The sequence below is a fragment of the Beta vulgaris genome, chromosome 2 (assembly GCF_026745355.1).
Source record: "Beta vulgaris subsp. vulgaris cultivar EL10 chromosome 2, EL10.2, whole genome shotgun sequence".
NCBI classification, from domain to species: Eukaryota; Viridiplantae; Streptophyta; class Magnoliopsida; order Caryophyllales; family Amaranthaceae; genus Beta; species Beta vulgaris.
This window is the reverse complement of record NC_079203.1, coordinates 16,052,950-16,125,038: the sequence shown is the minus strand read 5'-3', so window position 1 is coordinate 16,125,038 and position 72,089 is coordinate 16,052,950. Positions and strand designations below refer to the sequence as shown.

At 36.0% G+C, this 72,089-nt stretch overlaps 3 protein-coding genes across 4 annotated transcripts; 1 reads left to right on the top strand and 2 right to left on the bottom strand.

Annotated features, from left to right (window-relative positions):
- Nucleotides 1–22,936: 22,936 nt before the first annotated feature.
- Nucleotides 22,937–31,417, bottom strand: LOC104887256 (hypothetical protein). Of its 2 annotated transcripts, none has more exons than XM_010671861.3 (2): nucleotides 30,943–31,416; nucleotides 22,937–23,163 (listed from the first exon to the last, which is right to left on the bottom strand). In XM_010671861.3, the coding sequence occupies exon 1, from the start codon at nucleotides 31,333–31,335 to the stop codon at nucleotides 30,943–30,945; it is 393 nt and encodes a 130-aa protein (XP_010670163.1). In that variant the 5' UTR covers nucleotides 31,336–31,416; the 3' UTR covers nucleotides 22,937–23,163. The 2 variants fall into 2 exon arrangements, with proteins under 2 accessions (XP_010670163.1, XP_048494499.1); XM_048638542.1 differs by lacking the exon at nucleotides 22,937–23,163 and adding an exon at nucleotides 29,191–29,610 and having other exon boundaries at nucleotides 30,943–31,417.
- A 17,320-nt stretch (nucleotides 31,418–48,737) lies between these two features.
- Nucleotides 48,738–62,407, bottom strand: LOC104887257 (hypothetical protein). Its single transcript, XM_010671863.4, has 4 exons — nucleotides 62,054–62,407; nucleotides 60,030–60,132; nucleotides 59,769–59,834; nucleotides 48,738–49,576 (listed from the first exon to the last, which is right to left on the bottom strand). The coding sequence occupies exons 1-3, from the start codon at nucleotides 62,263–62,265 to the stop codon at nucleotides 59,778–59,780; spliced, it is 372 nt and encodes a 123-aa protein (XP_010670165.1). The 5' UTR covers nucleotides 62,266–62,407; the 3' UTR covers nucleotides 48,738–49,576; nucleotides 59,769–59,777.
- LOC104887258 (hypothetical protein) lies at nucleotides 58,499–59,769 on the top strand. Its single transcript, XM_010671864.4, has 3 exons — nucleotides 58,499–58,659; nucleotides 58,761–58,873; nucleotides 59,260–59,769. The coding sequence occupies exons 1-3, from the start codon at nucleotides 58,587–58,589 to the stop codon at nucleotides 59,533–59,535; spliced, it is 462 nt and encodes a 153-aa protein (XP_010670166.1). The 5' UTR covers nucleotides 58,499–58,586; the 3' UTR covers nucleotides 59,536–59,769.
- Nucleotides 62,408–72,089: the final 9,682 nt, after the last annotated feature.

The window sequence follows — 72,089 nt, the reverse complement described above, 5'->3', positions numbered from 1 at the left end:
TTCTTTGTCATCATCAAAACTAGGGTTCAACAATTTCCCCCTTTTTGATGATGACAACAAAGGTACAAACTAAGGAAATAACAAATAATATAAGTGAATGAAAAAGATAAAACAATAAAGCAGAAAATGAAAAATACAACAAAATTAAGTAACCCAGTTAATGTTTGATTTTGATTTTTCATTTACCTTAACCTATTTTTGATTTTTCATTTACCTTAACCTATTTTTGATTTTCCATTTACCTCTTCAATTTATTCATTATGTACAGTTTGTTCCTTAAATATTTTCCCCCTTTGTCATCTTCAAAAAGCAAACTCTGCGTGATTTCATGAATTTGTTTCAAGACCTTAGACCATAAGCAAGCACCAATCATGGTTAAGTTAGAATACAAAGGTAAACTGCTCAAACATCAATCACAGAATACTAGCCATTCCAAGGAAGAAATTATGCACAAAATCACAAACAAGACAAAGTAACAAAGTCATAATTATATAGCACTTGTTCCTTGAACTACAAAAAAAAAAGAGACAAAGAAAGAAAAAAAAAAATAAAGCTAACAGTCTTGTTCCTCGAAAGACAAACAGGAACAAAGAACTAGGAAAGGGAAGGGGAATGGTGTTCCTCAACAACTTCTTCTTCTACCACATCCTCCAGTTTCTTCATCACTTCACCATGATTTTCACCAACCTTCTGCTTCAAACTCTCAAGGGCTGGGCCATTGTCTCATCTTCTTCTGTTGCTCAATCACCGTATCACTTGAACTTTCATAGACCCAGCATTTTGTCAGTTTTATCATCTAAGGTCCAGTGAAGATGATTATAAATTTTATCATATGTTGTGCAGGAAGACAAACTTCATTTCCCAGCCACAATCATCCGAAGGAACTTGTTCCTCACCCTTAGAACCAGAGGCAGTAGGAGGTTTTGGTGGAGGAACTGGGTAGGTTGTTTGAAGGACCATCAGTTCCTGGAGAGAAACAGATGGGAGGTGGTGTTATATGTGAGGAAGAAAAGGTGGTGGTGTGGAAGATATGTTGTAGAGGTGGTGGAGAAGGGATTAGGACAGTCAACTCATCCTTTATCTGTTCAAAGCTGGAAGGAACAAAAAAGATGAGGGAGAGATGGAAAGCAGGTTATGAGGGAATAGAGAGTTTTAGGTGATGATGGAGGAGTGGTTCCTTGTAGAGTTTTTGTTCCTATTCTCCACATCAGAAAGAACAATGGAGAGTCCTTGTTGGAAGGAACAGGGGCAGAAGAGCAATTTTCAGTCTAGAGCTCTGCTAACTCTTGTAGGCTTCTAACTCTTAGGTTTAGGTCCTTGGTTCATGGGTGCAGGAACTGTTCCTCCAAAATACATCTGCAGTTCCTCTTCAACTGCCTAGCAGTTTCCTCTTGTTAGAGGAACTGGGAGTGTTCTCCCTTGAGTTAGTACTCCCTCTTGCACAGAGAGATCCAAACCATTAGAGTTTTCTCATTTAAAATATTTCCCTGCTTAATTCCTAAAGTGGGCCAACCAGTTATCTTGACCTTAAAGTGATGAAGGAGAGATGTAATCAAAGCGTCATAACCAAAGACACAATTATTTTCTATACAATGGGTAAGATGTTGGATGAAAAGAGAAGGAAAGTTGATTTGTATGTGGTGATCTAGGCAGAACATATAGCACATGTCCAAGAGACCCACTTCATTCCTCTTTTTAGTTCGAGGAATGAGTGCTCTCCAAACTAAATTAAACAAGACTTTGTGGACAGGAGAGAGTAGGTTGTGGTTTATCTTGTTCTGACCAGCAATTCCCCCAAATGATTCAACAATTTTGTCTTGGGGAAAATTAGGAAAGGAAACAGTTCCTTTCCTTTTAAAATACAAATTTGTTCCTTTGCAAGGAACTTCCCAAATCTTGGCCAAAGTTTCTTTAGTAAATTTTATTTTCTTCCCCTTACTTCAGTTGTGCAAATACCATCAGTGTTAGTAAAATTTGCACAAAATTCATCCATGACTAAAGGAACTAGAGCATTGTTAAATGCATATTCAAAAGGTATTCCATACCCTGTTCCTTTAGATATCGTCAATTCATTAAATTGCACTTCTTTTGCCCATTCTAAATCACAAAAAACCTAACACATACCTTGACTCACTTCGTTCAACTCGTTTCTTGGATGAAGAAGAGCAGTTCCTTTGGAAGGAACATGAGTTACTTCTTCTTCCCCCCGAGTTTGTTCCGGGGATTCTTCCTCATTATCCTCCCCTATTTCCTTCTTCTCACACTCCTTCTTGGAGATTCTAATTTTTGTTATTCTATGGGTGTTTCTTGAATTTGTTCGGTTTCTAGGGTTTTGGTAGGAGAAGAGTTTTCCTTTTAAGGTTTTGGGAGATTTTGTGTTTGGAAAAGGTGAATTGCATGATGTTTTTGCCATTTTGTGAAGTTAGGTTGGGTTTTTATGGTTTGTGAATAGGTGTGTGGAGGATTTAATGGCGAAGTTGAAGAGTCTAAGGAACACGGTTTATGAGATGAAATAAAGAGGAAGATGAAATGCATGTAACAGTAGGTGAAGTGTTACACGCGTAAAAAAAAAAAAATAAAAAAAAGAAAAAACAGATAAATGAGAATCAAGATTTAATTAAATCTGATTCCTATATTTTTTTGATTTTTGGATATTTTTGGATTTTTATGGAATTTTAAATTTTGAAAGAAAATAAAAGCTAAGGAACTTGTGCTATAGGAACAACTTATGCTACACATCAACGTTCTTCATATTTCGCATGTTTCTTTACCTTAGGAACAGTAAGGGGAGTATTATGTGACATTTGTGAGTTGTTTTATTCCTTTGAATTCATGTTTATGTTTTCAACATTTATTTTGCAATGGTCTTAGGCAATCAAACACAATCACTTCATATCACATAGAGTAAGTCAAATTAATTCAAACAGGGGGATTGGAATAGGAACAATTACTTAAGTTTTATTAAACCTAACTCAAGCCTTAACTTTTCATATCTATCTCTTTGTAGAGGCTTAGTTAGTATATCAGCAATCTGATTTTCAGTTTGACAAAACTCAAGTTTAATCAAACCTTTTTCCACATTTTCTTTTAGAAAGTGATGTCTGATGTGTATATGCTTAACTCTTGAATGATGCACTGGATCCTTTGAAATACTAATGGCACTAGTATTATCACAATAAATAGGAACACAATTAAAGTTTATTCCATAGTCACAAAGCTGTTGCTTTATCCAAAGCATTTGAGAGCAACATGCAGCAGCTGCTACATATTCTCTTCAGCAGTGGATAAAGCGACTGTGTTTTGTTTCTTGGTACTCCAAGAAACTAAACTATGACTAAGAAATTGAACCATACCTGAGGTGCTTTTCCTATTTACAAGATCTCCTGCATAATCTGCATCTGCATATCCTTTAGCTCAAATGTATCACTTCTTGGATAGTAGAGTCCAAGATCATCTGTTCCTTTAAGATATCTAAGAATTCTCTTCACGCAGTTAGATGAGACTCTTTGGATTTGCTTGAAATCTAGCACACAAACCAACACTGAAAGCTATGTCTGGACGACTAGCAGTTAGATACAAAAGTGAACCAATCATTCCTCTATATTTTGTTTGATCAACACTTGTTCCTATGGAGTCTTCATCTAATCTAGTTGAAGTTCCCATAGGAGTGTGATTTATCTTTGATTTTCGAGGCCATATTTCTTAATAGTTCCTTTATGTATTTTTGTTGGTGAACAATTATTCCTTTTCAGTTTGTTTGATTTGTAACCAAGAAAGAAATTTAACTCACCCATCATACTCATTTCAAATTCATTACTCATGAGATTGAGAATTCTTTGCAAATGTTTCATTGTGCTCCGAATATGATGTCATCAACATATATTTGAACAAGTAAAATGTCAGTTCCTTTAGATATTAGGAACAAGGTTTTGTCAACCTTTCCTCTTTTAAAATTATTTTCTAAAAGGAACTTAGATAATCTCTCATACCATGATCTAGGTGCTTATTTTAACCCATAAAGAGCTTTATCAAGCTTGTAGACATGTTTGGGAGATTATTTTTCAAAGCCTAGGGGTTGTTCAACATATACATCTTCATTTAATAGCCATTTAGAAAATGCACACTTAACATCCATTTGATATAATTTGAATCCCATGTAAGCAGCAAATGCAATTAGAATTCTAATGGCTTCTTCATAGTCTATTCCTTCTTGTTGATTGTAACCTTTTACTACAAGTCTAGCTTTGTTCCTGACAATGGTTCCATATTCATCTAGTTTTTTCTAAACACCCATTTTAAGCCAATTACTTTTTGTTGTTTAGATGAGGGAACTAGATCCATACCTTGTTTCTTTAAACTCATTTAATTCAGCTTGCATGCAGATATCCAATCAGAGTCAGTTAGGCTTCTTCATGATTTCTTGGTTCCATCATTGATAGGAACGCATGAAATGCACAAAATTCCTTAACTGAGATCTAGTTTGCGTACCTTTGGATATGTCCTGATTATGAGTTCCATTGGATGTGACTTTGTTGTCTCCAAGGTTTTGGTTGAAACTCTCTTATAGGAACATGTTGTTCCTCTGAGTTCCTTGAGTAGATGAGGAACTTGATCAGTTGTTCCTCTGTTAGCCTGTGACTCTGTTCCTTCATTTGAGGAACAGGAACACTTCCTCCCTTGAGGAACAGGAACATCATTGTTGTGATTTTCATTTCTCGTTCCTTTCCTCTTTTACTTCTTCTTCTTCTTTGAATCTGCATTTTTCTCATTGGTTGTACCAACCCAATTCATAGTCATCAACCTGTATGCTTGGATTGTATTTGTCAGATTCATCAAAGATTACATGAATACTTTCTTCAACACACATAGTTCTTTTTATATACTCTATAAGCTTTACTATGTGTGAGTATCCTAAAAATATTGCTTCATCACTCCTTGCATCAAATTTCCAAGATTATCTTTTCCATTATTATACATTTGCAACCAAATGTTCTAAAATAAGTGATATTGGTTTCTTTCCAAATAAAGTTCATAAGGAGTTTTTTAATGATAGGTCTCATCATGACACAGTTAATTATGTGACAAGCAGTATTAACAGCTTCAGCCCAAAAGTTCCTTGGAAGCTCACTAGCAATTAACATGGTTCTAGACATTTCCTCCAAAGTTCTATTTTTCCTTTCTACAACACCATTTGTTGTGGTTCTAGGGGCAAAAAATTATGATCTAGGCCATTATCTCTGCTTAAGTCATCAAATTTATAATTTTCAATTCTTTGCCATGATGATCTAATATGCATTATTTTATGACCACTCAATGTTGAACTCTTTTAGCAAAGACAAGGAACTCATCATAAGTCTCATCTTTACTAGAGAGAAAAATAACCCAAGTATACCTAGAGTAGTCATCACAATAACTAATACATACCTCTTTCCACTTCTACTTTGAATTCTCAAGGTCCACATAAGTCCATATGAATTAATTCTAATGGTTTAGTGGTACTTACATCGTTTTAGATTTGAAAGAGGATCTTACTTGCTTACCTCGTGCACATGCATCACAAACTTGATCAATATGAAATTTTATGGATGGTAATCCAAAACAAGATCTTTTGATCTAAGTTTCTCAAGTAATGAAAAGCTAGCATGTCCTAGACGCTTGTGCCAAAGAAGTGAATCATCTTCAATAACACTAAGACAAGTTAAATTGATTTAGGAACAAGGTCAAGATCCACAATATATGTGTTCCCTTTCCTTGTTCCTTCCAAGATAACCTTCTTAGTTTTAATGTTATGATCAAGCATTTTTCTTATAAATTTTACAGTATTTCCTTGTCACAGAATTGGAAATACTAAAGATTATGTTTTAGACCTTCAACTAAAAATACATTTTCAATGGAGTGTAATGGTGACTTACCAACCTTACTCATGGCAACTATGTTACCTTTCTTATTGTCACCAAATGTTACACTTCCACCTTCATAGGTTGTGAGTGAGAGAAACTTAGTTTTGTCTCCTGTCATGTGCTTGGAACAACCACTATCAGATACCATGTGTTGTTCCCCCTCACTCCAACCTGCAAAAATCAACTAGTTGTTAGTTGTAGGAACCCCTTCTTTCGTGGGTTCCTGTTCTTGACTAGGATTGATTTGACAACCCATTTTTTTTACTTTTTCACATTTTGCCAATCATCTCAGTTTTAGTTGACATTGATTTATGTAATGACCTACCTTTCCACAATACATACAAAATTATGCACTAGGTAGATCAACATATTTCTTGTCTTGTTCCTTTTCTTGTAGTTTTCAAAACCAAGACCTTCTTTCTTTTGGTCTGTGGTTTCTCAATCCACTTAGGAACTTTCATGTTTTGCCTCTGTTCCTTGCGACAACCAGTTCCTTTTTAAGATTACAGATCTGTTCCTTTAAAATAATTTTTTCTTTATTCAAATTTTCAATCTCAGATCTGTATCCTTTCAACGGAGTTGATCTTATGTCAAAGGAACTCAGAACAGGGACAAACTCCTTCAAGTGTGAAATCTCTAAATTAATTAGATAATTTTCATTTTTCAAACTTTCATAATATTCTTTGATTTTTAAGTTTTTATCAAAAATCAAAGAATCTTGTTTCAACATCTGTTCTCATTTTCTTAAGCCATTCTATGTGTTCTTTGCAACCTTTAAGGCTTTAGTTTGTTCACGTTTTTCACGTTCATCTCTACATTCAAGAATTGCATCACAAAGAAGATCATATATTTTAGGCCTAGTTTTACAATCTAAGTCTGACTCAAGACCATGTTGACTTACCTCAACTTTTCTTCATCTTCTTTTTATCGTATTGCCATGAGGCAAAGGTTTGCTGTTTCTTCAGTTTGTTGTTCCTCTTCTTCTTCCGTCTCTGAATCTCCCCAAGCAGCTATCATTGCTTTGCACACATTTGCCTTAGAGAAAGGTGCCTTGATTCTTTGTTCCTTTCAGCAAAGCGTTCCTTGTTCCTTTCTTTGGTTTTGTCATTTTCCCAAAGGGGACATTCCTTGATGAAGTGATCTGTACTACCACATTTATGACAAGCAGCTTTGTTAGAAAATTTCTTAGTTTTACCTTTGAAGTTCCATTCTTCATGTTCCTATACATCTTTCGAAATTTTCGAACCATGAGGCTGTCTTCTTCTTCTTCTCGCGAATCATCTTCATCATCTGCTTTGAGAGCAATTGATTTTGATTTGGAGCTTTCACCTATTCAGTATCAAGGTGAAGCTCATGAGTCATAAGTGACCCTGCCAGCTGTTCTAAGTTGAACTTAGTGAAGTCTTTTGTTTCTTGAAGAGCAGTGACTTTAGCCATCCATCTGTCCTTAGGAAGACTCCTAAGAACCTTTCGAACCTGTTCCTCAGATGAAATAAACTTTCCAAGAGAAGCTAACTCATTAATAATGTTAGTAAAACGAGTAAACATATCTCGATGCTTTCCTTAGTTTTCATGGAGGACAGTTCATACTGATTCATAAGTAAATCAATTTTTGATCTTTTGACTTCATTAGTTCCTTCATGGGTTACTTCTAGTAAATCCCATATTTGCTTTGCGGATTTGCATCCCATGATCCTATTATGTTCATGGGGTCCAAGTCCACAATGCAACATTTTAATAGCCATGGCATTTACTTCCATTTTTCAAAATCAGCTTTGTCATATCAGAGGGTTTTAGAGTTACCTCATTTTTGTCATTTGTAGTTGTGACCTCGAAATCACCAACTTCAATGACTCTCCATACCTGGTAGTTTTCAGCTTTGATAAATATCTCCACGCGGTTCTTCCAGTAGTTGTAGAACTTCCCATTGAACATGGGAGGCCTTTGCATAGAGTAATTGTGATAGCCTGCTCTTCCGAGCTGCTAGCGAAACACACTTAACAACCATAAACTAGAATCCAAATCTTAATTAATAAAATCGCAGCGGAAAAATATCCTTAATTACACCCATATCTCGACTAATATTCCCAAATATTATATACAACGAAGTATAAACAACTCTCTAGAATACAAACTTAATCCTTAAGCCACGACGACATCTTAATCTTGCTTCACTTCCATTCTCGAGCTCTTGATACCAAACCTGCGAATTCAGAGAAGAAATACAAAACAAACAAATTCCAAAATGAGTGGAAAAACTCGTAACCTTTACTTCAGCCCGTTATAAACATTTTATTTCTCAAATCATTTCCTTTTCATTACAACGCTGGCATAGCTATTCTCTTAAACAATCAGTGGCAAGTACGGGAATTGGACAAAGGACATCCGCTGCCTCCAAGGTTCGTTATGGAGCCCAGCAATACTACCCCAAGGTTCGTTATGGAGCGTAGCCGACCATATCAGGTGAAAAGAGTAACCATCCTCCACGCATACCTTGCCCATTTTCTATTTTCAGTTCATAAACTAAGCCAGCAAAACAGTTGCATATTCATAATCAATCAATAACATTTCATCATCACATTCATATCTATGGCCATAGTACGAACTTATTTATCAAAAACAGAACAGAAAGATCCACACACACAAGGGCATGAGTAAATTATTTTACTGAACATAAAAGTTACCTCATACGCAGAACCATTCCCTAGCTCCGACATAATAGAACTTTGAGAGCTTCATAACTCCATCAATTCTCTTGAAATTCATAACAATCCTCCAACATTAACCTCAAAATAATAACAAGACTAATTACTAATCATTCTCACAATTTCTCAATATAGAAATTATCTACACTAACCATCTCAATTCCATAATCTTCAAATCATAATTCTAAATTGTAAAACTGAACTAACTAAACATAACTCTTGCCAAATTAACTCAACAACATCTCTTCTTTTATAAACCAACACAACTACAACACCAACACCAACAATCCCAACAACAACTAAACAACGGCAACCCAACAGCAACAATACTACAGCAACATAACAACAAAATAATAGCAGCAACAACAAACATCAACAAACAACAGCAACAGCAACAACACAGCCACAACAAGAACAACAACAATAACAACATCAACTTGGGCTTCAATTTACAAATAGAAAACCAGAAACAAGAGGAAGAGGTAATATTATACCTCTGCTCAACAGAGCAGGGACAAACAAGGGAGCAGAGAGCTCCGGCGATTCACGGTGGTTCGTAGTGCGACGCAAAGCAGCACCGAACACGATCAACAACAACACAACGACGACAGAGAGAGGAACAGGGCTACAAAACGGCAGATGAAACTCCGGTGAAGGGAAGACGCGACAACAGGCGAACACCGACGAGCAGCAGCAGCGCGTCAACAGCAGCGTAAGCTCGGCGGTCGTTCGTCGGTGGAGCTCGAGCAGGACGAGAGAGATAGAGAGAAAAATATTGGGGTTGGGGTTTTGGGTGAAATTGGTTTTACGGGGAAGGAGAAATGAAATGAGATGGGTTTTGTGTTTTGTTTAAACCGACAAAAAGAAAATATTTGGGCTAGCATATCTAACCGACAACAAAAAGAAAAAGAAATGACTTTGGTTTTCTAATTTGTGAAACACCGCTCAACTAATTGCACAAACCCAAAATATAAATTAATAATAATAACTTCATAAAATTAAACAAATAAATATATTACAAACACGATAATATAATTCACATTCCATATCTCAAATAAAATAAGATTTTCGAAACATATTTAACTTAATGAATATAATTATCATTAAATAAACGTTCTTAAAAACAGGGCTATTATTGTAACCTTCCTCAAGTTTCTCGGCGGTATTCATTATTCCTTGGATCTTTTTCTCAATAGGGTTTCCTATCTCTCGTGAGTTCTGGCTCTGATACCAATTGTTGTTTCCCTAGAAACACTACAAGAGGGGGGTGAATTATATGTGTAGAAATAAACGTAACTTTTTGCGAAAATTTAAACTTAAACAAATAAACAATCTAGAGGAACACAAGGGATTTTTACGTGGAAAAACTTCTTGGGCCCAACAAGAAGAAACAACCTCGACCACTAGGGATTTTAAACTCAACTCTTTCACTAATTAGGTCATACACCTTTGTTACAACCTAATTCTCTTCTCGAGCCACATCTTGAGTTCCTAAACTCAAGTTCCTGAGCCACTGTTCCCTTAACGACATTTCCTCTCAACTTCACTCGAAGCTTTCTCACTCTTACTAGCTTTACTCAAAGCTTCCCTCTTACAGAACTTCACTCAAAGTCCCCTTACCCCAAAACCCAAAATACAATTGATCGAAATAAGCTTAGTCGAATTAGAGTAAGTAAGCAAAGAACAAATGACTATTATGAGAGAATGAAGGCACTGACACTTAATTAGTTAAACTCACTATATTACTTTGTCAAACACAATTTGGAACTTACTTAGACTTCAATATTTATAGTGACAGTAATATAGAATGTGGGAATTAAAATCGTGTACATGTTAAAAACCATCATCCCATGATGTTCCTTCCCTCAAGGAACACGTTCCATAACACATCCCATGATCCCATGATCTCTGCTTGGACGTGGACAGATTTGTAGTTGCTGCTCCTAGAATATAAGAATTACTTTAGCATTATCCGAAAATCAGTTTTAATTTAAAACAGATTTAATATTAAAAATCCTTAAGAAAATATTATCTTTTAAATAAAATCCTTTAAAAACCGAATAATATTTTTCTTATCTTTTTCGAAAAACAAAATATTTTTTCTTAAAAAGATTTTCCATAAAAACGGATTTTCTCTTAGATTAAAAAACGGTTACCTATTATTTAGGCATGATTTACTCAACTTTCATTAGTGAACCGTTATAATGCTTCAAGCCTAAGTCTAGTTCCTTTTAATTTATAAGTTCCTTTAACTGATTTGTTTAGTGCCAATTCGTCTGTTCCTTACAAAGGAACAAACTAGCATTCTCAAATAAAACTGCCAATGTTCCTTACCAACATTACTTGTTCCTTTACAATGGAACTAGAAAATAAAAACGCCTTGCTTTATTCTTCTTGCTCCAATGTTGCTCCAATATCAGTTAAAGAAACATCTTCACTTACTCTTCAAAATCCTCACTTTATTTCTTTCTTGACTTAGTATTCTCTTTGTTCCTTTCAATGATACCTTAAAAATCATACACTTAAATAACTCATTAGTTCACTACTTAGTTTGCATCTTTGTTCTTTTGTCATCATCTAAACTAGGGTTCAACAGTTGTCTAAAGTGTAAAGGTGTCAAAACATGAGATTTTGGCGTCAAAGCCATTAGAGTGTCTTAGTATAACGTTAGTCTTTATGTTATAATCATTAAGGTTCTTATTCAGGCTACCTTATATACGACGTCGCCTTGTTGTGTCATGATGCAGATGTTATGTCATAGGTTACACATCATTAAAAAAACATATATGCATGTCCTCGTACGTGTGGATGCATTGTGCGTTTGAACATATGCATGCATTAGCTCGGGATGCAATAGCTTAAGTCAACAAATGAAATAATCATAAGTGCATCCGTTGATACACAATGTTAAACTCAAAGGTCTTACTAGGTGCTTTAGTGAATTTAGACATTAATACAGTTCCATGTCGATATGCCATCATAGCAAACCATGTCATCTAATGTCACTTAGCCAATGCATTATCCATTATTGCGAAACTTCGTTTATATTAAAACACAGATATCCGAACATATAAAATTCTGCCATCGAAATGTATAATATGTGTCTAGGAAAGTCTATGCACGTGTGTCATTTAGGCGTCATGTGTAAACACTATGTGGTGTGAAAATATGTATATTTTTTACTCATGATGTGATGTTTAAACATAATAAATGAAGTGATTGTTAGTGTGACTGCCAACAATTGGCGTTAAACTATATGTGCTTAGTAGATGTAGGTGAGAAATAAAAATGAGTACCTTAAGAATGTTGGTATGTCATCGTAGCTAATAGATCATGTGAATTGAATGTCATGTGATGCTATTGACTCGATGCATTTTCCATGGTTTTGTAAACTTTGTGTAATCCACGTTTGTGTGATCACCGTTGGTCCCTATGTCATTATGGTGTTTAATGACTATCTCGCGTCCTCTGGTGACATACATTGTATTTCTAGAGATATGCATCGTGTCGTCTTCTGACTGGCATCATGCCGTCTGTAAAACAGGTGTACTCATGTCTAGTGACAGGCATTGTATCGTCTTGAGACAAGCGTTGTGTCCTCTTTTGATCGGCGTCGCTTCACTCGACATTTGATGTCATGAAACTGTCATCTACGAAAGAAAGGATACAATAATGATTGCTCTTATAATAACCAAGTTAGTAGTACTTGGAAGGACCAACAAAGAAACAAGTGTAATAGATAAGAAACCCAACAAATCGTTTTAATGTTAGCGACAGATAATTCATAGGGGGTCAAGGATACATGTTCTTCTCAAATTTCGACAATGTCATTACTATGTGATTGGTCTACAAAACGAATTCTAAACGCAATGGCCACTCTTTGGAGGTGTAAGTAAGCTGTATTTTCAAAAGCATGATAAAGTGAAACAAATGAAATCAACAATGAAGAAGGAACAAAATTACTTGGAGATTGAGTGACTTTAGGATCGAGTACTCATTAAATGATGATGTTTTGATATCTGTATGGATCGTCACAGTGCTAAGTGTGGTTTTCAAGTCCATTCGTCAATTGATTTTTGTCATCACTGTCGTGAGTGTAGCGTCGCTGTCATTGAAGTTGTCATCATTGTCGTGACGGTGGTCGTAAGTGTCGCTATCATTGCGTCAAACGACTTTCAATATACATTTTGACTTTAGATTTGACTACCTTATTGTTTACAAAATTATAAACGTTTCAAGCAATCTTGGTGAAGGGATTAAGTCATACGGTTGACATTAGTTTAAGCAAATAATAGTAACCTCTTTGTCACTTCTTGACACACAAGAGTTGTTATTGAGCTAATAAATAAAACAAGAGTAAATGCCAGTGTATAATTATGTTATAGTCAAGTGTGACGGATAATTTATGTAATAAGTCTTCATCCCATTCATCTGAACCATGGCATAGAAAACAAAGTTTTGAAAGAGTTTTGTAGCATACCTATGTAGCATTAACAATGATCACAATTTGCAACTTACTTGACGACGTTAATGGCCATAGACATTTCAATGTCAAACTTTGTCAAGTTGGTGTCAGCCCCCAATGTGTTCTCTATCTGCTCCTTTTTAGATGTCTTTCATGTCATGATGACACCAGAAGTTTTTGGTGTCTTTATCTACTTGAGATCTTAGCCTTTTTATGGGTGATAGTGTGTAATCATTGTTGATGTCGAACCCCCATGACACTTAAGTCTTTGACTAATGTTGTACATGTGCTCAAATTCTATAAGCATAATGGTCAATCGCTTTCAAAGTCATGATAAAAAATATCACAAGTTACAATCTAAAAGTCACAACAATCAAAACATACTATCATGTCCTTCTGTGACGACTTTATTACAAAACAGAGGTCTGCATATATGGAACTTAGTTTTGGACTTAAGTTAGCTACAAAATTAGATGACGCTTTTGACTTAAGGATTGTCTTTTGGCCGTAACCAATAGTGCAAAAGCTTGATGCTATAAGATATTTTTCTAATTGGTCCTGAAAAACTTGTGTTATCTCAAAACAAACGGATTAGTGTTGTTAGTCATGCCCGAATCCGGACATATCAAATTGATACCATGATGTTAAATTGCAGTTAATGAAAGCTGATATATATAACCTTAGAGTGACTTACCTTATTGTCACGCCTAGTAAAAAGAACTTATTAATGTATCGTACAAGTAACTGTTCGTTATAAAGGAGACGTCTTTAGTTTAAATTTGGTATTAAGATGATATTACTGTTGGGTCGGTGTCAAACTTCTTGTGAAGACCACTTTCACTTGTCCCCCTGTGGCGACTTCAGGACAATTCAAAGTCTACTACGTGATACTTGGACTGAAGTCGGCCACAAAATGCGATATCACCTATAATTAACCTTTTGTCTTTCTCTAGCGGATCACAACTATCTATCATTAGGAACTCCATCTGTCACCTTAGCTAATCTTGAAAAAATCACTCAGAATGGAGGTTAGTCATCACCAAAATTGGGTTATTTATAACCTTTGATATAAAATTGAATGGTCGTAAACTCTACATCATAAACTTAACACATATAAGCATTCATTTACTATGTATATGAAATACTTAGTTAGTTGCACTTCACACACATACGATAATACACACAAAACTTAACTTTTTTTTCTTTGCTCTACTCCTAGAAAAGAGTGAATTGTAATTAAAGTACAAGAATACTTAGTAGTAGCCAAAATAACAGAGCTTAATTAACAAAGTCAAAGTTTGATATCCTTCATTTGTCATAGTCTAACTCAGTAATTATGGAAGGTTGCATCCACGTTGGCAAAGAAATAGAAAAAGCAATACTAACCTTGAGATAAGAAGATTTTGGATTTTATGTTGCAATAACATGAATTTGGCATCAAGTGAAAGTGTATGGATTTCGACATAGTACATCCCTTTGGCGTTGAACATTGACGGTTGTTGTCACCATCTCGGTATCTGTCTTACTAACGAAAAAGTCCACAAACAATGTTAACTAATGAAAAATGTGAGAATAATGTAATATTCTTATGGGTTTCTTCACTTCATTTCGCAACTAATTCCTGTCACAACATAATAATGCCAGAAAATTAGTTAGTTGAAATTATTTAGGAAGAAAATTGTTACTCTGTTTATGATGTAATCAAGGAGTGATGTCCTTGTTATAATGATTCACGTCTCCAACCACTCTTGTCAGCAAGGTGTTGAATCTCACTTTGACATTGAGCTATGGTGATGGCATATATTTTCAGACAGCATCCTATGTTGTGACGTTCACGTGTACTTTAATGTATAGCACGACGTTAATTGCCACCACAAGCATTTTTTTGATTACATAATTCACAAGGGACAAAATCTTGTTGGACATCGATAATTAGACTAAAACAACAAAAATAAAAGGATGGAGATAAAAAGAGAGGATACACAAAAATATGGTGGCGCGGAAAACCGTGATGAAGATGGGTAAAGCCGCGTGTGGATATGAGACCACCAATCCACTACAGTTCGGGCGTAAAAGCCATCGTAATTACAAATACATTGTTGAACCACGTATGCTTGATTGCTACTAATATAAAAGATTTGACATAAGAGAATATAAATAATGATATATAAAGAGACGCTTGTAGTACCAAGATACTTGGATGGTCGATTGATTCCCATGTAGCAACATGGTTGCTTCTTGAATATGTTGCAGGCTCAAGATATAGTAGTTTCTTTTGGTAAAATTAAATGAGTTGGTACTTGAATCATGCGGTGTGATATCCATTGTTGTATGAGTATGTTATAAGAATAAGTATGGTTGAATATTATAGTTTTGGAGAAGGTTATGTTGAGTATCTCCCATGGTACTCCAATGGTAATCACAAGATGATATTATATAGTAGTGTGATAATGGAGGAGTTAGTTGACATCATTATATATTGTATGGAAGCCATGAATCATAGTAAACATCTCTCTGGTTCTCCTTTTCTTCGTTGTACGATTCTCCTTTTATAGAGTTTCAAGTAACTCACTACTAAGAGTCTTCCCTAAAAAATAGAAAGCGGTTGCAACTCCCACGATTTAGTCTTCCAATTAATGTGGACTCATTTAATATGTAGATACATTCACACTACTTCTCTGTATTGTTGGACACGTTCTGCTCCATTTCAAGAGGCACTAGTAACATCTTGCTTAATTATAGGGGTTGTTACAACAACGTTGACTTGGTTCGTTGCCCCTCGCGTCATCAAACCAGTTCAGTGACGTTGGGTGTTGCTTGTTAGCATTGGATAGTGGACGTCGGCGTGATAGAAAATATGGCCATAACATGTGTCATCACTCGTCTTCCTGTAGGCAAACAGTACAAGGCAGGAAAGAAAGGTGAAGTAGCCAAACTCAACCAGTCATAAGTGTGTACTAGGGACAAATGCTCCAAGGCCCCCAGGTATCGCGTCGAAACTCGCGATCACTTGTATGTACGTAACATGCCGCAAATAACTAACCATAGCTGAATGTGCACCTTGTAATCGTCAGTCGTCCTGGGCATAGAAAGCCCCCTGACCACCTCCTTACGGGCGACATATGTCAGAGCCGAGGGAAGAGTATCAACGAACGGGTTGATCAGTTTTCTGACATACTGTATTTTGAACACCAGCTTGTCAACTAATGGCACTCGGGTGCGAGGAAAAGAAAAACCAGATATCAACGAGAAATCCGGAGGAGTGATGGTCATGTCCCCCTAAGGCATATGGAAGGAGTTGGTGGTATCCCTCCATCACTCCAACAAGCTACGGAACAAGATCTGGGATTAATGAACATCCCCCATGCTCTCGTAGACGTCAATAAAGCTGGACAGCCCGCTCTGGTCGAGCAAAACTACCCGATCGCGGTTCTTCAAACCTTCTTGAGCCAGTTCAATTCAAAAGCACCAAAGTGACGGCATTTACCGTCCTCTTAATAATACGATTACGATCAACAGAGGTTCATATGTACTAATCTAAAAGAAAATAAAATGTCGTGTTGCAGAAACTCACACCACCCGTAAGTGATCAATGGGAGACGTGATTCTACGGGTAGTAGGGCAGTTGGTCAGGATTCCACCCTGGGGCCTTCCAAACCCGCTTATCATGCGTAACTGTCATATCGAGCTCCTCTCTACCGGAATTGTTCGGCGACATACTAATTAGATTGAAAACAGAAAGTATGACTTTAACAAACAAGTTTACTAGATTTCATGAATGACTAATTTTAAAGTAGCTTCCTCCACGATCATCACATTAATAGGATTTCATGAATCCACTAGAAAAGCCAAGTTAGAAATATTCAAGCTACAACATGCAAGCTACAACAGAAAACTATACATCATTACCTAAACATGATTTCTACAAGCAATCCACACATTAAAAGTTCCCTAAACATGTTTCTAGGTTCCAAACTTCGAAATTATGCTAAAAACTAATTTATTTCTAAGATTCATGATCCAGGAATTATTAACCATCCAAAGTTCCGTAAACATGTTTCTGGGTTCCAAACCTAGAAATTATGCTAATCCTAACTTAATTGTAAGATTCACGATCTAAGAATTGTCAAAGTGCGAAAATTGATGCAAACTCATATGGAACAACTTTAAATTTGTGAAGAACAAAATCAAAAAACCGCCGAAAAGTCGTCGAAAAGTCATCGGAAAATCTGGTCAAACACACACGTCCAGTCCATTCAAAAATCGCACAAAACAAAAAAATTCGCAGGAAAAAAAATGCACAAAAATGAAAAAAAAAACCCCGAAAAAAGGGGAAGCACCGAAAAATTTTGAACCTTCAAATTATCCCTCATAAAACTACTCAAAAGTTTGAAAAAACAATAAAAAAAACATGCAACCAAGTGTAAATAAAGACTCCCCTAACCCAGATGTGAAAGAATCTTCAAGTTTCAAGCCAAAATCAAAGCTTAAAATGTGCAAAAATGGAGGTTAAAGCGAGAGAGAAGGAAATGGAAACGGCGCAAGGAATTGAAGAAGAAGAGAAATGAAAAGAGGATTTCCGGAAAAGAGCTGCGCCACGCGCGCAAAACGTGCGTCTGGCGCAGCAACAACAACACACCATGCGCAACATCATACGTCTAGCGCATCGGGGTGCACCAAGCGCAAACTTGTGTGTCCTGCGCAAAATCTTGTACAATGTGCTTAGGGGCTTCATAGCCAAGGTGGGACCCACTTCTTTAATTCTAAATGATTTCAAATGTTCGCTTCAATGTCGCGCGCAACAAACCAACGAACTTTCAAAAAATTCGCAAAAATACGATTTTTCCATTCTTGTAACATATGACATTTAATACAAAATTTCTAAACGTACAACAAATATTTTCAAAAATTAACAGCGGAACTCAACAGTTAGGTATGCAGCCCATCATAATAAAAAAGGCAATTGACAACCGTCAGGTCTGCGAACCATCATCAACCAGAAAGACGACAAACAACAGTCTGTGGACCAACTGAAAGGGGACATACAACTGTCAGGTCTGTGGACTATCATAAACTAGGAAGATGACAGACAACCGCCAGGTTTGTGGACCATCACCAACAGAGAGACAATAAACAGTCGTCAGGTCTGCGGAGCATCATAACCTAGAAAGACGACAAACAACTGTTAGGTCTGCGGAACATCATCAACTGAAAGGCGACAAACAATCGCCAGGTCTGAGGACCATCATCAATAAAAAAAGGTAACAGACAACCGTCAGGTATGCGGACCATCATCAATAAGAAAAGGTGACAGACAACCGTCGGGTCTGCGGACCATCATCACTAAAAAAAAGTGACAGAAAATCGTTAGGTCTATCATAGACCGTCTATGGACCATTACCAATTGAGACATCATGACTCCGACATGAGCGGGTCGGAAACAGCTCATGACACCTTCTTTCACACACCATCTCATTTTACATATTTACAAATATGTTCCACGCAAGTCTGTTCTTGAAGCTTTTCCTTATTTTGGCAAGTATCAGAGCAAAAGGGTGATTTTAGATTGCAGCGTATCTGGAACCATTCTCCGTCCCGACACGTATACTTTGACTTTCTATTTTACAAACCTCAGTCAAAGTGGGGGGGCTTCTGTATACACCTAATCGTGTCTTCCCATTTAAGGGTCCAATGACCAAACATACCGAGATATTAGTTGACGCAACCCAACGGAAGAGCAATCCGAAGAACCAGCCTAAAATCAATTTAAATTGTGTTTTGAAATCTTATTCCAAAGCCCAATTAATTATTCATGATAATTAATTGTATTTTAAACTCTTAAAATATTTTAAATCCACGTGTACCCAACGCATTGGCCGAGCTGTGTTAGGTGCGCTAATCTGCACCTCAGACGTGGATTTGTGACTCACACAGAGTCTTACGCCTAGCACACTTTTCTATGTGAGTCGCATCTTTTTCTTCCTATCTTTTTTAAAAATATGCGTACCACGTATACGATTCATATTGGGCTTGCCGTGTTAGGCACACCAATGTGAGCCCGACACGTGGATTTGTGCCTCACACGTCAGCCTCCGCCTGGCCCAGAGGGGGCATGAAGCGCAGTTTCTTGTTTTCTATAAATACCTATGACTTCCCCAATCTAGAACGACTTTTCAATTATTATTTTCTCGGGCACTTAAATTAGGAATACTTACGAGCTATATTTCGAACCCCCAAATACGCAAACACATCAAATATTTCAATCCTTTTCGAGTTCTTAATCATACTGTGCTTTTGGTTCCACGATTGCTCCGTCTGACGGTCGTTACGCTCTTCGACCTAAACCGCTTGGGTATAATTCCTGAGTACTCTTGAATAATTGTATTGCTCTTATTGCCTAGAAGTTACTAACGATTTCTTGTCATGATGTAGATATGTAATTAATAATTGTATTTATTGTACTAACTAATCTCTTTTACTCTTATTTTTGTATATAATATTCAAGTTGTTTTAATTGTCCTATGATGTTTATCACCTACATGTTATTATTGCTCAACAAGACCTAATGAATTGTTCTAACTAATTCAGATAATTTGGACAGCCTATTAGGTATCTTGTAATATATTGCCTAATAAGTTGTCGCTAAAAATAGTCTTTTATGTGTTTACTGAACCAATCTAGATTAATATTTTTAGGGTGCATAAAAATACTATGTGATTGTTCTTTTGTATAAAACCATGATATGAATCGATATTTAGTAGAGGCTAGCAATGAGCAACATAGTTCCTGACTGTGTTGTACCCTCACCCTCGAACCCGACTTTTGGTTAATTGACCATCTATGGAGTCAGGACAGGGAAATCTACATTGGATAAGTCCCTAAGATGTCCTTACCGTTTTCATTATCTAATCAGGTTTATAATTTTTCCTCTAAAAGACTTGTTAGCAACTTCAAAATGAATTTCAATAAAATCTTAACAATGGGGTAGTCAAATATGCGCTCACACTGCAGTAGGCGGAAATAAATCACACCTACAGTGAGTAATATCGAACAAGGGTATACCTTATCAATATATCGTCTTAGTTAAGGACATGTATTGGGACTCGAAAAACAAACGTCAAGACATACGGTAGATTCAAAAAATATTTCATTATTATGTCAGGACTCCTTCAAAGATCTATGTTGAGTCCATCCTGATTCACAACAATGAAAAATGAAAAATCACGACCTACTTATTAGGATGCAATAGTGTGGTGTATTGTTTACAAATGATATTGTATTTGTGGATGAGACTAAGGATGGGATTAATGCTAAATTAAAGTGATGAAGCAGATAGATCGAAAAGATTGAAAAAATCTGTCATTCGCAACCACTAATGAAGAATTCCTTGACAAATTAAGGATTAGTAGCTTTTTATAGAGATTGAACGGATTCAATTTTATAAATACACGATGAAAATAATCAAAAAAGAAAGAAGAACATTACAAGTCAAAACAAGATGAAGTACATGGAGTACAATTTTAGTAATGAAAAGAAGTCAAGTGAGGACGTGACGATAACATTAGCTGAAAAGGAGCTTGTCCATAAGTGAGTATTTTTAAGCACCTTAAGTCAATCTTATAGAGGAATGAGATCATTACTAATTTAGTTAATTAGGATGGCTTAAATGGAGAGTGGCTAGTGGGATTTTTTTGCACCATAGTGTACCTCAAAGTTATATGGTGTTGGATATTTAGGAAAAATCATATTAAGATGATGGAAAAAATAGAGATGAGTACGTTGAGATAGATGTATAGAAACACCTTATAAGATAGAGCGATAACTCTTACATAAGATCGTCATACTATGATTTAAGGTATGACGAGAACCGCCTACTCAGGATCGTTCTTGACATTTTATGGACATCGGACGAAATAAGATATAATGCCTTGTTTTCTTTTAACATTGTGATGATAGCTATGAACTTTTAGAATTATGCATAGACTTAAAATAATTGTTTAAATAGCTAAATTTAAGAGTACAAGACCTAAAATTTGCATTCCATATCTTTGTTCTCTTGCAAAGAAACAAATTCACGTTCGTTCAACAGAGACTGCAAATCAAATATGAATAACAATACTTAAGATAAATATGAAAAGCTTATTAAGAACAAAAACGAAGTACAAAAGTTACTTAAATATAAAAAACGAATTGATGATATGATTTTGTCTAAGGACAATCAATACAATCAAAATCATTCAAGTAACACAAAATTACCCTCAAAATAACAATTCTTAGACTATTCATTTTTTAAATAATAATGCATTATCAAGAATAATAGTTAAGATCTTACATAAGTATAATATATTTTTGGAGAAAACACAAACGAAATATAATTGCGCTTTTCTAAATTAACGAATTTTTTTTTACTATTTCTCTTGGGCATTCGAAGTTCTAACATAGACAAACTAGGGTAAATTATTAAAGAAGGGAAAGGGAGCAACTAAGGAGTACACATTCCTTTAATTAACTTTTAATGAAAGACTTCAATGATTTTCATTTAGAGTACTGGATGCATCAATTAGTGCAATTAGGGTTGCTAATTGGTTGAGAAACTCGAGCTTGATTCTAACACTGGTCGGATTAAACTCGACTCACATTGGCTGAACTCAACTTAAAGTTTAACGAGTACGAGAAGCAAGACTCGACCCGACTAAAAGCTCGTGAACAATTCACTAACTTTTGCTTCTTAATATTTTCTTCTAGATGATTTTTTAAATTTATTATAAAAATATTACTAGAAAATAATAAAGTTGATCAAAAAAGCACGGGCTGAATTTTGGACTGGTTTGGGTAGATTTTTTTGGTCCATGGTCGAGCCGGGCCCGGCCGTTTTTTTTTTTTGCTTTGGTACGGGTTCCGAAAAAGCCAAAAATGACTTTTTAGTCTAATTTTTTGACCCAACCCGATTTTGGCACGAAAAGCCCGCTCTTTTTTGGCTGAATTGACGAGCTTTGGGCACAAAATTTTGGCTCGAATTTTGGCCGGATCCAACCAGTGGACAATGTTTTTAAGACTCGGCCCAACCCATGATCACCTCTAGAAAATAAGCTAAGAAAAAGATAGATCAAGTCTAAGAAGTTCACCTCATGGTCACACAAAATTTTTAAGAGAAAATGGAAATGATTCAAAGCCTAACAAAATCCTATCATTCAGAAAATAAATCCAAGTCTAAATGATTTCCTGTAAATTAAACTCTATCACTTGATAAAAGTAGTATATTTTTATTTCTAATCTTCTAATACTCGATTTGACTTTATTTTTTGCTAGCAAATACAAAACAATTAACTATGGATTCGTTTCATTTTGTTTGTCACTTACTGCTAGGGGTGATAATCGAGGTGAGTAACTCTAACTTGACTCAACCTTCACAAGCTCGAACCCAACAAGCTTAACGAGTAATGACTAATGAGCACGAGTCGAGCAAAGTTAAATAGTTTCCGAATCGAGTTGAGCAAAGCTTTGCTCATAATTAACACCCTCAATTAGCAGCTCTATCTATTTTAGAAGATTTTAGAAGTGAGAGGCTTAAGTGACTTGGATTAAAGGCGTCAGAGACAATATGACAAGTCTGCTGGAGCATATAGCACTTGATAGATGAGAATAGAGGTAGATAATCCATGTATAAGACAATCACAGATAATATCTTCACTCATGCAAGCCTCTCCATGTTAATGAAATCACGGCTCCAACGTTGTTGCTGCTATTGTCACTCAAACATCCCTATAATTTTAAACTCCCCGAAAGAGATTCAAATCTGGTTTCCAGTATTTGAGATTATATAGGAATGACCGCTTGGCTAATCTGTGTCCTGTAATACTTGGATATCGGGTATCATGATTATTCAGGTATCATGATTATTCATGCATAAAATAACCACAAACAGCAGCGTATTTACAGAATCTCCGAATACAGAATTGAGTACAACGATAATCATCCTGAGGTCGACAGTTATTACAGAAAATTGTCCAAAAAGAAGTTCAGCTGCTTCTTTTCAAGCTCAATAATGGAACGAACAGAGAAAATTAGCTGCCTGTCCAATTCAATCAGATCCCTGACAATAAGAGACAAAATTTGTAAGATTAAGCAAACAAGTAATCAGACAAACATAATGTAACTAAGAAAATCTTCCTGTTTGTTCTTTCCCCTCGAAAATCCCCATGATTTACGTGTGTGAATCTTCTGGGGTTGTAAAATAACTCTACAAGATAAAGTTTGAGCAATATCAACCATTGAATAAAAAATCAATGTCTTACATGTTATCTTTTTAAAACCCACCTATTTTTTCTCATCAAAATCCACCCCCTAATTTTTCCCTCCCACCAATATGAGCCATTGATTTTAAAATGTGTTTCAGATACAACTCTACCTTGTAGAGTTCACTAAAACTCTTGAGGATCCGGACTCATAATTTACCACATCATCTATAGCTATTCATCCCATATTGAAAAAAAAGCCATAAATAGAAAATGTAGATGCAGCAAAGTAGAGCAGGAAAGCACATGAACCCCTTCTGGTCCTATAAGAATGTAGAATACACAATGTCATATTTGTCCCCATCTTTTTCAGCAGTTTCCTCCCAATCTCAAAATATCACTACAGTGAAGTGATTCGCAGATATTGGTCCAATAAGCTAATGACTTAATGAGAAACGACACAGCTCAGAAATAGGAGAAGCCTCTCATATTAGGAGAATAATGAACAAGAAACCATTTAATAATAGCTACCTTTTTCTGCTAGCTTCATCAAACATATAGGTAGTATAGATTAGTGAAATTCCCATTGTCAGGCTCATTTTTTAGAATTCCCAATGGTAGGTTCAACTTTTCTTTCTTCCCATTGCTAGGACTCAGTGTTTCTAATTTACCCAAGTGTCGCATTAATGAGACTTAAACGTCAATTTCATGTTTAATTCTAATACTCCTGTTAAGTTTTGTCTAACCCTTACTAACCATGATATATTTAGATCTAGACTCTAACTAACCACAACTGCAGCATATATCACAGAGATGATAGGTCAAAACGTAGCAAAGTCAAGCATGGTGACAAGATATGAGCCAAATGCCAGTGCTCGATTTGGTTTGACTTTCTCGTGTCTGTAATCTTCTTTCCTTTTTCTCAAACCAACTGATGTTCAGCATTGTGAGTTTGATGCAAAATGCAAGCTAATTGTTTGACTGAAATATAGAAAGGAACAACATAACAATTCAAAACGATCACAAAGATTTTGCATTTCATACACATCTTTCCATGATTTTGAATCAGCCGGTTTATAAAATAGAGCACAATCTTCGCCCCACCTCTCCTTGATCAATGCAATAAAAGATCCAACTTAAGATCAACACCTTCAAATCCTGCCCCCTTTTTCGCCTGTAATCTTAGATTGTGATCTACTAATTATTCATCTAACTTCATTCCAAATTCATTGTTTAAAACGTTTGAAGCATTTCAGTGGAATCTCAAAGACTCAAACTGTAAACATATATGAATACACCCTACGATCAAATAACTTGATCAACTTCGTTCCAGAAGGTCTAAAATAGCAATTAGAATAGCAAATTCAGATTTCCCACTTCAGATCCTTCATCATTTTCTCAGTCAAACAAATTTATCAAAAATTAAAATATTACCATCAAATAAAGATGTAAACTACTATATGCACAAATAAAACTAAAACACCATGGAGAGAAATTTAACCAGCTCCAAACTGGAATTCTACAAGGTTGGATGAAGGATCATCAGTTGAATGATGAGTGTTCGAATAGGGAAGATGAACAGTTTTGAAAAGGAGGGTAAATGAACGGGAGTGTGGGCAACAGTACAAAAGAGAGAGAGAGATGCTAATTTAGGTTTAACATAGTTAGGGAGTTAACAGGATAATTAACGTCAAACTCCTATTATTAACGGAATATTATCAGTAGTGCCACATTTAGCAAATAAAGAATAGTTGAGGCCTGGCAATGGGGAAAACAAAAAGTTGAATCTACCATTGGCAATTCTAAAAAATAGGAGCCTATCATTGGGGATTTCCCTAAAGATTAGGGTTGCAGGAAAGACAACTCTGCAGTATTTAGTCCATGCAGCTGCCCTGAACTAATGTTCATAAACCCCAGTCAGAGCTACTAAGTGTGACTATATGGTAAGACTAGAGTTAAGTGGTTAACAAAGGGTCTCACTTAAGAAAACAAAAAAAAAAGCAACTATAATAATCGAAATCCAGTATGAAAACAGCAATAGAAGGCAAAAATTAGAAGCATATATGCCACCAATCATAGAAGTCCAAATTTGAGGCCTTTGATAATGGGATTATGGGGCTGTAGGACATATTCTTCCTTCATCTTTCAGTGGTTATAATTGGCATAATATGAATTTACTTTTAGATTTCCATTGTTAGTTAGTTTCCTGATGAATTTAAGATTATGTTTTAAGAAGTTCCGTATTTTGGAAGTCAATCCTTGGCTAATAAACAGTAGAGTTAATGTTACATTTTCCCAAAGCTACAAATGTAAAGCTAATTAGTTGAGTTTCGTTCAATTCTCTTGATTTTTACTTCAATTTTTGGTATCACAGAGTCATTTGTCATCGTGAACTGCCCCGAGCACCAGCAACGGTGCTGCTTCATAGAGCCAACACCGTTATAGGGATGAGGCAAGCTTGTGCTCTTCTCAGGAGGAGGCAAGCGAAGGAGAGAGAGAAAAGAAGTGAACCTTTTTATGTCATGGAGAACAAGAAGTATATTAGCATGACTTTAACAGACTTCTCTGTAAGGATATGGAAGTAAGGAACCTGTATGCGGAACTTCCAACTGTGTCTCCAAGACTCCAAAGGAACATTCAACATGAGTACATGCTTAAAATCTAGCCTACATATATGAAACTAGTTGGTAGATCCCTAGAAGGCTATAAGATAGTATACTAGGAAGTTTTGGTTATTTGGGAATATTAAGAGTTTTAGCTAAACAAATAATGTTTTAAGGAAAATATTCTGGATTTTCATATTGTCATATTGGATTAGAACACCTAGTTAGAAATTAAAATAGGATTATTTTTACATTCAATTCATAATAGACGTGCTAAACTACCTTGTTATATGCTTTTTGATAAGAGCATCATCAATTAGGAGAAGTCGGGTTACAGTTATAATTTAGGTGGTGCTTCCTCTTTGTTTAATCTCTATCAATTAAACAATGTTTAGTTTTAGAGATATCCGACAAAATGTGGAAAAGAGATTTAACATAGTATTTTGTGTTCCATTATGTGATTCCATCACCCTAGATGTGCTCCATAGAGCTGGAAAATTTGTATAGTTTATGGGGTTTGGGTAAGGATTCAAGATCCCAATGTGTTTGAAGGCTTTGAGTGGAGCCTTAGTTAACAAAAAAGACTTCTTTAAATGTTAGTGAGAAACAAGGCATTGTGGTGAACTTCAGTTCTTAGAGCACCTAAGTAACATGTTTATGTTTATAACCGCGTTATTTAGCGTATTACAACGAAAGAGTTAAGAATCCAAATTCCATGTTGTGTGAAGATTTTCCTCGTAGAAATCTTTCTTACCATCCATTACTTCATGTTGAAACTTTAGATTTCTTACCTATTGGACTATTCCCTCATTCCACACTAAGTTTACCCACCAAACTAGATGATAGTAGTTGGTTAACATAGTGTATGCTTAGCTTGGTATATTCTATGGTCAACTTAGCAACCCAAAATAATGTTTCTAACGATCCATTATCATTCGTGGACAAAATGCTAAATGGTTTTAAGTGTATTTCTTTAAGTATGATTTGAATTTACCATATCCGTTCAATGTAACTTACATCAAGTGATGTTCAGTTAAGTAAGCCTGGGATGTTCATTTATGACTTTCTTTATCGACCTAAGATCAACGTTATCTCCACCTATTTGGCTACTCCTTCCGTTCCACACTTATCTAACCCATCAAACTAGAAGTGTGTATAGTATATGCTTAGCTTGGTATCTTCTATGGTACAGTCGAGATAATGTTTCTTATTAGTCCATTATCGTTTGTGACAAGACAATCTTGAAGGTTTAAGTGTCTTTCTTTTTGCATTATGTGATGTTTTGTTACACAAGCCAGAGATGTGCATTCATGACTCCCTTTATCGACCTAAAATCAACACTATTCTTGTGGATATAAGCATGGGCATTGTCTAAATTCTTTGTAAGATGAAAATACCACATTGTTCTCCTCTCATTCTACTTCTTAGATCATTAGCGCCAAATCTTCAATTATCATTTGAGGATAAAGCTCAAGATTAAAGAAAAATATAATACTACAAACATAGGCCTTTTTATTATAAATATCCTTTGCCACATGTAAGGAACTAACATGGAATCTACTTCGAACTAACATGGAATCTACTTCAAACTTGTCAAATAGTGAGTATCAAACCGAAGGGATGATAATCAAAAGAGTACATGCCCCAACTTAAAGAATCCAAATTTAGGGTTATTTTAGTCCTGGATCATGGGCATAGGGATGTGCTTCTTGATCTTATTCTTCCTTTGGTAATTTTGATAGGTATAAGAAGAGTAAGCTTTAATAATTTAATTGCTATTTAGTTCTCAATAACTAGGTTATGCTTTAAAAAGTTTCTTATTTTCCAAGTCAATCTTTGGGAAACAAAACGCATTAGAAGTTAGTGTTCTCCGGTTGTGTATTACAATCTTTTTTACAAGTACAATAGTTTTGTGAGATATTCTTCCATGTTTACCATTAAGGACAGGCTCCTCTTAATTAGTCAAGGGGGAACATGTAAAGGGGTATATTTTACTTACAGTATTTCATAAAGGAATCATATTTCCTTTTTATAAGTTTATAGAAGAGTAGTGAAGGAGAGCGAAAGGGGCACAGGTGTGAGTGTGACTGATGAAAAGGGGAATAATTCATGAAGTAAAGTATGCCCGGAGGAGTATTGGATAACTATTACCCCATTTTTAGAGGAAAATATTACGCCCTTGACTGATTGCCCAAAAACCAAACTGACATAAAATTTACTCCATTACTTTTACTCGTATTTCACCCAACCTAGGATGCCCTGAGTTGATATTCTAAAGGTAAATTGAAATGCCTCCTTTTTCCATTGCAGTTCTCAACTTCTCATACATAAGATCACCTGAGCATCTACCTTCTCATCACCAACTCACCGTAACAAGTCCAAACCAAAATTGCATAAAACTTCTTCAACAATCTCGCTTTTCCTCTTAAATCTTTTTTTCCAGTGCACAAAACTCACCCATAGGCACATGAGACGCGCCACTTTTTTCTATTTTACATTTGATATGTTCGACTTTTCTCAATTCTCACCCTACTTTATTTTTCGTACTCCTCCAACCCTAAATAAGGAAAATCAACAGCACATGTAATCTCGGCTCACACCTTAGAACCAAAGAAACCTTTAGAGCCTTAAGGCACCTTTTTAAACTAAGGGATGTTAATTATTGAATTTTCTATACAACTCCCTCCAACAGTCAAAGCCATTCTTATGTCTTTTCAGCACAAGTATTAAGAAAAAGCTTTGTCGTTAGCCTATTCTTAGGTGAACGTATATACTTCCTCCGCAGTACGGGATTGGGGAGGTGAACACATTGCCTTGTTTGGATAAGGGATTGGGGAAACAAAGGGAGGGAGAGGGAAGGATCCATTTCTCTCTCTCCTTAATAAACATCATCCCTCCCAGCTTGGAGAGATTTGAAGGAAAAATTAAGCTCCATCTTCCCCCTCCCTTTCTTTCCCCTCCCCTTCCTTCTCTACCATCCTCTTCATTTCCCTCCTACATTGCTCCAAACAAAATGTAAAGGATCCTAGTGACCTTTAGATGCCTTGTTACGGTGAGCAAGAATAACATTTACTTCTTTCATAGACTGTCTCTTTCGGGTTCAATAGCTCTTTCCCAGATAAAAGTAGAGAGCCCATAGTTTCCATTCAACTGATTGCCCAAAAGTCCATGAGCCAACTAATAGTTCTAGCACACAAATACCATCAAAATAAAAACCCTCTCAAACACCATATAGCCAACTAGCAACCAGATATGAACTAGATTACCAATAAAGAAAGTCAATCCCATAAAACATATATCAAATACATCTCATAAATATGTACTCAATACATGAGTGGAGAATTAATCATCATCTTTAAAGAAAGGCAAAATTGGTCTCAATGCTCAATTATAAAGCAGCTGCACCCAACACCACCAACTACGACTTATAGCCAGAACACCACCAAGTAGTACGGACCTGGGTGCAGTCTGTACCATAAATGAGGCTGAAAACCAGAATTCTCACCTCAAAATAACTCAAATAATAAAATAATTGAGGCCAAAGACCTAGGAAAAAATGGAAAAAAATAATACAAAACACTAAGATTCTCCCGCTCGCCGAAGAGAGTTTGGACTCAAGCCTCGTTTATGGTATGAACTGCATACAGGTCCGTACTTGGTGGTGTTTAGGCTATAAGTCGTAGTTGGTAGTGTTGGGTGTACCTGCGTTATAGTTCAGAGAGTGTTGAGGCCAATTTTGCCTTAAAGAAAAAAAAAAAAAGTCAACTATCATTGTGCATGACAGCATATAGAGGAGAAAAAGGCTTTAACAATACGTGCAAAATAATAAGTACGGTAAAAATTCAAGGATCTTGCAAGAAAGCACTATTTTTCTTTTATATAGAAAATAAAAATAGGAGATCAACTACTGAAAACTACATGTCATAAGCTTACAAGAACATAGAAGAAAAGGTAGGTGTCCACAAGATATCAATTGAGGTCGGCAAGTTTCGGCGGTTCAAATGCCTAATTGCCACTTCCCGAGGACATTAAAGATCAAGTCTTTTAGCAAATAGCCACCCAAAATATCAGTGTCTCAATTCTAGCAAATTGGAAGCCCCCAAGTTTATAGCATTAATATACTCCTGGCTAAGTATATCTTCACAGGAATGATCAAAAAAGAGGGATTCCACATCATATTACAAAAAAGCTGCTCGTGGTTAAAGAATGGAGAGATATGCATCAAGGAAATAAACTTTGGTAAGGATCTCCCTACCCTAAAATATGTCGCAAGGGATAACATTCTCGAGACTCAACTTGCCTTGACTAAAAGTGATTAAAAGAAAGCTTCTAATGCACCTTGCATATAGTTATGATCTATGTTTGCTTAATCACCAGCTACTTGAGAAATTATTGCTATTTAGAGCACGCAGTAAATTCAGTCATGTAAGTAACTTAGCCACACCCACCTATTTCATCAATCATCATCCAAACACAGAGTGCCAATGCGAATATGAGGATCAGTTATATTGGAAACAAGCAAGTATTGAACCTCAAATCACACTATCTCAACAAGCATAGACCTAATCCACATCCATCCAAGCTTATCATCATTCTCATCGGACAAAAATTTCCTAATTCCTAACCGTTTAGAACATCTTATCCTACATAACATTTTAGGGTGCATAGACTACAAATGTTGTAGAGTTCATCCTTCATTCCATAACTCTCACAACACTTGCAATTTCACAGTTTCCAATGCAATACTTTGACCATTTATATATCTGATCATGTATTGGTAAAAATTGCCAAAATTTGATTTTAAAATACTACATAATCTCACATGACTATATTTTATCCTATATAATGGTGAAAATCCGTGGCCAATGTTTATAAAGTTTCACCTCGAAATTGCAAGTACTGAACGTAGGAAGTATCAAATTAGAAATGTCAGATATCAGATCCATTACCTACCAACATTTGTAACTGAATACACGATTGAACATAGAAATAATTTATAAATAACACAGCACAAATCGAGAAACGAAACGATACCTATTTGGTGTAGCCGCCGCCGTGAGTATTCATATCCTCTTCAATGGTAGCTGTCAAGTAGGGTTGAGGGAAATCGGCGGGGTCAAAAGCGGTGAATTTCTCAGCCATGATTTTTTCAACGTCGGCTTTCTTGAGCACGGTGCGGCGGATGGCGGGGCGGTTGCGGCGTTGATCCCGAGGAAAGTACTTGATGTCGAAGACGGTGTCGGGGTTGGCGGAAGGAATGATGGCTTCGTGAGTGATTGTGGCGGGGCAGAAGGGGCGGTACTCCGGCGCCCTAGGAACAGAGGACTTGTACTCGGGGGATGCGCAAGGCCCTGTGATCTTCCATGGCGCTTTCACGTATCGCGTCAGGGATTTCAGCCATGATTTCGCTGCGTTTGTTGATGACATCGTTCGATGGTGTAGTGTGGTGTGGTGTGGTGTGGTGCCCTGGTTTAGGAAATGCCGTTATGGGGAGAATGGAGGTGTAGTCTTTTTGGTGCGGTTAGATACATACACGGGCCGGTCCAAACAAATTGATTAAAAAGAAATAGACACGACATTTTGGAACATCCAAAAAAGAATGTGAGCATTATATTTTGGGACGGAGGGAGTAATAAACTAATAATTATAATTAACTAAAGAGTTTTTTCACCAAATATCCCCGACAAATTAAAAAATTCACCATATATCCTCAATGTTTCAAAAATACACCATATACCCCTAAGTTTTCGAAAACGTTCACCAAATGCCCTTTTTCTAACGAACGTTAGGTTGCCGTTAATGTTATTTACAATATTGCCATCATTAGCCCCTAATCCCTAATTATAACCCTACCCCAAACCCCAAACCCACCCTCCTCTCCCCCAAACCCTAACCCCACCCAACCCACCACCCATCCTGATATATATTCGATGAGCTAAATTCAATATGGTTGTTAATTAGGAGTCTTTTATTTTGTATGCTTTGAGTTGTAATTTTAATTCCCTAACGGCCCGTTTGGTAAGAGGTTATAAATGGTGGGAATGGTAATGCATTACAGTGTAAATTTGTACTAGAAATCCAATGTCATTACCAATGGTAATGCTACTTAATCACAAGATATCCATTTTCTTCCAAAAATCTCATTACTATCCATTACCACTTGGGAAGGTGGTATTAGGTGGTAATGAAAATTTATAAAGAAAAACCCATGTTTTATGATAAAGTTTCATTCCCATGGTTATGGACATGTGAAAATCTTTACAAATTTACACTAAATTTCATTATCATTACCACTATTTATAACCACTAACCAAACGGGCCGTAAACGCACTACTAAGAATCACTTAGCTTTCCAATCCAAGAAAGAAAACTGAAAACAACACAAACAAACACATTGTTTTTTTTTCAATCATAAAAGTCCTCCTTTTTCTCTTTCATTGCATTGCTATTTATAGGACTATTAAAACCTAATTTTCTGATTTTTGACATAAAAGAAAAATAAAATAAATTACCTAAATCAACTACCACTAATCAGTTAATAACTCTACTAACAAAACGTGGGGAAGAGGGGGTTAAAACTAGCCGTTATTAGCTCCCCACACTAGTGGAAAAATGAAGAAGGGTTGCGCTGAAAAAGGCTTGTAGGGCTGCGCTTTTTGACAGCAGCCCTTTCAGTAGCAGCCCTTCACTTTTTAAGTAGGGCTGCGCTAGAAAAGCGCAGCCCTTAAGCTAGAAGGGCTGTGCTAGTTAGGAAAAAGCGCAGCCCTTCTAGCTTAGAAGGGCTGCGCTTTTTCCTAACTAGCGCATCCCTTCCTACCAAAAACAAAAATAAAAAAAAAAAAATTTTTGACATTTTTTTACTCATAATCTCACATTTTCTGAAATTAAACAGAAGAGAAGAGAAACGAAACGAAAATACTAAACCCAAAACAAAAAAAGAATGAAACGAAAATGAAAAAAAGGAACAAAAACTAATATACAAAGAGAAGTATACAAGAAGTATACAAGAACATTAATCAAAACAAAGATGAAATTACAAGAAATTATATACAAAGAGAAGTATACAAGAACATTAATCAAAATAAACAAAGAGAAGTATACAAGAACATTAATCAAAACAAAGAGAAGTATACAAGAACATTAATCAAAATAAACAAAGAGAAGTATACAAGAACATTATAGATCTGAAAATACAATAACTAACTCTAAACATGAACCTAATAATGTTTAAATACATAAAACAAAACCCTAATACATAATTAAAGGGAAAAAAAATTCGGAAAAACTTAAAATGCCTATTTTGAGGCTTAAACGAACTCGGAAGGCTTAAAAAGTCTAAACGTCACGGCATAGCGGTGAGTTTGACTCGTTGGCCCGTTCCGCTTCCGAACAGGTATCACAATAGGCAATCGGACTCCGTCGGCATGTTTAGTGCAAATCATTTCAGGATTTTTGTCGCAAATGTTTATGGGAGTTTTTGAGAGAGAAGAGAGGATGAGAGAGAAGGAGCAAAGGAATAATGAGGGACGTGAGAGAGGAGAGAGAATGAGGGATAATATATTTGACGAATCTTGCTTAATATTTGAAGCCCGCGAACTTGAATTTTTCAAATTTTTTTAAGAAGGGCTACGCTTTTCTTCAAAAGCGCAGCCCTACTTAGTCAGAAGGGCTGCGCCTTTTATAAAAGCGCAGCCCTTCACTTAGTAGGGCTGTGCTTTTAGAAAAGCGCAGCCCTTCTGAAGTAAGAAGGGCTGCGCTTTTTCTAAAAGCGCAGCCCTACTAAGTGAAGGGTTGCGCTTTTATAAAAGGCGCAGCCCTTCTGTTGTGTAGGGCTGCGCTTTTGTACAAAAGCGCAGCCCTTCACTAGTGGGGGTTCGCTTTTAGAAAAAGCGCAGCCCTTCCTCCGCAGCCCTTTCTTTTTTTTCCCCTAGTGCCATGTCGTTCAATAGTTGTAGCACCTCTCCTTGATTTAAGTAGAGATGGCCAACAGTGCTGGTCAATCCAGCCCACCTAGCCCAGCCCACCTCGTGGGCTGTGTGGGCCGGGCCATCAAAAAGCCCGGTCCAGCCCAGCTCGAACCGTGAAATTGGTGGGTGGATCGTGGTCCAGATTTTGTGAGCAAAGCCCGCTAAAGCCCACTACTAAAACCGCCCAGCCCGGACAATGAAACTGATCCAACCCGACCCATGAACCACACCAGTCCAATCCAAGTAAATATTGAACCAAATTGTGTATATTTTAATCAAATTGTATATATTTTAATCAAATTGCATATATTATAATTCAATAAAATTTTAAAATAATGAAATTATTCATTAATATTAATATTTGTATATATTTTTAATTCATTTTAAAGATTTCATGTAACAATAATGAATAATTTCAAAGATTAAATAATTTTGAAAAAAATCTTATGCCGGCCCGTCAGCCTGGCCCAGCCCACCAGACCCATGAACCGTGAAAACTGGTAACAGACCGGTGTGGGCCAAGATTTTTCAGCCCGTGGACCAGCCCGCCCAACCCATGAATTTCACAGTCCGATCCTGGACCGTGAAATCTTAGCCCAGCCCACTACGGCCCACGGTCCGGCCCGCTCATCCCGCACCAGTGGCCATCACTAGATTTAAGCATGATTCTAGGACATGGGCTTGTGGACAATAACCAACAGTGATGTAGTGAAGCAATCAGCAAGCAAGGGACAAGTAGGCGCCTAAGAAATAGGAACAACCACCCTCCCATTTGAACGTGCAACAACCAGCTTGTTGGTGCCTTAGAAATAGGAACTAACTCCTTCTTGTGTGCTGATTAGTTTGCTCTCTCCCTTGTGCGTGTAATAGAGGCATGAATTACATCCTATGACTTGTAATATGCAGCACACACGTTGCCCATTACATGATTCTTTTACTAAATAAAACATACAACAACAATAATCCGAAAATAAACAAAGGAAACATAACTCCTAAGCATACTAGGACTCTTGTACTAACTTAGACTCACAATGATTGTTAGTAGTACGTTTAGGGAATTGAAATTACAACTCAAAGCATACGAAATAAAAGACTTCTAATTAACAATAAATTAACAACCATATCGAATTTAGCACATCGAATATATATCATATCCCCATCCCCTCCACCTGCAGGCCCACCCCCAACCCCTCCACCCGCAGGCCAACCCCCTCCGCTCCGCCGTTGCATCCCCCTCCCCCTCCATCACTGCATCCCCTCCCCCCCTCTCCCCTCCACTACAGCCCCTCCCCTCCCCCTCCCTCCCGCAGCCCCACAAAAAATTCACCACCCCTCTCCCTCGTAGCCCAAGTATTCGAATAACTCCCCCCTCGAATTTCCATGCCGAAAACAGAGAGGGGAGTGCGTTAGGGGAGTGCAAGGTGGTCGGAAGTTCGGTGGCGCTGATTCAAGTTTTGGCAGACGAAAACATAGGAAGGGAGGGGGTGGCGGTGGTTCGGTTTTGGCAGACGAAAACAAAGGAGGGGAAGGGGTGGCGGTGGTTTGGTTTTGGCAGACGAAAACAGAGGAGGGGAGGGGGTGGTGACCGAGGAAACTAATGGTTGAGGGGGTTGGGGAAATCTGCGGTGGAGGAAGAGGGGTGGTGGAGGGGGCCGCAGCTGGGTGGTGGCGGTGGAGTGAGGCTGAGGTGGAGGGGGAGGGGGTGGGGGTTGCCAAGGGGTTAGGATTAAGGTTAAGAGTGGATTAAAGTTTGGTTTGTTGTTTAGGATTAGGGTTTAGATTTTAGGGTTAGGGTTTAATGATGGCAAATTGGTAAATAAAGCTAACAGGGAGTTAACGGAAGTTCGGAAAGGGCATTTGGTGAATGTTTTCGAAAACTCAAGGGTATATGGTGCATTTTTGAAACATTGAGGTTATTTGGTGAATCTTTTAATTTGTCGGGGGTATTTGGTGAAAATACCCTTAACTAAAAAGATGTATACATCTCTAACACTCTTATTACATAACTTACAAGAGAATATTGATGTCATATTCTCTTACCACAATTCCTTTTAAGGTATTGTTTTCAAAATTAAACCTTTCATTTTTTTTTACTTATCACGTCGTGACGTGAATTTTTCAATTTATTAATGGACAAAAAATACGAAAAATAGCAAAATAAATTATGAAATTTAAAAATAATAACATATTTGTTTATTGTAACTGACTCGAGGCATCAGCTGGGCAAAAAAAAAAAAATAGTTTCTAAAAATAAGATGGGCAAATTTGTTGACCACTATAACTGTAAGTGGAAGTTAATCTCGTGACAAGTTTTATTCTAAAAAGAATTCACAAACGATGGTTTCTTGCCAAGTTGAAGTGGTTTTTAATAAAAACTAGTTCTTGTTCCGGACGATACCCCAAATTATTTACCAACGTGCATTTAAAGTCATTAAAAATGAAAATAGTATATTGTCTTCAAATGATTTTTTCCCTCACAAAGACCAATATGAGTAATGTAATGTAGTTGGTTAGTGCATTAGCATATCAAATGAGAGGTTATGGGTTCGAAACTTGAAACACACATTTTTATGGCTTAATGTCATATTTAATTGTGTGGGGAAGGGGAGAGTACATGTTGTAGCATGACACTTGTTTGTCTTGGATTTTGAATATATATAAATTGTTATTGGAAAGGTGGTTTTTAACAAATTTTCCTAATTATAGTATCTTAATGGTTGACCTTTACAATAAGATATTATTGATGTTTTAGTTTCAAAAATGTCACATGATTAACAAAATATGTACGTCTATTAGATATATATTTAGGTTATTTCTTGGTTCATGGAGCGAATCTATGATAATGATTTTATTTTGAGTTTGTTTATTTATTTTCTAGAATTTACTGAGACATACGGGCATGCATAAAGAGACTCATCCTTATAAAAATTAATTTTTTTAAAAATATTGAGCGGACTATTTTCTCTCTTTTCCTTGTCGCGATTTGCATCGGTTTGTTTTAGGTGATGACGTCCACTTTGCAAGTTACAATCATGTACCTGTTGTCTAAAACCTCAAAAAAAATCTTGTGAGTGTTGTCTAAAACTTTAAAAAATGTAACTGCTCTCAATATATCTTCATAACCTCCAGTTTTCTCGAAATTTTTACAACTTTTAGGAAAATTTGTAAAAAAAAACCTTATAAAATGACTACTTTGCGAAAAACACCCTTATAACTTTTTTCTTGTGACTTACAACCTTTAACTTTATTTTTTTGCCAAATGAAACCTCGAGCTTCTTTTCCGGCATTGACCGTCACTTATCGGCATAGACCTACAATTTCCCTCTTTTGCTCCCCTATTTGCACTCTTATTTCCTTCTAGATTCATTAATCTAAACAATACCTCAATTCTATATAAAATAAAATTCAAGTTCATAAATCTCTGATCAAAAAATTATAATTTCTTTCTAGTCTTCAAATTGATAAATGATGTTCTAATTGTGGGTCAACACTGAAAAAGAGGTGCAATGTTTCATCTCGCAAAAAAGTTAAATCGACATACGCACACACCACACCCCCCCACATATATATATATATATATTATATATATATATATATATAATAATATATATATAAATATATTATTATATTAATATGTATATATGTTCCTAATTTGTCTTCTGCTTTATACCGTTCATAATTTTGTTTTATTGAAGCTTTAAATTGTTGATGAATAGTTTTGCAGCTTTTCATTGTTGAAGAAATTGTCTGTTGCTGTTCAAAAAAGCTAGTAAAGCTGTTGTTCTGTAGCATTTTGTTCGTTGTCGCGTAAATCCTGTTGCTGCTTTGGTGATAGTGAGAGAACTTTTTTTTTAAAGTCTGAAAACCAGTATCTTCTTCATCGTCACTCAGGTGGATGGAGGAGTCTACTGTTGTTTCATTGTCCAAAGTTATGGAGGATTCAGACATAATATTAGCTAGTTGTCGAAGGATCCGTGCGTAATTTTCGGGGGGTTTTGCTGAGGCAAGTAAGGAATTTGCTTGTGATTTTTGGGCTAGGAACTGAGGTTGTTCTGCCCTTGATGTCATGACACCTGTGTTACTAATTTTCTTTAGCCATTCTCTAATGGCTGGTTCGAGAATAGACTGTGGTGCATTGAAGTTTGACCACCATCTAGTTTTGAATTTTCTTTGGAGAACCATACCCCCTTGATCTTGGTTTATTTCGAGGAACCATTGACAAACCCAAGGGAGGTAGAAATTCATTGATAAAAATAACAAGCAGAAAACCTTTCAATATTTGAAGGTTATATTGGGTTTGAAAAGTATTATAGCTTTTTGTACTTCAGGGTGAAGGATTTCTGTAGAAGAGCCATAGAATTTCCACCAATGTGTAAACCAAGATGGCAATTTTTCTGGCTGTATGGTTTTAGTGTTAAGTAGATTAACCATGAATGGGTAATCTATTGTTTTGTATTAGGAAGGTGGAAAACCAAGCCTGTGGTAATCCCAATAATTAAAGGTTTTACAATGTGGGAAAGTGTTATTGAAGCTAATAGGGAAGGCATTGTGTTTTGATAAGTCTTGATTCCAGTCGTGAGGACTAAAAACCTTTAGGATTTTGATGGTTGAATAAGAGAACTCTGCTTGTTCATTTTTATGGAAGAAGTGTTTGAATTCAGCGGAGCCGGCCAGTGATTTCAAGGATTGTCTGATAATAATATGTTGTTTTAGTACGATCCCATGGTTTGTAGAACTTATTCTTTCCAAAGATTTTTTTGAATTGAAACATAGGGATCTTCATCATGATACTCATGTTCAATTGTTATAATGTTTTGAGAAGCATTTTTTACAAAATATTCGGAAGTCTCATTTTTCTTAGGTTGAACCACCACAACCTGAGAGCTACATGGTTTTACAAATTATTTTTGAGGAGGGGTTTTTTGAGAAGATTCTCTTTCCTCTGTTTTTGAAACAAATGTAATATTTTTACCTGCGAGATTTTTGCCTTCTATAGCCGCTTTGCTAGAGTCATCCTGGTTTTGCTTAGAGTTTTGGAAAGCTTGGAGGATTTTGGGGTGTTTTAGGATGGACGAAGGATGCTCAGAGATGGAAAGGAGCCAGTCTTGAACTTCCTGTGTTCTATTAATGGAGGAGGTTTCACTATCCACATTCTGAACTGCGTCGTACCAGGTTTTTATTGGTTTTTGTGTGGTGCATATGGTTTTTTCAGGAGGAGGTCGGGACTTCTTCTTATCTTTTGTCTTTTTTGGCATTTTTGTAAGAAATTCATGGGTTAAGAAGTCAGGGATATAATTCACTTCTCCTTTTATATGCTCAATCTCAAATTCAAAAATGCTTAAGATAGATTGCCATCTAGCAAAATTATGTTTTGCAGCAATGTTTTGGACATCCTTTTTTAAAACAGCTTTAGCAGCTTGACAATAAACTCGTAAAATGAATTTTTTTTATTTAGTAAATCAGATTGGAATTTGGTAATACAAAGGACAATTAACAATATTTCTTGTTTTATAGTAGAGTATTTTTTCTGCGTATCATTCCAGTTTCCTGAGGTGAACCTAATAATGTATTCTTTCCATTATCGACTTGTTTTAAGATACCTTCGTAGCCTTTGTCATTAGCATATGTTTCAACAATTTTAGGCAGATTAGGGTTTGCTAAACTAAGGCATGGAATTTCTAAAACACGGGTCTTTATCGTTTTAACAGCCTGGGTATGGATATCAGACCAAGGCGGTGGGCTTTTCTTCAGTCTATCATGGAGGGGCTTAGCAATTCTACAAAGATTTGGATAAAAGTCTAAGACATAATTTAAGCTACCAAGAAATCTCAGAAGCTGTGTTTTGTCTAGGATTTTATGAGGAAATTTGCTAGTGAATTAGAGAGATCTATCAATAGGGGTAATAGTTCCGCAGGACACTAAGTAACTAAGGAATCTAATTTTTGTTTGAAATAAAGAAATCTTTTTTACCGAAACGACGAGACAATTTTTTTTAATAAGATAGAAAAAGGTCTTTAGATTTTTTGAAATGCTGGTCAATCGTGCTTGAGTAGACTAGCAAATCATCAATTAAAACTATGCAAAAATCTGAACAGAGGTTAAAAATATCGTTCATTATCCTTTGATATTCAGAAGGAGCATTTTTAAGGCCGAAAGGCGTCACATTCCATTCATATTGGCCAAAAGGAACAGTAAATGTAGTTTTATAACGGTGTTGTGGTTTGATCTGTATCTGCCAAAATCCAGATTTCATATCAAATTTTGAAAAGATAAAGGCATGGTGTAATTTTTGCATCAGGTCTTTTTTATTGGGTATAGGATAACGAATCCACCTTAAGGCGTCGTTAAGAGGTTTATAATTTATAACTAATCTGGTTGTGCCACGTTCAATTTCCGAACCTTTGTTAACGTAAAACGCTGCACAACTCCAAGGAGAGTGGGATTTTGAAATCAAGCCTTTACTTTCGAGAAATATAATCTCTTCATGGCAATGATGTTCTAATTCGGCATTCATCTGGGTTGGCCGAGCCTTGGTAGGGATATTCTTTTCATCGAAATTCGGTTCATAAGGTAAGTCGACCATGTGTTGCTTTCTATTCCAGAAGACATTCGGAAGTTCAGAACAAACTTCTCGTTCAAGAAGGCTTTGGAAGTAAGCAATTTGGGTTTTAAGAACACTACTTTGTAATTGGTCTTTGATCTTTTGTAAATGGATTTTTTGTTTTAAATCGTGCACATCACTTTGCTTTCAGTTGATAAGAGAATTTATCTCACTATTGTAAATAGAACTTGCTTTTATAATGTTCAGATTCCTAGTTTTTGGTTTTTCTAAGAAAAGGAATTCTAGTTTCTTATTTTTGGTTTTGAAGGAAATACTATCATAGCTGACATTGTAAGGGATTATTATATTTATGAAAGGTGTTCCAAAGATTATAGAATGGTGTATGTTGGTAATAAGGACAAATTGGTTGTTTAGTGAAAGACCCTGATTAATATGCTTACCTCAGTTTTTCCTTCTATTTGCATTTTGGTGTTATTAGCAGAGCTAAGTCTTTCAAATGTTTTTTTTGATGAAAACATCTCGGGACGAGACTAGATTTAGTACAATTTAAATCTGCTCCGCTATCAAATAAAGTTATGGTATTAATTATAAAATCATTAGAAAATTCAAGTGTAACTTTTATATAATATTTCCTAGAACTGATTTCTTTTAAAACAAAGAGGAAATCTTCTGGGACTTTTGGGCTATTTTTTGCATTCGGGTCGGCGTCAGGATCACTCTCGCTAGGGATGTCTCTAGCCATATGAGAAGTTAGCAGTTGAATTATGGCAAAATTATGAAGTTGTTTTGTTTTAAGATCTTTTATGTCTGTTTTAATGGTTTTAACTTCAGCCTGAAGATCTTTTATGGTCCTTTCTGGCTTCTTTCTAGAACTCCTCTTTTCTAAAATAGAGGTGAGGTTGTATGGTTCAATGCTTGGGGAGGGGGGGGGGGTTGAGATCTTTTTCTTTAGGTTTTCCTTCAAGGGATTGACGAAGGTGCTCAAGGTATTGTTTTTGTAAATCTGGATTGCTAATATCCTGGATAACACCTAGGATAAGGCTTTGTTCTTTGGTGAAAACTTTGAGGGTATAAGGTTCATCTTCCGCCGAAGATGAGGATTCTATTTCATCAACTTGAGGTCCATGACTCTCACCAAAATTATAAGATTCAGTTTTTTCATCATAAGATTCTATTACAAGAGCTGAGATTCTTCCTAGAGTCTCATCATCTAGGTCAAGGTTTTGGATTTTGTTTAACATTCTACAATATCTAGCCGTATGACCCTTTTTACCACATTTGAAACAAGTTATGTTTTAAAGTCAAGTTTCGTGGTGGTTTGTTGGTGTTTTTTTTATTGGTCTTTCATTTTCGTTGCTCAAAAGGTTTTCTATAGAAGACTTTCTCAATCTTTTAATAAAACCTTCGGGCTTTATAAGGTTTTTGGTAAGTGGTTGGTTTACTACAATTTCCTTTGCAAGTGTTTGTTTGGGGGGAGGAGTATCAAATTGTCAGCAGAAGGATCCTAACTCTTTTTTGGTTTCTTTCAACTCACTCTTTAGACGCTTTTGAAGTTTCAAATCTTGACATATTTGAAGGCCTTGTTTAGAGGTTAGGCTAACTAACTCACCGTAGGTTAGTCTATCATAAGGGATAATATGCTCCCCAAAATTTTTCAAGGATTATGTTTCTGCCTTTTCTCCTAGGATGGTTGGGAGACCTGCTAGGAATTTTTCTTTCCAAAAGGGTTGGTTAGAATCTTCCCTAAGCATTACCCTAATGAGGAAGGTATTCTTATACCATTGAAAATCACTAAGCTTCTTGCATCTAAGATTAGACAAAAGATCTGCGTTTTTATCTCTTAGATGGGAGGAATCTCCAATGAAATGTAGTGATAAGGTGAAGATTAGAGTTGGACAGAATCTTGGGTTGGTTCAACCCTGCTAATTTGGTCTTTAATAGCCTAAAGAAACTCGGTTTTTGAAGTCATGACCTCCCTTTGTGCCTTTTGCGAAATCTGAAATGGTTTAAAAATCGGATTTCGGAGATCTTATCCATAGGGGTTGAGACCGAGCTTGTATCAGCTTTGAGGTTATGTTTCTCAATTCTGAAAAGCTGCTTTCCTAAAGTGTTAAGGCTAATGTTAGTAAAATTATTTTGTATGACTATATTTTTGAGGTTTGTGGTGTCTTCTTCCTGAGGTATCTTTAGAGTTGAGGCCTCTACCTTGTGGTCACCTATGGAGAAGGTAATCTATCGCAATAGAGGATGGTCAGCTTGAACAGTGCCATCTGGAGTATCCCAGACGAGTGTCTTTTTGTTAGTGTTGACAGGTTCTAAGGTTTTAAAAGGGTAATCAATGTTATGGTCGAAACTATAGACTTCAAACCAATCAAAAAATAAAATATGAGCTTTGTGTTGTTTTAGAAAGTTGTAATAACTTTCTTGGATCTTTGCACGGATATCTAGAAAATGCTCAAAAAATCATGTTCTCTTTGAAATGTTATGTTTAGTGTAAATGTCTTCATGAACTAATTTTTTATTGACCTTAAAGTCCTTTTCAAGGACATTTAGCTCATTAGGAATATTTTCATTTATAACTGAAGCCGAGGGCGAGTCTGGAGGAGACTGTCGTTCAGCATAAACTGGGTGTGGAACTTGGGTTCTATATTCTACATTTTGGATGGATGGTGAAGGTATATCTGAGGTAGAATACCTTGGACTTTTCGGATAATTGATTCTAGGACAACTGATTTGTCATTTGTAATACATATTGTTTATAGAAGGAAGATGAGAAGACCGTCCAAGGATTTCAACAGAGGAATGGTCTGAATATCTGGAGCTAATGCTCCTGTTAAAACTAAGTTTTACACTACCATCAGAGTATTGTATAACTTGTGGTAAGTCGGTATTAGGTTCTGGAAGAGCTGGAGATCGCGCTTCAGGTTCAGCAGCTCCCTCGAGGAACCAATCGTCAGGGAGACTGGCATCATTCCATTGTATTGGTCTAGGGATTCTTATGTTAGATCTAGAAAAGTCGATTTGGAGGAGGAGAGTTTCTCCTTTCTTACTGTGTTGTATGTTTTTAGTATTAAAAGCAGACATCATAGCTTTGTAATTGACTTTATAGATCAAAGCTACTGGTACAGAACCATCGAACATTTTGTAATTATGAGTTTTAATTTGTAAAAGCAAGGAGGATAAGATATTCTTATCACTTAAAGACACTGAATTTGGATAACAATCGAAAGAGACGGGACCCATGCATAAGCTTGACTCTATCATACCTAATAAGGAATCATTAAAGTCTTTGACACGTCCATCTCTAAGAGCCACAAGGACTGAAGAATTCAATCCTTCTTTTGTAAGAGGTTTTAAGCCTGCTTGAACCAATCCTATATGGATGTAGCGATACCCTTTTTCAACATGTTTTTGCAAGGTTTTTGTTGAAATTTTTTTTATAGTATAAATAGGCTTTGTTAAATGGATATCTCGTTCTTGTGTTTTGATAATATAATCTATTTTAAAAATATTATATCTAATCATTTTATAAATCTGGTCTTTATTGACTTTGGGTATTTTTCAATATCAATACTATGTTCAAGGTTTTCTATAGTAAAGGTTTCATTTTTAACTAGCTTATTAGCTTTACTACTACTACCATGAGAAGAGGATGGAGTTCCTCTGCTCCATATAGAACTCATGATTCTGGAATAGAACTTAAACCAGGTTTAACACTTGGTACAAGCCCTAAAATCTACCCGCCATAGACAAGGTGTAACCCTATGGCCTGACAGGCTCTTGTAGGACTTACTGCCTCTACAAACCTTAAAATTAGCAGGATAAAAATAGGACAAGAGCTAGTATTAAAGATGGTAAGTACTATAACCAAAATGATAAAGTTTTATATGGAACAAAATATACTACAAGTCTATAACCCCTTGGCTTTGATACCAGGATATTTTGTTCCTTATAAAACTTTATAATTTTGGTTATAGTACTTACCATCTTTAATACTAGCTCTTGTCCTATTTTTATCCGGCTAATTTTGAGGTTTGTAGAGGCAGTAAGTCCTACAAGAGGCTGTTAGACCATAGGGCTACACCTTGTCTATGACGGGTAGATTTTAAGGCTTGTACCAAGTGTTAAACCTGGTTTAAGTTCTATTCCAGAATCATGAGTTCTATATGGAGCAGAGGAACCCCATCCTCTTCTCATGGTAGTAGTAGTAAAGCTAATAAGCTGGTTAAAAATGAAACATTTACTATAGAAAACCTTGAACAAAGTATTGACAATTGGAAAATACCCAAAGTCAATAAAGACCAGATTTATAAAATGAGTAGATATAATATTTTTAAAACAGATTATATTATCAAAACCCAAGAACGAGATATCCATTTAACAAAGCCTATTGATACTATAAAAAAAATTTCAACAAAAACCTTGCAAGAACATGTTGGAAAAGGGTATCGCTACATCCATATAGGATTGGTTCAAGTAGGCTTAAAACCTCTTACAAAAGAAGGATTGAATTCTTCAGTCCTTGTGGCTCTTAGAGATGGACGATTCAAAGACTTTAATGATTCCTTATTAGGTATAATAGAGTCAAGCTTATGCATGGGTCCTGTCACTTTCGATTGTTATCCAAATTTCAGTGTCTTTAAGTGATAAGAATATCTTATCCTCCTTGTTTTTACAAATTAAAACTCATAATTACAAAATGTTCGATGGTTTTGTACCAGTAGCTTTGATCTATAAAGTCCATTACAAAGCTATGATGTCTGCTTTTAATACTAAAAAAAAAAACATAGTAAGAAACGAGAAACTCTCCTCCTCCAAACCGACCTTTCTAGATCTAACATAAGAATCCATAGACCAATACAATGGAGTGACGTCAGTCTCTCTGACGATTGGTTCCTCGAGGGAGCTGGTGAACCTGAAGCGCGATCCCCAGCTCTTCCAAAACCTAATACCGACTTACAACAAGTTATACAATACTCTGATGGTAGTGTAAAACTTAGTTTTAATAGGAGCATTAGCTCCAGATATTCAGACCATTCCTCTATTGAAAGTCTTGGACGGTCTTCTCATCTTCCTTCTATAAACAACATGTATTACAAATGACAAATCAGTTGTCCTAGAAACAATTATCCAGAAAGGCCTTAGTATTCTACCTCAGATATACCTTCACCTTCCATCCAAAATGTAGAATATAGAACCGAAGTTCCATACCTAATTTATGCTGAACGACAGTCTCCTCCAGACTCGCCCTCGACCTCAGTTATAACTGAAAATATTCCTAATGAGTTAAATGTCCTTGAAAAGAACTTTGAGGTCAACAAAAAAATAATCCATGAAGACATTTACGCTAAACATAACCTTTCAAAGAGAGCATGGTTTTTTGAGCACTTTCTAGATATCCGTGCAAAGATCCAAGAAAGTTATTACAACTTTTTAATACAACACAAAGCTCATATTATAGTTTTTAATTGGTTTGAAGTCTATAGTTTCGACCATAACATTCATTACCCTTTTAAAACCATAGAACCAGTCAACACCAACAAAAAGAGACCCGTCTGGGATACTCCAGATGGCACTGTTCAAGCTGATCAACCTCCATTGCGATAGATTACCTTCTCCATAGGTGAGCACAAGGTAGAGGCCTCAACTCTAAAGATACCTCAGGAAGAAGACACTACAAATCTCAAAAATATTATCCTAAAAAATAATTTTACTAACATTAGCCTTAACACTTTAGGAAAGCAACTTTCCATAATTGAGAAACATAACCTCAAAGCTGATACAAGCTCGGTCTCTACCCCTGTGGATAAGATCCTCCAAAATCCAATTTTTAAACCATTTCAGATTTCGCAAAAGGCACAAAAGGAGGTCATGACTTCAAAAACCGAGTTTCTTTAGGCTATTAAAGACCAAATTAGCAGGGTTGAACCTTCTACCTCACGAATAGTTGAGGAAGAAACAGTTCAGAATAACACTGTTATTGTCCTAAATTTAAGTGAGGACACGATACCGAGACTAACTTCATCCATGACAAAACACCTGAAATAGCTAAACTCTCTTGGCAAAATTATGGACCTCCTAATGTTATTCCTATAAGATCTAGTGAATTCCAAGTTGAGACACAGCTTAACACAATTGTTCAACCAAAATATAATGCATCTTCCGTTTATGAATGGCATGTAGATGGCATGAGTGAACACCAAATATTAAACCTTTTACAACAGATGACCATAGCTTCAAATGCTTATAAAACCCAATCTGGTACAACATCAGATAAAACGGTTGCAGAAACTTCTAGTTGCAGGATTCTCTGGCCAGTTAAATGGATGGTGGGAATTATATCTCACCAAACAACGACAACTAGATATCTTACATGTTATTCAAACAACAGAAGATGGGGTTCCCATTCTCAACTAGAATGGAGAACCAACCCAAGATTCTGTCTCAACTCTAATCTTCACCTTATCACTACATTTTATTGGAGATTCCTCCCATCTAAGAGATAAAAACGCAGATCTTTTGTCTAATCTTAGATGTAAGATGCTTAGTGATTTTCAATGGTATAAGGATATCTTCCTCACTAGGGTAATGCTTAGGGAAGATTCTAACCAACTTTTTTGGAAAGAAAAATTCCTAGCAGGTCTCCCAACCATCCTAGGAGAAAAAGTCAGAAACATAATCCGTGAAAAATTTTGGAGAGCATATTATCTCATATGATAGACTAACCTACGACTAGTTAATTATCCTAACCTCTAAACAAGGCCTTCAAATCTGCCAAGATTTGAAGCTTCAAAAACATCTAAAGAGGGAGTTAAAAGAAAATGAAAACGAGTTAGGATCCTTCTGCCAACAATTTGATAAGTCTTCCCCCCAAACAAACACTTGCAAAGGAAGCTGTAGTAAACCAACCACTTACTAAAACCCTATAAAGCCCGAAGGTTTTATAAAAAGATTGAGAAAGTCTTCCATAAAAACCCTTTTGAGCAACGAAAATGGAAGAGCAATAAAAAACACCAACAAACCACCACAAAACTTGACTTTAAAAACTTAACTTGTTTCAAATGTGGTAAAAAGGGTCATATGGCTAGATATTGTGGAATGTCTAACAAAATCCAAAACCTTGACCTAGATGATGAGACTCTAAGAAGAATCTCAGCTCTTCTAATAGAATCTTCTGATGAAGAAACTTAATCTTATAATTCTGTTGAGAATCATGGACCTCAAGTTGATGAAATAGAATCCTCATCTTCGACGGAAGATGAACTTTATACCCTAAATGCTCTCACCAAAGAACAAAGCCTTATCCTCTATGTTATCCAGGATATTAGCAATTCAGATTTACAAAACCAATACATTGAGAGCCTTCGTGAATCCCTTGAAGAAAAAGATCTTAACCCCCCCTCCCCAAGCATTGAACCATATCCCGTGAGACCATGGGCAATCTTGGGCAGCAACTTTAAGGATTTGTGTGCCTCGGCGGGCACGTGTTTTGCCCGGACTGGCAATCAGGCCCTGTTTTCGTGTTACACGATTTAATCCGAATTCTTCCGGATTTATTTGGTTTGGTTCTGGGTCATTTTGTAAACGGTTTTTTACCAAGTACCCCCGAGTTTTCAAAAAAATTTACCTGGTATCCTCCATATTTTCAAAATTCACCTAGTACCCCTCAGTTTTATGAAAATACACTAGAATGTCCTTACCGTCAAGCTTTCATTAAAGCAAACTTTATTTCACAAGGTACCCTTAAATTTAAACTTTTTTCATCAGGTACCCATAAATATTATCAAATACAACCTGCAAGTTAACAGATAGATTCTGATTTAGAAAACTAGCCCTTAGGTGCTTTTACTAAGTTTATTTTTATATTGCGGATCCCCCTTTTAACATCCTTACTACTAGTCTCTTTTTACCATCTCTTTAAATTACTTAAATGAGTTCTCTCTCTAAAACATCCTCCTCAACCCAAGAGTCTACATACATTAGGGTTCCGAATTGAATGTGTAGATGTGGGAGGAAATTCGTAATTAGAAGTTCTGATTCAAGTTTAAACCAACAACAATTGTATTTTAAGTGTGATGATTCTGACACTTTTGGGTGGAGCAAAGTGGAGGCTTCCATCATGAGGCATAGAGCATGGGAAGATTAGAGAATGACAAATATGCAAGAAGAGTTGAAGCCAATTAAGAAGAAGCTTAAAGAACAAACGAACTTAGTTAGACTTACAATTAAGTTAGGTTTACATGCTTGTATTGCTTCTCTTTGTAATTTGGAAGTGAGTGATGTAACGTTTGGCATAAGAATGAAAAAAAAGTTGCTTAACATAATTATCATTGTAGCATAAACATGTATGCACATCCAAAAAAGATAAACCAAGTTTAGTTTCTTTACAAAAACTGACTTCCCCAAATCACAAAGGACACTAAATCATTGTATCTTTACAAAAACTGGTTTTCAAACATATCAATGTAGCTTTTAAAAACACTGCTTTAAGTTAATTCCCCAAAAAAAATCTGTTCAAAAGTTGCAAATGTTGCTAGGTTGCTTACGTGGCCTTTCTTGCTCTCTTCTGTGTCTTCTTGGAAGTGCTAGCCTCACTCTCAGCTTGTGGCCTTGATCTTTTTTTCTTGCATCCCCTCTGCCACATGTTCTTGCATTATGGCCCATCTCCTTGCACTTGCTGCACTTCGCTGTGTCTCTTGGCCTTCTTAGCTTCATTCACACCTCTTTTCCTCTGTTTTGGAGGTCTACCAACACCTCTTTTCTTGCTTGGAGGGTGAATTAGCAGGAGGTTGAAATCTAGCCATTGAGATTGATCAACCATGGGATGGATGTGCTCAACATAAGTTACCTTGTAAACTGCCCCCTAGTAATAATCAGACACATAGGCCATAGGGTCAACTCTCTCATTGTACACCTCAAGGCATGCTTGCAAGGGATACCCCATCCTTGCTACTTACCACACCCACAATTTAACCAAGCCAAGCTGATTGGGAAAGTGACATTCCCATATGTGACTTCAAACTCCCCTCCTCCACAGTTTCCAGCACCTGTGTATCATAATCAGTGAGGTGCTCATGCTCCATGTCAATAGCCTTGTCAAACCTTGCACCAATCCTCTTCATTGATCACACTCTTATGGCTGAAAAAAGTGAACAAAATTGTTAGAGCAATAATAATTCAGATCAAAGAAAAATTCAAAAAAAAATTAAAGTTGTAATTGTATACCTTCAAGTAGATTGAGCACAGGTAAATCTATGTGAGCTTGGTGCAGGCATTGAAACTTGTCACAAAGTTTGTGGTGTTGTGATCACAACTGATTGTTGTATCAAACATATGCCTAGACCACTGCTCTATGGTGCTATCTAGATAAGCAACATCTTTATCAAAATCCAAGATCTTCCCCATTGCTTTGTTGAACACATATTTGTTGTAGGCATTTGCTGCAATCCAGCATAACTTGTGGAAGGCTGATCCACTCCGGCCTAAATTCTTGCAGTTCATGTACAACGGACCCTCCTAGGAGCCTTGGAAACCTCATCACTTGTGCTACATATAAAATAAAATAGGCCTTGAATCTTGGAGCTCCCTGACATGTGCTCCATTTCCATGTTAAGGGCATATGACCCTGGGTTTGTTGACTTAATCACCTCAGCATGTGTGGGGAGTAAGCTATAAGCCTCAGCAAACCCTCCATAAATCTCCTCCTTAGCCATTGTTTTCACCTTGTAAAATAACCTCTTCTTTACTTTCACCCTAAACTTCTCCTGAACCACCTTTTGCAAAGACTTTAACAAGAATATAAGGGGTTGTTTTTGATGACTTCCAACAACTTCTTACACAGCCAAGTAGAAGAGACCATGGGGTTCTCCTCTAACCTTCCACAAGTGGTACGTTCCCCCTTACTGGTCTTGGTGGCCCAACTGATTTTATCAGTTAATCTGGAAGCATGTATCCTCCATTCACATGCTTCCATTATGCAAGAAGTTGTAAACCTCTTGTTATCAACCTTCAAGATAAGAAGATCAAAGCCCTCTTGAATGCAAAAATCCCTCAAAACCTCCAAAAACACTTTTCTTGTTGGAAAGATCAACCAAGGCTCTAGTGTAATAGACCCATATGACTGTTCATTTCAAATCTTACAACTTGTCCATAGTAGAGCTCTCATCAAAGAAATCCTCAAAAGCCTTCTCACATACATCATCATATGCAAAAGAATCCTCATCCTCATCCACAATGAAGTTCCCAAAAACATCATCATCTTCTGATGTATCTTCATCCTCCTCAGCAATGAGTTCCTCATCATCATTGCTAGGTTCATCATCTCCATCATCATCAGCAAAATCCGTCCTCTTTGTTCTCCTTCCAATACCTTGCCTCCTAGTTCCTTGTCCTTTATGAACATAGGTCCCCTCCCTCTTAGCAGTGGTTTTAGGCACTCTAAAACATGAGGGCCTAACCTTCTTGCCCTTCCCTTTTGCCACAAAAGTCTAGTCAGTTGGGGTGGGCTCTAATGAGGTATGCTCAAATTGGGTGTGTTGTGAAATAGGTGGTGATGGTGGGTTAGGCTCAGTTGGAGTGTCTGAAATAGGGGGTGATTGGGGGGCTGTGTTTCATTAGCATGTGAGGGATTGGGCTTGGTGGGATGTGTTTCAGTGGGCTCTGAGGGGATAGGCTGGATGGGATGTGTTTCAGTGGGCTCTGAAGGGGTGGGCTCAAAGGGGATGGGCTAGGTGGGATGTGTTTCAGTGGGCTCTGAGGGGGTGGCCTCTGAGGGAATGGGTTGGGTGGGCTGTCTTTCAGCAGGCTGAGAGGGGATGGGCTTAGAGGGCATGGGTTGTTTAGGGCCAGCCTTCTTCTTGGGCCTTGGGGTCAGTTTCTTCTTCTTGGGGTGGTTGTGGTTTTTTTTTCCTTGGGTTCTCCTTGTGGGTGTTGTTGTTGTGGGATGTGACTCATTTGTTGTTCGGGGGTTCTCTTGGGTTTGTTGCTCAGGTTTTGGTTGTGAAAAACCAGGGACCATTTCATCAGCTTCCCTGTGTTTAGTACTCTCATGTACTCAAATCTCCATCATCAACAGACAACACAGATACCTCAATAGGAAAAAAAAACCCATCAGTTGCATATTCCTTTTCTTCTTCCAACCTCCTCTACTTTTCCTCTTCTTCTTGTCTCCTCCTTTCCTCTTGCTTTCTTTTCCTCCTTAATATCTCTTGTACTCTCTTTATGTTCTCAAGCTTCTCCCTTTCCTCATTATCTTTCTTTGCAAGAATAAACCTAAATACTTGGCAAGGGTCTGCAATCTCCTCTACCCATACCTCAGTGTATCCTTGCCTAAGGCCCACACACACACTTTCATCAAGTCAAAATCAGTCCTCAACTCTATTTTCTTATTAGTCCTAGGATTCTCAACTAACACCCTAAATAATTTAGGCAAGTACACATTTTTCTTCAATGATTCCTCTAGAAAATCCTCAAACAACCCCATTAAACGACACAAATTAAATCAGTGTTCTATACCCTAACATCAAAATCATGACTATCGAAATGCACCAATAACCACACAAAGGCCATCGACCTTCGACTTAGGGAAGGTAATTCTGTTAAGGCTCATTTAGATGAGATTTATTCTGTTGTTATGTATCTTCAAAATATTGATGTGACTTTGGATGATGAAGACTTGGTTATATGGTTGTTGTGTTCGTTACCACCCTCATACAAGCATTTTAGGGAAACTATCTTGTATGGTAGAGATAATATGTGTATTGATGACGTTAGGGATGCTTTCACATAAAGGGAATTAATTGATAATCAATTGGCAACTTAATCATGAAACTCTAGTGGTGACTTGTTTGTTAAGGGTAGATCAAATGATATTGCATCTACTTGTTATGATGGTAATGGTGGTAAGAATAGGGGACATCCTAAGTCGAAGAAGTCCAATTCTAATAGGCATAAGACTTGTAATTATTGTCATCTAACACTCAGGTATGTTCTAACAATATAGAAGAAGAGCTAAATGAACTCAACAAAAGCCAACTTGTAAAATTACTTTTTGAAAGCTTAGATGATTTTAAGGCAATGTGTGTTAAAAAGGAGCAACTTAAGGATGCTTTAAAAGTCACTAAGGAATATTCAAATTGGCTTTATTCTTTAAAAACTGATACTGAAAAAGATTCTTTGACCTTTTCGACAAATATCGAAATATTCTAGAAGCTTTTGAAAAGGTTACAAATGAGAACTATCTTTTAAACATGGAACTTGCAGAATTGAGACTCTTTGTTCCTGAAGGATCAGTTCCTTTAACTAGTACCAGGACTGATTTTGAAAATTTAAAGTTTGAATATGAAAAAGCTTTAAGTAAAAATCTGGTACTAAAGAGGAAATTGGGTTTCACTATTAACAAACTGTCTTATCCTATAAGTTGGATACCAAAGTATCAAAACAAAAGAAGGGATGGACTAGGCTTTAATCACAAGAACAAAAATAAAAAGAAAAAATATGTTGATTTGCCTAGTAGCAAGATATGTTCCTACTATGGGAACAATGGGCATATTGTTTCTGACTGTTCCATTAGGGAGGAACGTATAGAGAAAAATACATACCTAGTGAAACGGGTATGGAAAGCAAAGGATGATTTGAGTCCACAAACGGAACCCAGGCAAGACTAAGTTCCTACTATTAACTAGTTTTTGTGGATACAGGCTGAAGTGAGGGGGAACAACCTATGGTTCCTCGATAGCAGGTGTTCTAAGCATATGACTGACAATTAATCCATGTTTCTCTCACTTTCAGCATACCATGGAGGAACAGTGACCTTCGGAGACAACCTAACTGGTAATATTGTAGCTGTTGGTAAGATAGGTAAGTCTATCACACTCCTTAGATAACGTATTTTTGGTTGAGGGCTTAAAGCATAGTTTACTTAGTATTTCTCAATTAAGTCACAAAGGGAATATAGTGAAGTTCACTAATGAGTCGTTTGTTGTTAGCAATAAAAGTACAGGAACCAAGGTACTTAAAGGAATAAGGAAAGGTAACACCTCCATGGTTGATCTTAACCTTGTTCCTAGGAACAATCTCACTTATTTAAGCGTGATTGAAGAAGATCATCTACTGTGGCACAAGAGTTGTGGTCATGCGAGCTTGTCCCTACCAAACAAACTAAATTGGAAAAAAAATAGTGATTGGTTTACCAACTATTAAGTTCACTATCCATGGTGTTTGTGATACTTGTGCAAAAGGAAAGCAAGTGTGATCCTCGTTCAGTTCAAAGAAGATGGTAAGTATACAAAGTCCACTTGAATTGATTCACATGGACTTATGTGACCCTGTACGTATCCAAGCAGATCAAGTAAGAGATATGTATTAGTCATAGTTGATGATTTTTTAAGATACACTTGGATTATCTTTCTTCATAGCAAAGATGAAACATTCGATGAATTTGTGACTTTTTTGCTAAGAGAATTCAAAGGATAAGTGGTTTTAAATTGAAGCATTTAAGATCTGACCATTAAGAGCTTGAAAACTCCTAGGACCCCACAACATATTGATTTTTCAAGATACACTTGGATTATCTTTCTTCATAGCAAATATGAAACACTCGATGCATTTGTGACTTTTTTGCTAAGAGAATTCAAAGGATAAGTGGTTTTAACTTGAAGCATTTAAGATCTTACCATTAAGAGCTTGAAAACTCCAAGTTTGATGATTTTTGCAGCAATGAAGGACTAGATCACAACTTCTCTGCTCCTAGGACCCCACAACAGAATGGTGTGGTTGAGAGGAAAAATCGAACTCTAAAGGACATGGCTAGAACAATGCTCATAGCCAGCAACCTTCCAAAGAACTTTTGGGCAGAGACAGTGAACACAACTTACTAGATCATCAATAGGGTCATGCTAAGACCCATTACCTTGAAACCCCCTTATGAGCTTTTCAAAGGAAGAAGAAAACCCATCATCTCTTATTTTTGAGTCTTTGGATGTAAATGCTTTCTACACAGCAATGGTAAAGATAATTTAGGAAAATTTGATACTATAAGTGATGAGGTTGTTTTCATTGGATATGCTACAAATAGTAAAGCTTATAGAGTATATAACAAAAGAACAATAAGTTGAGAAAGTGTCCATTTCAAAAAAAAAAACACGCTGAAGACTCCTCGGAAGAGAGAGATTTAGAGAAACCATAAATCGGCAGCGCCGTGGCGGAGGGATGACGTCGACCGCACATTCACAGTCGTCGAAGCCGACGACGACGAGCGGTGAGCCGGTGAGGAACGAAGTCACGAAGAGGAAGTGAGCCTGCGACGAAGTCAGAAGCGAAGAGGATTAGAGGAAGCGACGCTTGCACGCTGCGACCCATGATGGACTTAGGAGACGAAGCGTACCACCACCCCCACCGCCCACATTCATTCGCCGTCGCCGACCTCCCGAAACACCCATTTTAATTTTCAGTTAATTTGTAAGTTTTCTTAACCCTAAGTTTTAGTTTAAGTTTTTTTTCAAAGGTAATATTTACAATTTACATTGTTTGTTTGTGAATTATGATATTTGTGAAATGTTAATTTGTGATTGTGGATTTATGGTTGTTGATTGATTTGTTGTCGGTTTGGAATTTGTTGTTAATTTGGAATTTCTAATTAGGAATAAATATGAGTTGATTTATAATTAAAATATTGAATAGTTTGGTTTGAAGAGGAATACTTTGATATGTACTGATTTATAAATATGAGTTGATTGTAAGACTATAAGCATTTTGGAATTTTGAATGTAAAACATTTAGTATTAAACCATTTGTGTTGTATTGTTTTTTTTTCTAATATTTTTTCCGAATACTTGACGGTCTAATTTTGTCCCCCCACTTTGAGAATCCTGGCTCTGCCACTGATGAGGATCCAGTTCCTCAAGGAGCAGCTTCTCAAGCTGTTAATTTAATGATGTGAAGATAGAGAAGGATGTTGAAACTGCTGGAATGATGGAGAGAGAAGAGGAACTAGGTTCTGGGGTCAAGCAATCGATCGGGAAGAGTCAGAGACTGGTAGAGTCCAGGAGGAACCAGGTTAGTGACATTATGATTGACCTGGATGAGGATCCAATTCCTCAAGGAGTAGCTTCTCAAGCTATTGATTTTCCTCTTTTATCCATTGCTGGTCTTCATGGACTGTTGAAGGAGATTCAATCTTCCATTGCACTGCTGGGAACAAGGGTGCAAAACTTAGAGGCTCGGATTGCTCATCAAGATGTTCAACATGATCAGCTTCTCCAAGCTATCAACACAAGGGAGCCTCCAACATCTGCACCAAAATCGATTTTGTTGCTGCCTCCTTTCCAATCCATGAACTTCCCTGATCCCAGTCCCTCTTAATTAAGACTATAATATTTCATTTTATTTTGGGCTTGTATAAATTTTTGAACAATTACATCTCCATATATTTTGCTTTATCTTGTGGTATCACAAGAGATTCTAAACAATCTATGATCCTCTTTTATCAAATTTATTCTTCTTATCTTTAACCATTTAAACTCTATTACTAATATATTTATTATGCCTGTTCCTGCTTTTCTTACTCTTGGAATGTTTGGATGGCTAATATCTGTTGCCTTTCATAATAATCGTGTCTCTGTCCCTAGTCACAGTTTAGAGTCTTAGTCTTAGAGTCTTAGTTAAGAGTCTTAGTTTTCTTTTCTTCTTTCATTATTTTCTTTTTAACTTTTTTTTTTATAAATTTCATATTTCTTTCTTTCATTATTTTCTTTAACTTTTTTGCCAATTATTTACCATCATAAAAAAGGGAAAATATTGTCGTATTCACTGTTTTAATGACGACAAATAATATATTATTGAGTCTAGAATTAATTATCTTAATTAGGATTTATTTGTAGACTTAGATTATCTTAATGTTTTAATCTTTGCATATAAATTAATTTATATTCTTTTGTTAATAATTAATTTAATTATAACTTGTGGAGAATTGGTTATGAGTTTAACCTAGTCAAGTTATTTAAATTAATTATCTTAATGTTATGAATTGCTTTGAATTAACCTAATAACATATAATATTCTTTTGAATAAAAATAAGTTCCATGATATTAGTTAGAGTACTTGTTTGTTGTTGTTCTATATGGTTGTCAGAATTAAATTGCTGAAGTAATGCAATAACAAACCGGGCTCTGAAAAAGGAAACGGAAAATCAGGCTGCAAATCCTAGATTCTAGGGAGATTGGAAACTGAATGGCCATTCAGTAAATCCACATTGAACTTACGGAGTGATGGCTGATTGTACGTGGACTTAATGGGAGAGCTCATGAGATAACAGCTACATCAACAGATTGATCACGGGCCACTTTTAACACCCATGTATATGTAATTGAGCAAAATAGGAGCTGCTGAGGTCTTCTGTAAATAGCTCAACCAAATCAGAATAAACTAACAACTTTCAGATTTACATGTCTTATTCATTAGAAAGTTTATTTCGGTTTTTATATTCTTCAAAGCAATAATTCTTGTATTACTTTGAGTGTCGGGTGAGTGAGATTTAGAGAGCAAAAATCTTTGTAATCTGAGTGAGAGAGAGAAAGATAAAGAGAAAGAGAAGACTTTGAGTAAAGTCAAGTGAGGAAAGTTACGTGTTCAGGGGAACAAGGTGGCCGGAACTGGTTTCTTGATGAACAAAGTGAGATTGATTTATAATATAGTTTGTAATAATATTATATAAATAAAAGAGCAATGTTCTTCCTAAAGAATTTGCAAGAGAACCTTGTTACATATCTTCTTGTGTTCTCCTTACTATCTATTCTCTTTATTGCTTTCAAGTTTTTTTATCCACAAAAAATTCGAAAATCTTCACAATTACAATTCACCCTCCTCTTGTTAGTATTTATACTAGACTAACATAATTTGTTGGGCAACTAATCCATAATGATTTAAGGGAGGTATTAGCTTGCAAATATACATAAGATAAATGTTAGCTTGGAATAACATTTGTAATTGGACAAAGTTACTTGGTTTTACAGTAATCTAGGCATGCTTATCTGTTTTTTATTACTATTATTATTGGGTACATTTGGTATGTAAGAACTATAAAAGTACGAGTGTATGGCTAGAAGTCCTACCATTATGAGGTACAAGTAGATGTGGCTTGGACAATAGCCTTGTAATTGGACAAAGATACATGGTTTTACAGTAATTAGAAATGCTTTTTTGTTTTTTATCATTATCATTTGGGCACATTTTGCATGTAAAGAACTATAAAAACTATGAGTGTTAGTGGCTTTTCATTTGAGAGGTTGTAGCATCAAAATATTATAGTTTGGATAATATAATGTGACACAACAAGCTACAAGTGTTATAATTTAGTGAAACTTATCTGAATCTGATTTAGCTTCTAATAAAAATGCCTCTCCACGTTGGTCACATTTGAACCTAAATCGACTTTTCTGTTATTTAATTGGCACATTTTGACATGTAGGAACTGTAAAGCTCAAGTGTTACAGTTTGTTTGGTAGAAGGATTTAGAAGGAAAAGAAAGGAAGTGGAAGGAAATTTATTACTCTTTAATAAAATTAAGTGAAAGAAATGGGAGGAATTGGAATGAAATACTCTTAATAAAATTCTACTTTCCTTTCCTCCCAAAAGCGGGGAATTCGGAAGGAAAGAGAAAATTTATACCAAACATGGAAATTAAGGTTTTTTCCTTTCTCTTCCATTCTTTCTTTTCTCTTCCCTTCCTTTCTTTTCCTTCCTTTCTTTCCCTTTCTTTCCTTTACTAAAAATGAACCAAACACACTGTTAGTGGCTTTCCATTGGAAAGGTAGCTTCAAAATATTATAGTTTGAAAATATAATGTGACACAACATGCTATAAGTGTTATATTTAGTGAAAATTATCTGAATCCGATTTAGGTCAAATAGTGCAAATTACAAATAAGCCTCTCACTTTGGTCAAATAGTGCAAAATTACAAGCTGCCAACAACTGATCAGCCCAAAAACCCAACGCACCGAGCCACACAAACCCATTTCTCTTATCCAAACCAAAAACCATTCATCTTTACTCCTTCACAACATCAGCAACTCTCTTTCTCCATCTCAGAACAATACTTTTGAATCGCACATTTTCAATAACTGATTCTTACTACTTGAGATTGAACACTAAAATGATACCAGCTACCAGAATTTTTAACAGCCAGCAACAAAGCATCTTCAATGCTCATCATCCCATTCCCATCTGTGAGCCATCACCAAAACTCAAGATATTATTCTAAACTTGTTTTTTCTGCAATTCTATCTATTTATAACGTTGATAACTCTTGCTTTTTAACCGCATATAGCAAGCCAAAGATTACGTGGCGTGGCTGAAATCCCACAACAGCAAGTTTGTCTTGTGCACTTGGATACTTCAGCTTATGCCAAACTACTCAGAATCAGTAACAGTGAAGTAAAGGCAAGTCCATATTGCTGAGCTTTTCATAACTTATATCAGATATAAATAATGTGGCAATTAGCCAGATTGGTATTTAACTTAGCATACCGTTGCTACATTGGCAAAATTATGTAAGTTTTTTTCTTTTTCTTTTTTTTTTACAGGAAAATTATGTTTAAGTTAATTGGCCTAAATAGTGAATGTAATGGAGGCATTTTTTTTGTAATTTTTGAGAAATTGATGGTTGATTTTGAGGTATTCCAGATAAGAGGATGTTTTGAGATGTATTTTTCCATTCTATATAACCATTCTTTCCTGACATTTATAATTTGAACTCTTTTATAGTTTTATATATGCCAGTTTCATCTAAATGTCCTAATGTTGTAAGGAAACTTGGCGGTTCATAGATTTATGCTGGCAGGAGGAGAAGGTCAAATTACATGGACACAGATACTTATGTCTACTTGGAACCAGGGAAAAGTGAGGAGTTTGTCTCAGAGGAAGAATTGAAGATGAAGCTTAAAGTTTGGCTAGAAAACTGGCCAAACAAGGTGTTACCACCTGACCTTGCTCGATTTGAAACACTCGACGATGCAGTCTCTTTTCTAGTGAAATCTGTATGTGAGCTTGAAATTGATGGAGATGTTGGTTCAATTCAATGGTACGAGGTCCGTCTTGAGTAAATAATATGTTGGGAAATTTTATGAACAATGTTATCTGCTTTAGATTTTTTTTGGTTCATTGATTTTGACAGTTGTGAGTGTTTTTAGCAACTGAGTTTTACTGCAATTTCAACACTAGCATCGAACAGAAAATTTTCATGAAATTGCATAGAAACAAAAGTGATACAATGTAATGCTTGTACAAATGTGGAACTTAAAAAGCAGAGTATGCCTTAAGAGAGTACGTTTCATACATATCAAATTCATTGTTCGACGTGCAGCTTATTTTGCTCCACGTTTGCACATCGTAGTTCATGAATCTGCACAGAAAAATAAATTTTCATTTCAGTAAAATGGTTAATGACTTACAAAACTGAATGTCTAAGTTTAAACATGAATTATAATTAGCTTGTAAAATGGTAATTATTTCAACAAAATAAATGGAGAGAAGTGTTTCACTTATTATGGAATGGACGAAGTATACTACAAGGAAATCGACGTAACGTAAGCAGTACCTTGGACTGGATTATGGAGGGTGGCAAGAGAGCGCTCCTCCTGCTTCGAGCAAGAAGACCCTTAGATATTGGAGATATCATATGGTCTGTTGGACTGGTATACCTGTCATTAATAACAAAAATGTTCATAAAACAAAATTATAGAAGATTGAGATATTTTCTCAAGTAACCTTGATATTTGGCAAAATGCTTAAGATTTTTTTTTTTTTTTTTTGACAACGAGTAAAATTTGCATTAAGTAAAATTGGAAGTACATCCTAGCGGTAGTACAACCGGACATAAAACAAAGCAAATTGAAGCTAGAAGAGCTTCTTTTTGTACATATTCTAATGAACAAAAGTAACTTATTACATATCCAGATCGACTTAAATGCTTAAGATTGATCCAGCTTTAATCTGAATAACTCAGATAATCCTTAGGTTACTAATCCTTATACAAATTAACCTTATTCGTAACAATAGTATAAACAACATTGAGCAAGATTTCATTATTGAGAGTTGTGACCAGCCACCATGGCTAATTGGGAGGTGTGGTCTATACAATTTTTTTTTACTAGTATGAATTTATCTGAACTTAGTGAAACTTCTGAATTTTATTTCAACTTTTCTTCTTCGTCTGAAAATTACTTAATTTAAGTTGACAATAAAACAAGATAATGTTTTCGTAGGGCACAAAAGGAATGAAGGGGGGTTATATTTTTTTTCATCTAATTTGCTTCTTTTTCGATAGTCTACATTGCACTTTTTAGACCGTTAAATTTCAATCTCGTAAATTATAAAGTCTAAAAGTACATATTATCATATATATTATAATCTTAAACATTGTCAAAGTTTGTACAACATTAACTAGAATACTCAACGTGGGAAATATATAAATACTCCCTCCGTCTCATAATATAGTGCCTATTTCTTTTTTGGTGGGTCAAACTTTAAAATCTTTGACCGAATATTCTCATTTATATATATAAAAAAACATATTCATGTGGGGTCTTGTTAGATTCGTCTCAATGTGTAGTTTCATAATATCAACTTTTTATATTTTTTATCAATACGAAATTGAAGATACTAAAGGTCAAAATTACGTCTTGAAGACCGTGTAAAAAAGAAACAAGCACTATATTATGGGACGGAGGGAGTATAAAGCTACGGATAGAGCAAGTTCCTAATAGCAACTCCAATAGTAGAACAAAATGGAAATTGATTTAAAGTGCTACATAGATTTTTTAGCTAACTCAACTTTAAGCCAAAATTTCCATAATGTTTAGCCAATTTGCTTGTTGTTTGACTAGGTTCCATTTAAAGTACGATAGTTTTTGTAAGGAATAATATAAAAATGGTTCACCAAAATTCTCACAATGACCCACAACTTTAACTCAAACAAATTGACTTTAATTACATTTTACTCTATCATTGGTGTTGCTCTTAGTTAGGGCATGTTCTCTTCGGCATAAAACAGCTGAATTGAACTGAATTGAACTCAACTGAACTGAATAGTGATGTGTGAGAGTAAAAGTATTGTCCAAAACTGAACTGAACTGAATCAAACTGAACTGAACTGAATCAAACTGAACTGAACTAAATTGAAAATAAGTGAGGAAACAAGCCCTTAAGCTACATTGGCTAGCAAATGAAATTTCAACTTGTCACTCCAATAGTTGGGCTATTTGCTTATTTTTTTTATTTTTTTTTGCTACCTAATGCTCACCATTAAAATTGCTATCAGTGATAATTCAATCCTTATATCATCTTTAAAAGACAAAATGAGTTATTTTAAAGTCAAAATTCATCATTTTATGGCCACTTTAATATGAGTAAATGTGAGCCATTTACGACAGTGAATTACCGCTTATGTACAATAAATTACTTTACATCCGAATGCTTGATTTTTTTTTGCACTTTATGTAGATTAAAAAAAGCAAATACAACAATTGGATAAGATTAAGGATAATTACTTATTGGTAAGTATTGAGCATAATTATTGCATAAACAGAAGTTGAAAAAAGACAAATAAATAAATAAATTTACCTCTCTGGAAATTTGAATGGTTTAGGGAGTTTAAGGCGGTCTGGAGTGCCTAATCCTGCTGAAACTTTGCACTTGCAGTTATCATGAATATGATTAGCAGAATTTTGAATTTCTTCCAATTTTTGATGATTTGGAAGAGGAGGCGTTTTGCAGCCAACTATTGATTGGTTTAATTCTTGTAGGGGTTGTGAAGCTTCGGATGGATTTGCCATTGTAGATAGAAGAGAGAAAAAAAATCGATCTATCGACAGAAATAATTTGATGAAGGAGAACAGCTTAATATATGGTTAAGTAGATGTTTCAAGTTTTAGTGGGGTGATGGATGTTGCAACGGTCGAATACTTGAATCATAACGTTGTCCAACTTTTGTTTTACTTGAGCCATTTGCCCCCTTCCTTTTTAATAATGTTTTCTACTTTTCACCATATGCCCGTTTAAATTGGACGGAAATCTTTAGAAGCCCAACTGTTTACGCAAATAAAGTAGATACAACACATACTTAGATCAATTGGTAAGGGAGTTGTTCTAACTTACTCAGAGGTTCGGGTTCGAGCACTGGAAACACAGTAGAGTGTGTTGGAAGAGCCCCCCCCCCCCCCTTCAATTGCCCCCCCCCCTCCCCTCAATTGGGGCCTGACTAGGCTCGAATCCGGATTAGTCGGATCCAAAAATGGATTTCGAAAATTGAGTATGGTTCACAAAAAAACAAAAAAAAAAAGTAGATGCATCATTCATCCGGGTGCCTCTTGGCACTATAAGTGTCAATTTTGTTCAACAGTTTAGTTATACTTGTATTGGAATAGTTCCGTTTATATCAATTCAGTTTCAACAGTTAAAATTATTAGCAGTTCGGTCCAGTTTAGTTTAATTCAGTTTTTTTTCTTTTCATTTTCAATTAAGTTGCAGTTTAAACCAATTTTATCCAAACAGTTAAACCACCCAATGGTTGAATCCATGTCAGTTAAAATACGTTGCGCTTAGTTACAGTTTCGTTTTAGTTTATATCATTTATTGACGAAAATAACATAAGTTCGACAATAATCACATTGGTTCAGGTAGAAGTTAGTCACATTTTTGTATTTGTTCGTGAGAAATGGAACTTCATGTCGGGTTTTGGCCAAGTATTTTTTCGGGTTCGGATAAAATTAATATAGGATATAAGTGTAGTTGACACTTGCCTCGAAAAAAATCGGTTGTACTTCATAAAAACGTGTATGAAAGTGACATAGAAAAATGTGTATTTAACTGATATATTCGATAATTTGGAGTAAGACAAATTAATATAAGTCGATATTCAAACTTTTAGTTATATGTAGATAACGCCATGTTTGGTCAAAAAGGACGTCACATATCAGTATAAATTCTTATGAACTTAATCGAAAGACGAGTTAGACATTTTTCAAAAGCCGATTAGATCAATGTCTTACTCTAACTATAATGACTTACTATAACTATACTAGTCATTAAGGCATGCATCTGAAAATTGAAAATATATAATCGACTTAAAATAAGTTAATATTGGATTAGATCAAGGTATCTATGTTGTCGGTAAGTAATTGAAAATAATTGTGCTCAATTTAAAGTAAGATCGTATCAATGTAAATCGATAAGCTAAATCAATATAAGAATATTCTATTTGAGTTAATTGTTAACAAGTTAATATCATATTCCTAAACTACTCGTACATCTAAGCCAGGCTGCAAGACATTGATATAAGTTGGTATGATGATTGAAGATAACATTACTCCATTTTGATATCTACATATAATATTAAAGTGAAACAAGTTAATGTCAAGATACTAGATTATTGTATCAATGTGAAACGATAACTTAAATCAAGATAAGAACACTCTAATTTAGTTAATCATTTATAAGTTACATTTATTTTGAAATTCAAATATCTAATTTAACTGAAAAAAGGTGATACTAGATTATATAATATATCAATGTAAGCTGACAAGGTAAATGAAAGCAATGATCTATCCAAGTGAACCATGATTAAGCTTTATCTATTGCAAATACAAAACATATTACTAGAGCAAAACAAGTTGATTAGTTAAGTTATTATTAACTTATGCGATAGATGTTATATATGTGAATACATCTAAACACATAAACAAATTGAAATAATTTGTTATTGCATAAGACTAATATATGATATTGAATTAGATAATATATTGATATAAGTTGATAAGCTAATTGGTGTCACTAGTAGAATAATTGCTTATTGCTGTGGTAATATTGCTGCGGTTTTACCCATACGCAGCAATATATAATGTAAAAAGAAAAGGAAAAATATAAAATAACCATATTGCTGCGGTTTCGTCAGAAAACCGCAGCAATATGGTTTAGACGAAATTTTTTTGAAATTTTTTTGACTATTTGACTAAATATATTGCTGCGGTTTTTGACATAAACCGCAGCAATGACAAAAACCGCAGCAATATATTAAAATAATATTAAAAAATTATTATTTGAACCTATTGATGTGGTTCCTAAAAGAAACCGCAGCAATAGGGTTTAAAATTTAATAATGAAAAAGTTCCAGGGTTTTAATCTCTCCTCTCTAACCCCTCTCTCATTTTCATGCCCATCACTTCAGAATTTCTCTCTTCCTCTCTCTCTCTCTCCTCCTCTCTTCCTCTCTCTCTCCCCTCCTCTCACTCTTCCGTTCCGTTCGTCTCGCGTTCCGGTCGTCTTCAACCACGATCGTTCGCCAGATTCCACGCCCTTCGTCTTCTCCCTTCCAGTCGTCGGCCGTTCGTCTTCTCCCTTCGAGTCCTCGGCCATCGTCCCACGCGAAGTCGTCAGATCTCAGCCACCAGCGTCGTCCCACGCGAAGTCGTCAGATCAGTCGCTTTCAGCCGTCTTTGCAGCGCGTTCCTTTGTCGAAATCCGGTTCTAATTTCTTCGCTGCAGATTTCTCTTCGTCGTTCATCCATTGAAACTCATCGCACCGGTCCTTTGTCGAAATCCGGTTCTTCCTTCGCAACACTCGTGGCTCATGGCTCGTGGCTCCGGTCCTCTTCTTCAACACTCGCTCTGTTCTTGGCGCCGGTCTTCGCGAGTTTCTTCGAATTCTTGGCGTTGGTCTTCGTCAACACTCGCTCTGTTTTAGGATTGTTTTATTTTCAGTTTTTTTTTTTTTTCAGTTTCTTTTTTGTTTTCATTATATTTTTTTGTTATTAGTTATTTACAGTGTGTTTGGTTCATTTTTAGTAAAGGAAAGAAAGGGAAGAGAAAGGAAGGAAGAGAAGGAAAAGAATGGAAAAGAAAGGAAAAAAACCTTAATTTCCCATGTTTGGTATAAATTTTTTCTTTCCTTCCGAATTCCCCCGCTTTTGGGAGGAAAGGAAAGTGAAATTTTATTAAAGAGTCTTTCCTTCCAATTCCTCCCATTTCCTTTCCCTTAATTTTCTTTTAATGAACCAAACATTGGAAAGTAATATACTTTCCTTCCACTTCCTTTCCTTTCCTTCCAAATTCCTTCTACCAAACAAACTGTTAGTTGTAATTCTGTTTTTTTATTTTTGCTTTTTTATTTTACTTTTTGATTTTTTGTATTATTTATTTAACTTTGTTTTTTATTTTTATACATTAATGAGATTCATATGTCATTTTATTTTAAGTTCATCTGCTAACTTGGTGGATAGTGGATGGGTTAGTGGGCTAATTTTAATATTTCAAATTTAAGTGCAAAATGCAAAAAAAAAAAAAAAATTGACCTGCACCAGAACATATTGCTGCTGTTTTGGGTACGAACCGCAGCAATATCTTTTTTTTTTTAATAAAAAAAAACATATTGTTGCGATTTTGGATGAACCGCATCAATATGTTGTTATATTGCTGCGGTTTAAAACCGCTGCAATATAATTATTACCTATTGCTGCCCCCTTAATTGCTGCGCAGATAAAACCGCTGCAACAGGCCACTTTTTGACTGCAGCAATAAGGATTTATTCTACTAGTGTGTATATGGTTTACATGGACCGTTTAAGATACTTTGTATTCTGTTTATATGGACGGTTAATGTTAAAAATACTTTGTGTTGTTTCATTATTTTGATAATGACAAATAATTAAACTTTATTTGATTTTAGTTTATGTTATTCGTATGTTTCTTGTTTATTTTGTTAGATTTAATTTCGTGTGTTTTAGATTTATTCTTTCTGTTAGTTAGACTTATTCTTTCAGTTTTAATTAGTTTATTTACTTTAGACTTCACAAATAATATATTAAATAACTTATGAAGAATTGATTAGGAGTTTAATCAAGATTAAGTTGTTAAACTTTATTTGTGACAAATCGTTAATATTATGGAAGTAAAAATATGATATATTATGATTCCATAATAATCTGTTTAGTTAGTTGTGTGCAGCCTTTTGATTTTTCTATAAACAAGGAGCCGCCAAAAACTAACCCAAACAAGCGCCCAAAATAGATGCGTTGAGGTAGTTCCTACAATTTAGGAACCACAACAACCAACCTATTAACAAGGCGTGGGATCGTGGAAGTTGCGCGTGTTAATGGCTAAGATTGTGGAGCTTAACCAACCAATTGCCAACGGTCATATAAATGGACATATTAATGGGAGAAGTGGCTGAATTAAGCTACGTGTGATCATGGAGAAGATCATGGAGAAAATCATGGAGAAGATCGTAGAGAAGAACTCGAGAAGATAGGTTTCTACAAATAGTTGTTTGTAACGATCTTTTTATGTATGCTTTCAGAATTTTCTATGTAATATTTTTTAGTGAAAGTATATTCAATTTTCTTCTTCTTAGTACTTAGTGTATTATCGATTGGGTTGAGTGAATCTAAATTTGTAATCATTTTGAGAGAAAAAGAGAAAGAGAAAGAGAAAAGAGAAAGAGAAAGAGAAAAGAGAAAGAGAAAAGACTTCGAGTGAAGTCAAGAGAGAAAAGTCAACTGTTCAGGGGGGAACAAGCTGACTGGGAACCAGTTCCTAGTGGAACAGAGTAGGTCCGAGTTTAGGTTGTACAAAATAGAGTCTTTTGGCCTAAAGTTATTAAAGAGAATTGAGTCAAAATCCTCGTGGTCAAGGTTTTCTTCCTATTGGGCTAGGATGTTTTCCTTGTAAAATATTGTGTTCCATTTCTTTCTTATTCATGCAATTATTCTGTTTATTTAATCATTCTTTTATTTCCGCAAGAGTTTGAAAATCTCCCAACTACAATTCACTCCCCTCTTGTAGTTGTTTAAGGTCGTCCTAGACTAACAATTGGTATCAGAGCCTAGTTCCTCCAAAATCAGTTAACACTGAGTAGCTAGTTCCTTGAAATGATGAACACATCAGGAGAAAGATTGGAAGAAGGTTACTCAACTCAGCGTCCACTTATGTTTAATGGCAAGTATTATCCATACTGGAAGGACCGTATGAAATTTTTTATTAAGGCCGAAAATTATCAAGTTTGGAGAGTAATAGAGATTGGTGACTTCGAAGTCACAGAGAAAAATGAAAAAGGTGAAGACATCCCCAAACCTCTCTCCAAATATGATAAAGATGACTTCGACAAGATGGAGATGAATAACTTGGCCAAAAAGATTCTCGACTGTGGCCTTGGTCCCCATGAATATCGAATCATGGGATGCAAATCAGCCAAGCAAATGTGGGAACTTCTTCAAGTTACTCACGAAGGAACAAACGAAGTCAAGAGATCAAAGATTGACATGCTCATGCACAAATATGAGCTATTCCAAATGAAGCCTAAGGAGTCTGTTCAAGAGATGCTCACAAGGTTCTCCAACATATTAATGAACTTGAATCTCTAGGAAAGATCATCACTCCAAAGGAACAAGTACGAAAATTTCTACGAAGTCTACCTCAGGATGAAAAATGGATGGCAAAGGTCACTGCCCTGCTTGAAACAAAAGATTTCACCACATTCAATATCGAGCAACTTTCCGGTTCCTTGTTGACTCATGAAATCCATCTAGGAACTCATGAAGTTGACTCTAGTAGCCTAAGGCTTTGGCTCTCAAGTCCGATGATCTGGAGGATTCAGAAACTGATGATGAAGAGGCAGCATTGATCGTGAAAGATTAATCAAAAGTTCTTCAACAAGAATTACAAAGGAAGAACTTGAAAAAGCAGGGAAGCTAACTGTCACAAGTGTGGAAGTCCGGATCACTTCATAAAGGAATGCCTCTCTGGGAAAATGAAAAGAGCAAAGGAAAATCAAGGAGAAGGGAAAGGAACAACAAAAACCTTTCTCAAAAGTTGATATGAGAAGGGCCATGGTTGCTGCCTGGGAGAATCGGTTCAGACGAGGAGCAGAACAACCAGAAGAGGAGACAACTCATTTATGTCTATGGCAAAAACAGACGAGGAAGAAGACTTGCCAAACAACAAGGTACACATAAATGTTATTGAAGAAGAGTTAAAAGAACTTTCAAAGAATCAATTAATAAAATACTTTTGGAAACTTTGGATGACTTAAGGCCATTTGTGTTAGAGAAGAAAATTTAGAAAAAGCCTTAGAAGTCACCAAAGGACATTCAAATTGGTTTAAAACAGTGAATGCAAACATTGAGGAAAGATTCTTTGAAGTCTTTGATGAAAACCGACGTATTCGAGAAGCTTTTGAAAATGCTAAAAATGAAAATTATTTCTTGAATATGGAAATGGCTGAATTGAAACTATTCGTTCATGAAGGAACCAGATCCGAGTTCGAAAAGTTAAAATTCGAACATGAAAAGGTTTTAAGTAAATATCTGGTACTTAAAGAGAAAATGGAATCTTCAAGAACGAAACTTCCTGATCCAGTGAGTTGGATACAAAAATATAAAAATGAAGGAAGAAGTGGGTTAGGTTTCAATCACAAGAAGAAAAAAAATGAAAAAATATGTTGATCTTCCAAGCAACCGAATATGCTCTTACTGTGGGAACAGTGGACACCTATGTCTGACTGTTCCTCCAGAGAAGAACATATTGAAATGAAACCCACTTAGTTAAAGTGTGTGGAAAGTTAAGAGAAATACTAGCCCGACAGAGGAACCCAGTAAGACTGGGTTCCTACCACTGGCTGATTATTTTGATACAGGCTAAAGTGAGGGGGAACAACCTGTGGTACCTCGATAGCGGTTGTTCTAAACACATGACAGGAGATAATTTCTCTCGCTTTCAGCCTATGATGGAGGAATGTGACCTTCGGAGACAATCTTACCGGTAACATATAGCAATAGGGAAGGTAGGAAAGTCTAAGTCACATTCCATAGAAATGTATTTTTGGTCGAGGGTTTAAAACAAATCTGCTTAGTATTTCTCAATTTTGCACAAAGGGAACAGTGTAAATTTTACTGATGAGTGTTGCGTAGTAAGTAATGCAGGAACAGGTACCAAAATTTGAAGGAACAGGAAACTACGTTGTTGATCTCAACCTTGTTCCTAGGAACAATCTAACTTTATTGTGCGTCGACAATGAACCACTTCTTTGGCATAAAAGATGTGGTCACGCAAGTATGGCATTGCTCCAGAAGCTAAGTGGTAAGGACTTGGTTGTTGGATTACCAACAATCAAAGTCTCAAATCATGAAGTTTGTGGACCATGTGCAAAAGGTAAACAAGTTAGATCCTTGTTCAAATCAAAGAAAATGGTAAGTACACAAAGTCCTCTTGAATTGATTCATATGGACTTATGTGGCCCTGTTCGAATCCAAAGTCGATCTGGTAAGAGATATGTGCTTGTTATAGTTGATGATTTTTCAAGATACACTTGGGTTATTTTTCTTCATAGCAAAGATGAGACATTTGATGAATTTGTTAACTTTGCAAAAAGAACTCAAAGAATAAGTGGTTTTAAAATTAAGCACTTGCGTTCTGATCATGGTAAGGAGTTTGAAAACTCCAAATTTGATGAGTTTTGCAGAAACGAAGGTCTTGATCACAATTCTCAGCTCCTAGAATCCACAACAAAATGGCTGTGGTAGAAGGAGAATCGACTTTGGAGGACATGGCAAGAACAATGATCATAGCAAGCAATCTTCTGAATAATTTCTGGGCTGAAACAGTGAATACGACATGCTACATAATCAATAGAGTCATGCTAAGACCTATTGTCCTAAAGACCCCTTATGAGCTTCTCAAAGGAAGAAAACCCAATATCTCGTACTTTAGAATCTTTGCTTGTAAATGCTTTGTACATAACAATGGTAAAGACAATTTAGGAAAGTTTGATGCTAGAAGTGATGAGGCTGTTTTTATTGGATATGCTTTAAGTAGTAAAGCATATAGAGTTTACAACAAACGAACAATGTGTGTTGAGGAAATGTCCATGTTATTTTTGATGAAACTAACTCCCTGCAGGAACTAAGTCATGAAAATGACTTTGAAATAGGACTGACTCGTTTGAGGAGTCAGTAAACATTGATGAGGAACTAACACCTGCAGGAACCGACAAAAAGCATATTCCTGAAGAAGAGATAGTTGTTCCTGATCCTGTTATATAGGAGGAACAGGCACAGAAATTCATCCAGTAGACGAGACGAATGAAGCTCCTCAAGCTGGAGGAGCAGAGACAAGGAGATTTGAACCAAGACCATGGAAACACCTGAAATCCCATCCATTGGATTTAATAGTAAGTGATATTGAAAAGGGAACTCAAACGAGATCCCAACTGAAAAAATTCTATGCTTTCCATGCCTTTTTGTCTATGACAGAAAAGAGATCACAATGATGCCCTACTGGAGTCTGACTGGATAAACCATGCAAGAGGAACTGAATGAGTTCCAAGGAACAAGGTCTGGCATCTTGAGACCAAGCCTAAAAACCAAAAGGTGATTGGCTAAAATGGGTCTTCAGGAACAAGCTGACGAACATGGAACAGTCATAAGAAACAAAGCCAGACTCGTAGCCAAAGGGATAATCAACAAGAAGGTATTGACTTTGATGAAACCTTTGCTCCTGTAGCTAGAATAGAAGCAATAAGAATTTTGATTGCCTTTGCAGCATTCATGGGTTTTAGGTTGTACCAAATGGACGTCAAATGTGCCTTTTTAAATGGATATTTGATTGAAGACGTCTATGTGGAACAACCTCCTGGTTTTGAAAACCCGGATCTTCTGAATCATGTCTATAAGCTAGACATAGCTCTTTATGGCTTAAGCAAGCTCCTAGATCATGGTATGAAAGACTTTCAAAATTCTTACTTTCTAATGATTTTATTCGAGGAAAAGTTGATAGGACCCTGTTCCTTCGATCCAAAGGAACAGACATCCTAGTGGTTCAGATTTATGTGGATGATATAATTTTTGGTGCAACTAACGAATCTCTTTGTAAAGAATTTGCTGAGTTAATGCGTAGTGAATTTGAAATGAGCATGATGGGAGAATTAAACTTCTTTCTCGGTTTGCAAATCAAGCAAACTGAAAAAGGAACAATGATCCATCAACAAAAATACGTAAAGGAGTTATTGAAAAAATATGGACTGGATCAAGCAAAAACAAACCATACTCCTATAGGAACAGGTACAAGGTTAGATGAGGATCAAAGTGGTAAGTCCGTAGATCAGAAACTTATAGAGGTATGATTGGTTCCTTACTTTATCTAACTGCTAGTAGGCCTGAATTTTCCTTTAGTGTTGGTTTATGTGCTAGATTCCAATCAAATCCTAAGGAATCTCATTTGACAGCTGTCAAAAGGATTCTTAGATATTTGAAAGGAAGTGATGATCTTTGTTTGTTCTATCCTCGAAGTGACATCTTTGATCTAGTAAGCTATTCCGATGCTGACTATGCTGGAGACTTGGTGAATCGAAAAGCACCTCGGTATTATCCAGTTCCTAGGATCAAGCTTGGTTTCTTGGAGCTCAAAGAAACAGAACACGTTGCTCTTTCCACAGCGAAGCTGAATACTGTGCGCTGCTGCTTGCGTCTCAGGTATTATGGATCAAGCAACAGGTACGTGACTTTGGCATAAAATTTAAGTGTGTTCCTATACTCTGTGATAATACTAGTGAATTTGCATTTCCAAGGATCCAGTTCATCACTCTAGGGTCAAGCATATTCACATTAGACATC

Excerpts from the sequence above, each read along its gene's own strand:
- LOC104887256 (XM_048638542.1), bottom strand. The coding sequence starts at position 31,335 with ATGTCATCAACAAACGCAGCGAAATCATGGCTGAAATCCCTGACGCGA.
- LOC104887258 (XM_010671864.4), top strand. The coding sequence starts at position 58,587 with ATGATACCAGCTACCAGAATTTTTAACAGCCAGCAACAAAGCATCTTC. Across the intron at positions 58,660-58,760 it reads TCATCATCCCATTCCCATCT|CAAGCCAAAGATTACGTGGC; the intron begins GTGAGCCATCAC and ends AACCGCATATAG. Across the intron at positions 58,874-59,259 it reads TCAGTAACAGTGAAGTAAAG|ATTTATGCTGGCAGGAGGAG; the intron begins GCAAGTCCATAT and ends GGCGGTTCATAG.
- LOC104887257 (XM_010671863.4), bottom strand. The coding sequence starts at position 62,265 with ATGGCAAATCCATCCGAAGCTTCACAACCCCTACAAGAATTAAACCAA. Across the intron at positions 60,133-62,053 it reads CCATTCAAATTTCCAGAGAG|GTATACCAGTCCAACAGACC; the intron begins GTAAATTTATTT and ends TATTAATGACAG. Across the intron at positions 59,835-60,029 it reads CCTCCATAATCCAGTCCAAG|ATTCATGAACTACGATGTGC; the intron begins GTACTGCTTACG and ends TTTTCTGTGCAG.